This window comes from Wolffia australiana, chromosome 16 (genome assembly GCF_029677425.1).
Source record: "Wolffia australiana isolate 7733 chromosome 16, ASM2967742v1".
In the NCBI taxonomy this organism is placed as follows: Eukaryota; Viridiplantae; Streptophyta; class Magnoliopsida; order Alismatales; family Araceae; genus Wolffia; species Wolffia australiana.
In genome coordinates, this window is record NC_135850.1 from 93,392 (window position 1) to 146,221 (window position 52,830).

At 45.0% G+C, this 52,830-nt stretch overlaps 5 protein-coding genes and 1 pseudogene across 7 annotated transcripts; 3 read left to right on the forward strand and 3 right to left on the reverse strand.

Annotated features, from left to right (window-relative positions):
- Positions 1-2,187: 2,187 nt before the first annotated feature.
- LOC144713576 (uncharacterized) lies at positions 2,188-6,165 on the forward strand. The gene is made up of 11 exons (XM_078588186.1): positions 2,188-3,251; positions 3,468-3,548; positions 3,655-3,768; positions 3,857-4,051; positions 4,136-4,246; positions 4,350-4,777; positions 4,877-4,976; positions 5,067-5,126; positions 5,204-5,296; positions 5,383-5,502; positions 5,603-6,165. Exons 1-11 carry the CDS (start codon positions 3,090-3,092, stop codon positions 5,918-5,920), a joined length of 1,782 nt encoding a protein of 593 aa, XP_078444312.1. The 5' UTR covers positions 2,188-3,089; the 3' UTR covers positions 5,921-6,165.
- A 150-nt stretch (positions 6,166-6,315) lies between these two features.
- Positions 6,316-7,400, forward strand: LOC144713577 (auxin-induced protein 6B-like). Its single transcript, XM_078588187.1, has one exon. The coding sequence runs from the start codon at positions 6,563-6,565 to the stop codon at positions 6,917-6,919; it is 357 nt and encodes a 118-aa protein (XP_078444313.1). The 5' UTR covers positions 6,316-6,562; the 3' UTR covers positions 6,920-7,400.
- A 19,325-nt stretch (positions 7,401-26,725) lies between these two features.
- On the reverse strand, positions 26,726-29,212 carry LOC144714015 (cationic amino acid transporter 5-like). Its single transcript, XM_078588754.1, has one exon. It carries the CDS (start codon positions 28,683-28,685, stop codon positions 26,805-26,807), a length of 1,881 nt encoding a protein of 626 aa, XP_078444880.1. The 5' UTR covers positions 28,686-29,212; the 3' UTR covers positions 26,726-26,804.
- A 968-nt stretch (positions 29,213-30,180) lies between these two features.
- Positions 30,181-41,139, reverse strand: LOC144713412 (26S proteasome non-ATPase regulatory subunit 12 homolog A-like). The gene is made up of 11 exons (XM_078587958.1): positions 40,980-41,139; positions 40,059-40,247; positions 39,056-39,163; positions 38,854-38,958; positions 38,672-38,728; positions 38,388-38,581; positions 31,471-31,570; positions 31,265-31,377; positions 30,981-31,134; positions 30,615-30,692; positions 30,181-30,526 (listed from the first exon to the last, which is right to left on the reverse strand). The coding sequence occupies exons 1-11, from the start codon at positions 40,983-40,985 to the stop codon at positions 30,287-30,289; spliced, it is 1,344 nt and encodes a 447-aa protein (XP_078444084.1). The 5' UTR covers positions 40,986-41,139; the 3' UTR covers positions 30,181-30,286.
- On the reverse strand, positions 30,809-30,937 carry LOC144714068 (5S ribosomal RNA; annotated as a pseudogene).
- Positions 41,140-41,293: 154 nt separating the features above from the next.
- Positions 41,294-43,445, forward strand: LOC144713413 (protein NEOXANTHIN-DEFICIENT 1). Of its 3 annotated transcripts, none has more exons than XM_078587962.1 (11): positions 41,294-41,537; positions 41,682-41,772; positions 41,876-41,959; positions 42,027-42,090; positions 42,257-42,303; positions 42,388-42,442; positions 42,514-42,552; positions 42,645-42,732; positions 42,829-42,895; positions 42,975-43,025; positions 43,110-43,445. In XM_078587962.1, exons 2-11 carry the CDS (start codon positions 41,696-41,698, stop codon positions 43,294-43,296), a joined length of 759 nt encoding a protein of 252 aa, XP_078444088.1. In that variant the 5' UTR covers positions 41,294-41,537; positions 41,682-41,695; the 3' UTR covers positions 43,297-43,445. The 3 variants fall into 3 exon arrangements, with proteins under 3 accessions (XP_078444088.1, XP_078444086.1, XP_078444085.1); XM_078587960.1 differs by having other exon boundaries at positions 41,295-41,591; positions 42,969-43,025; XM_078587959.1 differs by having other exon boundaries at positions 41,296-41,537; positions 42,969-43,025.
- Positions 43,446-52,830: the final 9,385 nt, after the last annotated feature.

Sequence of the window (52,830 nt, forward strand, 5' to 3'; positions counted from 1 at the left end):
GCATGCGTGCTTATTGGGAGGGAGTGTTCGCGTGAAACTCACGATCTGTAACGACTAAGACCACATAGTGTTACGATACACTAAGGGTGATGACGCCCAACCTGATCTCTCTGGACATCGCCCCCGTATGTGGTGATACACTACAGACGTTGCGTGTGCCCGTTCGCGCCTAGGCGGAACGAATCAGGTGACGTTCACGCGTGTTGGGCATGTGGGCTGACAGGCGTGAGCCCTCGCGCGCCAAGCAATGCACGTCAGCACCAAGAGCCATGCTTGACGCTCGCCAGCACTGCGTAGGAGCGCTAACTGCCGCGCCCGGGCATGGGACGCGCAAGCCGGGCGACGTGCCGCGGGTGTAGCGCACGGAGCTGTGGCCGTGCGAGCAACACGTGGATTGCGTGTGCGGGGAACGGGGCCAAGAGACATCCGTCCAGGAGACTAAGGCTAGTAGCACACACAAAGCGTCGAGGCAGCATGGGGACGCGCAGTGTCCATGCATGCACGCTCGGCTTGAGGCGTTGAATGCGGCGGCGTTGTGCACTGCACGCGTTAGGTGTCACCACGGGTGTTGGTGGCGTGTGTGATCGTCAAGGTAGGGGGGCGTGTGTGATCGCCACGCCCGCGGGCGCGAGGCGCCCACCCCGGGGGCACATGTGTAGCGGCAGAGCGGAGCGTGCGTGCAGAGCGGCGGCCTCGAGGCGGAGAGGTGACACTAACCTGGCGCGATGCGCCTTGACTCGTTCGTTTGTATCACCCATCGTCTTCCCCCATGTAATTGTCCCAAGCACTATGTAACCTCTTATGATATTAATGCAATGACCCTATTCCTTGACAGGGCTGCGTCCCCTCCCTTTCCTCTAACCCCTTTTATGTAAACATAAGCTATTGCAAAGACTTACGCTGCAAGAGATTAAGGCTGCTCATTGTTATGCTCTAAGCACTGAGGTCTGGACGTGTCAGATTCAAGTAACTGGCAACTCTAGATTTGACCTTGTGACAATAACCCTTAATGTCAGAACACACATATTTATAAGGTTGGACATATGCTAGGCGTAATAATTTGATAATCGAGTTTTAAATTATGTCCAGACGGAATTGACACCTGTGCGGCTTTATCGCTTGATGATGTTTTCTTTAAAACTAAGGGCTGCACTGTTGTTCTTTAATAACCACTCCCTCGTTCTCGACTGCTCGCTCTCCCTCTCTCTTGCTCTCTGTCGTTCTCTCTCCGGGGTCCAGACGCTCTTCTCGTTCGCTCTCTCTTGTTGTGGCCCTCACTATCTCTCTCTCGCTCTCGCCCTTCTCGCTCTCTTTCTTTCTTCGTCTCTCTCCCCCTCTCTCGCCCTCCCCCATTCTCTCTCAATCTCACGCGCACTCGTCTGCTACTCTCTCTCGCACTCTTTCCCACCGTCTCTCTCGCGCGCCCTTTCTTTATCTTTTTCTCTCTCTCTCTCTCTCTTTCATTCTCTCTGGCTCAAGCACTCTCTTTTTCCATCTCTTTTCTCTCGCTCGCTCTCTCTCTAGCTCACTCGCCCTCTCTCTCTCACTCTTTTTAACTTTGTCTCTCTCTCTCTGTCTCTCTTGCGCTCTCTCTTTCTCTCTGTCACTATTACTCTCTCTTTCACTCTTTTTACTCGCTCGCTCAGTCGCTCTGCCCTCATTTGCATGTGATGCAGTGGACGGATGACTAAATGGAAGTCCGTTCAGTGCCCTTCCATCAGTCCAAAAGCGTCATCGGTCTTTCGTCCAACATGACTACACAGCGATCGAGGAGCATATCCAGCGCCATCTCGTCATGCAACTGCACGTAACGAAGCGCGTTGACTTGACTATTCTGGACGTTTACCACGGACATGGGACGTAGTTTCCAAAAAAGAGGAGGCGCCAGCGGCCGTGAGGTTGAGTCCGTGGGGTGAAATTTTGAAAAAGTGGAGGGTGGCGCCTTCGCGGTTCGCAGAGACGGAGGGAAAGTACCGTCTTCTTCGGCCACCTCGCAGACTACTATTGCACGCAAGGCCACTCCGATGTGTCCTGCACTTCTGTTCCTCGCCACCCGGGGACAACGGGCGGAAGAAGGAAACAAATCCCTCCAGTCTTCTTGTCTGTCCACAGGCGACGAATGACGATGCATACAGACGCCCGGGGGAAGTGGCCGGTTGTATCGGCCAGTGGAAGGCACGCGGGCGGAACAGGAAAGAGAGAGATAGATAGAGATAGATAGATAGATAGTGAATTAGTGAGAGAGAGGAAGAAAGAGAAAGAGACGAACAGAATGAGAGAGAGAGAGAGAGGTTGGCTTAGCGTTGACTCTTAGCGGCATTTGCGGCCGTCGGCTTGTTTTAGCGCGAAGATCCCCCCCGTACGTCGCCGAGAAAGCCGATTCGAGGCAGGCATGCGCACTCTCATGGCAAGCGAGTTGAGGCCCCATTGCATAATGCGCGGTCGCTGCACCTCGTGTTTCTTCATTTACTGCGCCCCCCTTCTCTTCTCTCTCTCCGCCCTGCAGCTCTGATGGCGTTCATAAATCTCCTTGGTCATCATCATCACATGGGCGAGAAATGTTCCCGCAGCTCTCTCTTCATTTAATGGCTCCCCAACAACTCTTCAGTATTCAATCTTGCTCCCCGATGTTTTGTCCTTGTTGCTTCCATCACTCTCTCTCTCTCTCTCTCTCTCTCTCTCTCTCTCTCTCTCTCTTACAGAGTCGCTCGCCGGGATTTGACGGAGAGCAGCCAGAAGCGTTAGCGAACCAGCGAGGTGAGGAGGAGAGGCCAAATTAATCATTTTTGTTGGCTTCGAGATCTGCGTTTGGCGACTGGCGAGGAGGAGATTCTTGTGAATAGCCGGAAGTGACGTTCCTTCCGTCACTGCACGAAGAGTCGTCAGAGCGAGAGAAGTGATTCAAGTTTAACAGTGGCGAGGACTCTTTCTCCAACTCTCCCTCTCTCTAGTCTCTGTATCCCGGGCCGGGAGAGAGAGCCGCAATTATGACAGACGACGCGCCGTCGAGGGCAGTGACGGCCCCTTGAGAAAGAATCCAACAGGACTCTCTCCGCGGATCCAAGAGAACGCGAGAAGGGAAAGCGTCCATGTCGCCGAGCTGTCGTACTGAGGTTAGCGAAGGAAAAGAAGTCGAAGAAGAGGCCCTGGCGGGTGCTCCTGATGGGGACTCTTCCATGCAGCCGCAAGCTTGCGTTTCTCCGAGGCCGTCGGGGGCTCATCTTCACCTTCACCTTCATCTTCATGCTCGGGTAGGTGTTTCCGTGCGTCCAAGAGTTTCTGATCATGTCCAATCGAGTCCCCTCCCGATTGTAATTGCCCTATCCGCCGATCGCCCCCTCCTAATCGTCTCATTTCAGCCGTTGTCGGCCTGCTTTCGACGAACCCACTTTTTTTTTTTGGCTCTGCTCTGGTTCCTTCTTCGCCGCTCCGTAATCGCTCTCTGTGGCTCTTTGCGCTTGTGCTAGGGTTCTGGACGGCATAACAGGGATGCCAAGCGAAGCAAGGACGCGAGGAAACGCCGATACAGGTACCAGCTCGAACAGGAGGTGAGCAAAGGGCTTTACGATGTTTCATATTTGGGCGTGGGGGGTAGTCCCCACCGCTTGTGATGGGATGGTCGGGTCACGCCAGAATCTCTCTCGTCGTCCGCAGGTCCAGAAATTGCAAGGGCAGCTGCAGCAAGAAATCGATTTACATCTCGCGCTGGCAAACGCCGTTCGCCGAAACGCCTCCACATCACATTCCCAGTTGAATCTCCCAAGCAAGGTGTGAAAGATTGCCCACCATGAAACGGCTTTGGTCGCTGCCGGTCGCCGTGGCCTGCGACTGAGGCCCTTCCTGTCGTTTGTTGCAGGCGCAAGAGCTCGTGGAGAACATCAGTAGCCTGGAGGCCGCAGTCTCGAAGCTCGAACAAGAACTGAGTGCGTTACACCTCAGCATCTCGCGGGCGAGGAGCGACCGGGAGCTCTGCATGAGAAATCCCGCCGGGGGAATTTCGTCCTCTCCTTCTCCGAGCAGGGAAAGCGTCTCCGCCTGTTGCTGGGAAGAGGTTAGTCGGTGCGAATTGTTTAATTTTGAGACTTGTCGGTGCGTGGGGTTCTGAATTCTCGTCGTTTTTCACTCTTCGCACCAGCACATATCTTCTCTGAGAGCATCAAAGAAGGCTCAAGAACTTGCCCAGCTCAGACCGATTCGCTTTGCCTCGGACGACCCGCCATCCGGCTCCGGGAGGGAAGAGGACGAGGTAAAGTCGTGCTTTAGAGCGAGCGCCGGAGAGGAGGAAAATCCATGCAAAACGTGTTCACCCCCGGATTGTTTTGTTTTTTTTTTGTTTTTGTATGTGGCAGGGATCGCAGTCGTGCACCACAGAGATTGACGAGCGAGACGGGCATGGGCAATCCGAACAAAGGCGGGGTGCTGCCGAGCCCCTGAGTTGGAAAGGGAATCTCGTCCACGGTAGGATTCTCTGGCGCGATCCCAACCAGCTCTCTGAGGAGATGGTCCGTTGCATGAGAAGCATCTTCCTATCTCTCGCCGAGTCAAGCGCCGGAGCGCCCGCGTTGAAGCCTGCGCCACCGGCGCTCTCTTCGTGCAGCAGCCCCTCGCCGAAGTCTTCTTCAACCTCAGTTTATCCCCTTTTTGATCCTTACGGAGTCCAAGTTAAGGCCGGCTCTGGGAGCGCCGGAGGGGCCTACCGCTCGGCGACCGAGGTCTCGTGGTTGATCGTGGGAAAGAAGCAGCTACAGTACGCGGCCGAGACTCTCCGAGTGTTCAGGTCAGACTCAACCTCGGGATTTCCGACGTTCACCACTAAACCCCACCCGGATGAGGGAGTTTAATTGCGTATCTGTGCTCGTGTTTTTGTCTTGCTCAGGTACCTTGTCGCGCAGTTGGTGAGAGTGAGCCCCGTCAAGCTGAGCGGCGACGGAAGACTTGCTTTCTGGATCAACCTCTACAACGCGCTGGTCATGCACGTGAGCACACCACCGAACACTTTTGCAGAGACCCGCTCTCCCACCTCGCTTCTTCTGTGCTTGATTTTTTATTCGACGCACACTCTGCAGGCCTATCTCGCCTACGGCGTGCCGCGAAACGACGCAAAGCACTCGGCTTTGATGCAAAAGGTTGGTCTTTTTCTTTCAAGTCTGAGTCCGTCGGCGTATAGACGAGTGCGCGATTCACGGGTGGTGGTGCCGCGCAGGTTTCGTACACGATCGGCGGGCAGACGATCAGCGCCGCGGACATGGAGTACGTTATATTGAAGATGAAGCCTCCCGCCCATCGCCCGCACGTCGTACGTTGCATTGGAGTCTTCCCCCGCCGTGTGTTTCTTTCGAGTTTCGATGGTGCTTATGACTGAGCCTTCCGTGACCTCGGCAGGCGTCCGCCTTCTCCCCGCACAAGTTGAAGATATCGGAAGATCTCAGGAAGCTGGGCGTCGACGACCCGGAACCCCTCGTCATGTTCGGTCTGAGCTGCGGCATGTACTCGTCGCCTGCGGTGAGAACAGCGACGCGTCGGGCGGTCGCTTTGTACTGTTTTCTCGAACGCAGTTGGACGTGGGGTTGTTGATTGATTAACTTTGATTGTTTGGCTGTAGGTGAGGGTGTTCACGGCCGGCGGAGTGAGAAAGGAGCTGGAGGCGGGGCTGAGAGACTATGTGCGGGCGTCGGTGGGGATAGGACTCAAGGGCGGGCTGGTGGTGCCCAAACTAGTGCACTGCTTCGCCAAGGCCGTGGGCATCGAAGACTCGTTGCTGGTCGACTGGATCTGCCGCTTCCTTTCGCCCGAGCTGGCGTCCGAGGTCCGCAACTCGGCGTCCCCCAGAAAACAGCGTCTCCTCGGCGCCAGGAGCTTCGTCATCGTCCCCTTCGATTCGCGGTTCCGCTATCTTTTCCTAGCGGAGGACGAGTCTTAGTTGCGTGGAGGAGCGCCACTCGATTTTCAAGTCACGTCTATTCCGATTCGCAAGAAGACACTGAAGAAGAACCACGGGGGCCCCCGGTTTCTGGGGAGCGGAAAGGCCGTCGACTCACCGTCACAATTGTGGATCGATAGTGTATAAATCGTCCCCAGCAGCTGGCTCACTGGAAGAAGGGCGCACTGGTTCTTCTATAAGTACGTATAAATTACAATTTACGACGCCGGCTGGCTCACCATTTTCTCTTTTGCGCAACACTAGATAGATCGGGCATACGGCAGCGGGTGAGGGGAGGAGCAGAGAGACGGCGGCCCATACAGCGAGTACAAGCACCGACGCGCGCTCGGCCCATCGCCACAATTTCGGTGCGTCTCAGATTCTAAGCGTACACGTCAAGCGCGAGCAGGACGGGCCAACCTCGTTAATCATGAACGGCTAGGAACCTTCCCCCCCTTCTTCCTTTCCACCTGCCTCTGGCCGGCGGCCCGTCTTCCCCCCTCCTCCAACTCGCTTTAAAAGCTCTCGACTTCGAGCAGCACTGGCATCGCCATCCCCGGTCCACTCTATCCACGCCTCGCGAGCCGTGCTGACCCCGCCAGCGTCATATTCAGCTCTCGAACCTTATTCCTAGTCACGGACATGGGGAAGGGCAACGGCGAAGGGCTGCACAGGGCGCTGAGGAAGCTGAACCTCAGGGGCCTGCCGACGAAGCTCCGACTCGACTCGTTCCCCGCGAATATCCCCGCCTCGCGAGGCGCTAGGAAGGGCTTCTTCGCTATTTACGTGGGAGAGGAGGCGAAGAGATACGCGATTCCTTTGGGCTATCTGAAGCACCCCATCTTTCTGGAATTGCTGGGCATGGCCGAGGAGGAGTTTGGCTTCGGACACGCTGGCTCGGGGCTCCTGCAAATTCCATGTCACCCCGCTGTCTTTGAACGACTTGTTGCTTTCATCCGGGAAGAGGATGGCGGTCCATCATCGGAACCGCAGCAATGAGTGCAGGGCCCAATGGGACGTCGCATTTAAGCGGTTAATCCCACCCTCCCCCGGCCGACAAGGAGGACCAAGGCTTGCGACTTGCGAGGATTCATTCATCTTGTCCCTTTGTTTTCCTTTGGTGCCAGCCTAGCCTTGAGCGTTTTACCTACCCGCCCGCGTGTGGGCTAGCGCCGCGCGCTGCACGCGAAGGGGGGTTCGGCTGAAGGTGGGCTACCAGTCGGCTTCAACGTCGACTTGCTTGGCTGCACCCCTGATTCACGTTCACTGGCTTATCGAATGAAATAATAACCCGACTGTTGGTAACAGTAGCAACTTTTCTAAAATTTGTATTCCCGTTTGCTCCGTATTTAAGACAGACTTGATAACGAATAGAATCGAGTCCGTGGAATAAATTGGCACTTGGCAACAAACCCTAAGACATGATAATAACTACCCTCAGTGGTAGGCAAACAGGGTTGGGCCTATGTCGTTCGTTTAATTCCCAAATCCCAACCTAACATCTTTCCTTTGATTTTACTTCTATACGTGATTTCTGGCCCCAGACGGTTCCCTCTGGTTATTTATGTCGTTCGCTTTGGTTCTCGCTGTTCTGTCTATGGTGACTGATGACCCAGCCTTCTGTGTCCCTTCTTTAGTACTAGAACGAGTTTGCTGAGACCCGTAGGCGAATAATCATTTGTGGCCTAAGCTCAACGTCATGCCCAGGTCGCCGGCAAGATGGCCTGCACTCGCCACTAGGTTTCACAGAATCACAGCATGCAGGCCACTGCATAAGCACGAGGCACAGTGAAGATCGTGCAGTACAAGGACGCTGCACTGCACATTGGAACGAATACTGTAGGTTCAACGAGTCAGCCCAGTTTTTACTTAAAAAGTGGTAGTTCTTAAAACTTAAAACTAAATACAAATTCTAACATAGGTAATAGAGAAAAGAAAACCAGGGAGAGGATTTTACAGTTAGACTGAAAGTACTAGAGGAAGCCATAATAAAATTCATTCAATCTATTTAATAAAGATTCGATACTATCGTCCTAAATATGGTAAATAAAAAACATTATAAAAATGAAACACAAAAAACCAGTAATTGAGTCCATAACAGTCAATCTTCACCCTATTCCATGGATTGAAAATGAAAGAGTTTTACTCAATCGACTATAGGATGGTGTCACAGAGTCAAATCTTGAGCTAGGTCTCTTGCTCGAAATTGGCGTGTGCCGGCCTCAATGTTCATGGCAAAACACTGAGCAGCCTTGATCTCTTACTGCGGAAGATTTGCAAATGCTTAAGATCGAATAGGAGGGGTTAGAGGAGATGGTGGGGACGCAGCCCCCTCAGGGAATAGGGTCATTGCATTAATATCATAAAATAGTACATCATTGTTGGAACCATTACATGGAGGAAGACGATGGGTGATACAACGAACGAGACAAGGCGCCTTGCACCAATATAGTGTCGCCACACCGCCTCAAGGCCGCCGCTTTGCGCCCGTTCTACCGCTATACAATTGCGCCGGGCGAGGCTTCGCGCGCCTGCGGGCGTGGCGATCACACACGCCACCCTTGCCTTGACGATCATACACGCCACCAGCACCCGTGTCAACACCCTCGCGCGCAGTCTGTGCGACGCCGCAGCATTCAACACCCCCGAACTGGGCGTTGCGCGCCCAGCACTACCCGCGGAAGAACTAGGCGCCCTTTGTGCCGTCTCGGCGCTCTCAGTGTGCCACATGCCTTAGTCTCCTGGCGGGATGTCTCTCGGCCCCGCGCCCCGCACATGCAATGCGCGCACTGCCCGCGCGGCCGCTGCGCGACACCCCGCACAACTCCGCGTGCTGCACCCGTGGCACGTCGCCCAGCTTGCGCGTCCTGCACCCGCGCGCAGCACATCTCGCTCTCGCACAGCGCTTGGCGCGTGCGCGTAGCGTTGGTGCTCGCGTGTGGCACTTGGCCTTGGCGCAAGGCGCTTGGCGCGCGCGCACACACCTATCAGCTCGCGTGCGCAGCACGTGCGGACCGTACCTAATCCGTTCTGCCTTGGGCGTGGACGGGCGCGTGCACCTTAAAGTGTATCACCACGTACAGGGGCAATGGCCTGAAAGATCAGGTATTTGGGCATCGCTACCCATAATGACTCAGTCCTTTAATGTCGTGAGCCGAAAACGCGGACACGCCCTCCCAATAAGCACGTAGGCCTCTGGGCAGGGAATGCCGCCTAGTTAGGGGCCTAACAGATGGGTATAGGGCATGACCTAGGGCATGGGCCCACAACTGTGTCCAGGCTTGATCCGAGCCGTCATTCAGGTCACCTTAACTTTCTAACAATACAAATAAATGAACCCAAGAATCAGAATATTTCAAACTACAAACCAACAATAACTAGACAAGACCCCAAATAAGGATTTTTACTCAATCAACTATAGCAATCGAGGACATGGTTGTAGGGCCATGTCCTGCGCCCGTCAATTGTTGATTATGAAGTAAAACTCCTTAATCTTGAACAGCATATAGTCCATTTAACGTTCCCATCCTATAACTCCTCTCGAATCCATCAATTCATTGTGACCAACATAGCACTTTTATAGCCCTTGAAGGTAGCCTTGTTGAAGAAATAGTCATGAATGATACAATGGATGATGGCGAAGCCCTCAACGTATCCTCATTTTTTTCCCTAGGTAGTTTAAATTTTCATCTTTCATAAGTTAGGGTTTCCCTTATTTTTCTCATGGGTCCTATATAAGGAGCCCCTATGTACTAGAAAGACAGATATTTTTCCCTTTGAGAAAACAAGTTTTTGGAAGAAGAAGAGAGGTCCGAGAGACCTAGAAGAAGGCGGCTCCGCTGTCGCCACCTCCGCCGCCGCCGCCGCCACCACCGCCGCCGCCGCCGCCGCCGTCGCCATCGGAACCTTCCAGCCACTCCGCGCGCCCGAGCCGCAGCCTCGCTGCGCGCTGCCGCGCCACTCGCGCACCGCCGCGCGCCCCGCGCGCCGCTCGAGCCGCTACGCGTCGCCAGCGCCGCGCCGCCGCGCTCAGGCCGCCGCGCCGCGCTGTCGCGGTGCTGCTGCCCGCGCCGCGCCTCGCCGCGCCCAGCCGCGCACGCCTCGCCGCACCCCTCGCGCCGCCGCGCCCAGCCGCGCCGCACCTCAATATGCCCAGCCGCCTGCCTCGCCGCGCCCGCGCCCGAGCCCAGCTGCGCCTCGCCGCACGCGCGCCGAGCCCAGCTCGCTGGCCCCACCGCGCCGCCCCATGCCACGCCCTGCGCGCCGCGCTCAGTCGCTGAGCCAGGCCACGCCACCCAGCCCCGGCTCAGTCGATCGGCCTAATGGGCCATTCGGCCTAATGGGTCGGGTCCAGCCGGCCAGGCACATCAAGCCCAGCCGCCGACACTGCACCCCGAGGCGCCGTAAATCCGCGGCCCGAGGCACCGCAAGCCCGCACCCCGAGGCGCCGGGTACCCTAGCCGCCCATGCACGTAACCCGAGGCGGCCACGTCTGCCCTAAGCCCTTAAGTGGGCTGGGTTAATGGGCCTTATAAAGACCACTAGGCCTCTAGGCCTGCTCCTGAAGGACCGCGGCTCAGACCAGGTCACCCCGTGGCCCAAGCCACGGCCCAGCCTGCGGCCCCGACCGTGGCCCAGCACGCGACCCAGACCGCAGCCCCAGTCACGGCCAGCCGTGGCCCTCTACAGCCGTCGCCGCCGCCGCTGCTACCTCCGGCCGCCGCCGCTACCGTCGGCCGCCGCCACTCCTTCCGGCCGCTGCCGTCGCTGCAGTTGCTGCCATCGCAGGCCGCAAGCTGCACGCCGCACGCCGCACGCCGCCGTTCTCGTCATCTGGCCGGTTGAACCGCCCCGCCCATCGGTAGTCGGGCCCACCAGCACCTCGACGACTATCCGTGGAGCGGTCGATCACGTGGAGATAGAGACATCCTTCGGCCCCTACGAATTGAGGACCCATGCAGGACCATTCTGGGATGCCCCCCCCAGCGAAAGCGGGACGTGCAATCCAAGATGAACATCCTCGAGAAGGACGAACGGACCCACGCTCCCGCCGCAGGACGTCGACAACGTCCGTCATGCATCAATGGACATTCCAATTGAGAAGACCTGCTCTAATGGAGTCCTAGTGGGGCAAATATAGACGCACTATTTTTCTATAACGTCAAGTTAGACATGTCACGTTCTTCTCCAAATGAATATTAATGACCATTTCTTCTCGTACTCTCATCAAGAACCTGTTTCCTCATAATTGGAAATGTATTTCCCTATCTCAAAACATATGAGTTGTTTGGCTTTTGGGGACGCTCCATGGATCAATGATTATAATTTTCGCATAGCATAATTGGCCTTCACAATGTCATTATAATTATTTTATTTTAGATCATCTCTTTTTATCCACACCTCAAGGGTCCACCTGGTTGTGCATAAATGATAGTCTTTGTTCGCTAGAGAACTAATATTCTCTTCCACCATGCAGAAGGGGGAATGCAAGATAGAGGAGAAGGAGAGAGAGAGAGAGACAAGAGAATTTTGGTTAAAATTTCTTGAATCCTTTAATTATAATTTTACGCATTGGTCCATATATATTGTAAGTCCCAGAGGAAAATTGAATGCTATATGGTTCATACTTTCAGGAATATTGTCTATAGGCAGTAGTAGATCTAAGATTGCTGCCATTTTCCTGCCCAGTGAGCATCACTAAATCCACCAACCAAGATGTCCGAGTTTTTGTGAATAAGGAGGCGATGAAGTATTTTTCCCCTTTGATATTGCAAAAGATGCTTTATGGATTTTGAATCATTCGTAGTGGTTTTATGCACTCGCTGGCATGTTTTATTAACCATAAAAGCAATGCCAGGATGGGTTAGTGTGATGCTCTAATGTGCCCAAATAATCCCAGGACAGGTCGTTTGATTGGCGATGAAGTGTGTAGAGGTTTTCTTGCTTCCATATGTGTTTGATGGAGTAGCGTCGATATATACCTATATTGAGAGAGAACAAAACCATTGTACCTGGAACCAGTTCAATACCAAAAAATGATGAGCGGGTCCAAGATCACTTACATAAATAGTGCTTTTTAAACTTTGTAATATTGCTTCAATATAAAAAGAATTCTGACTTCTGATTAAGATGTCATCAATATAAATTAATAAGAACATGGAATTGGCTGGATGCGGTTTAAAGAAAAAATAGATATCCTTTTACAACCAATGAACGCCAGATTTTGAAGATATGTTTTTCAGCTTTCCAACCTTGCTCAAGGAGCTTGTTTCACTCCATCGATGGATTTTGAAGATTTTGAATATAAGTGACAGACATGATCATGATTGTTGAAGTCTATGAAGCTAGGGGGTTGTTCCTTATAGATTTTATGTTTGAGATCATGTAGGAATGCATTGGAGATATCCAATTGATGGATTTTCCAATTATAACCAATATAAATTCAGATAATTAATCAAATAGTGGTCAGCTTGATTACAGGGTGAAATGTCTCTAAATAGTTGAATCCTTCTTTCTGATAAAACCAATTGGAAACCAGTCTAGCTTCATAGCATTCAATTTCCCCATTTTTTCTATACTTATAAACCTATTTCTATCCGACCACTTGAAGATTTTAAGTTCTGGGAACTAGGCACCAAGTTTCATTTTTTATTAAGGCAGCATATTCCCATCTCACAGCCTGCCTCAAGTTTTTGTTTTTAATGTGGTTGTGTATGATGTCCATTAATGGATAGTGGGTAAACTTACAGCAACATACAAAGGGTATTTGACTGATGAAATGAAAAGGTGTTTTGATTTGTGTTGATTCTATGATATTTCTGTGGTACCTGATAAGCCAAAAATAGGGGTAGAAATTATGTAGTTTTTAGCCCTTGTCGTTGTGAATTTTGGAATAAAATTTATAAAAACTCTACTTAAGATGTGTAGTGATAAGTACGAGTGTTGTCCAAGGGAAGCTAGTAAGGAATTCAATTTGATGATCTTCTTGGTAGTTTAACCCTAATTAGAGTGAATTTGATCTTCAATGAGGATCAACTCACCCTAATTTGAAGAGAAATTTAGAAAGGGGGATAGAAGAGATGAGATGAATAGAAGAAATAGGGAGCTCTAAATTGGCTTCTTTGATCCAAATAAAAGGGTTCAAGAGGTCAATTAGAGAGGTTGAGAGGGAAGTTTTGATTTGAGTTGGGTTGGTTTTGTAAGTTTGATAATTCAGAAATAAAATGGGGGTAATTTAATCTCCTAAAATTTTTTTTTATAGTTTTCTAATATGCATTCGGAATAGCTAGGTAAATCTCTCAATCTCTCCTCTCAATCTCAGTATGGGCTTGTGCATTTCGCTCAAGCCTAGCGGTTTAGAAGTTCATACCAAGATCAAGAAGAATGAAGAAGAAATTTCACTAAAACAACATCCAAAATACACTAAAAGTTCAAATACAAACAAGCAAAATGTACTAGATAGGTTGATCCAAGCTGAGATACTCCCTGTCTTGCAGCTGTGATAGAGCACCATCAAGAATGACCCCCCTCCTCTCGAAATTCGACTTTTATACCTAGGTAAAATGGAATAAATTACCATTTTACCCTTAATGAGTAATTAATTTATATCTATTAATACAGGCTTGATCTCAATGATCCAACCATACAGATAGAAAGAGGGGATCAAGACAAGAAAATCCATAAAAAAATCATCTCAATCGAACTTCTGGATTAAAAGTTATGAATAAATGAATTTAAACCAATATTAGCCCTTGGATTAAATTCATTTATTTATTTTTTTTCTCTTTTAACCGCTCGTTGAGGTGTCGTTCTTTTATTGGCAGCGACTTTTCAACTTCTCCAGGCGGGCGTCTTCTTGTTGCGCCACGTACCCCCCTCGCAAAAATAGAAATAAACAAAAGAAAGGTAAGACGTAATACGCGTATACATAGAGCATGTACGTGGCCGTGCGTTTCTACCAGCGCAGACGAATCTTCAGACGCCACGTCACCGCCCGTGCATGCGCGTTGTACGCACCGCGCGGGCGGTGAACTTACCTCCGGTAGCTGACGTATGTGCAAGCACCGTTGGATCTTTATCTGACGGCCATTATTTTGCCACGTCGACACGCGAGAAGGTCTTAGACGTTTTTTTTCGGCGAAACCCTTTATAAAACGCGAAATTGCATGTGGACGCCGCCCTGAAATATTTGTGTATATGTCCTTCCCGCGTTCTCTCTCCTCCGCTTTTTTTCTAAAACATTAAAACAATTAATAAACCAATTGCAATAAAACCCTGAAACTTTTTAAATCACATCTTTACGCCTGCAGTCACGACCAAGAGCTGTTTTGAGGGTCTTTTTGCAACAAAACTTTGCAAAAAGGCCTTCAAAGTTCAAAAATGATATAAATACTTTTTTTTCTTATAAATATACCTTTTTTCCTCAGAATAAATACATTTCCTATTCAAATAAATCTCGGAAAAATCCTAAAAATTTGTAAAAAATTCTAGAAAATTCACTGATTCATCCCCATCCTGATAAATCTAAAAATTAAATATTAAAATTTCCATTTTCATTCAAAAATAGTTATTTCGAGCTCTAATAAATCCTTTAAAATTCATAGAATTAACAGAAAATTAGGGGAAAATCAGAAATCACCAGAAAATAATATGAAATAAAAACCGAATTTTGGGTGTTATCAGTACCCTTGATTTTTCTGAAGACTTATTCCTTCTGAAGATAAACATCAGTCAGTTTTTTGATATTTTACTTGACCCCTGGTTTAGGGTTCGCCCAACTGATATCTGTCCGTCATCTGGTATCGGATAACGATATCTGATATCCGAGAAAAAATGGGACGGTGTCGGATATCGGATATCAGATATCGGACGATATCCGTCTCTGAGGGGTAGACGGATATCGATACCGGATACTGTAGGTAGAGGGACGCGATGGATACCGGATGGCAGATATCGGTTTTCGATATCCGGATATCGGAACCGATATCGACAGTAAAAATGGGATTTTCATATCAATGTATGACTTACGTACGCTAGCATCAAATGATTTTAATCTATCTTAGTTAATATATAGAGTGTAAATTTTTTATTTTCTTCCAAATGGGATAACAGGATTCGACGTGTAATGTAAACTCAGAATCCCGTTATCCCACATGGAAGAAATTAGAAACCTTTCTCTGTATATATTAAATGAGTCCAATTACACATTAAATGGTAAAACAATATTTTAATCTATACTCGCTATATTTAATGGACATCATATTTGTTTATTATTTAATACGTCCTCCCCAATAAATAGAAGTAAAAAGTTATATTTTCTTCCATATGGGATAAATGGATTCAGAATTTAACACCAAACTCGAATCCTGTTATCCCATATGGAAGAAATTAAAAATATTTGGCTGTATATATTAAACGAGATGTGTAAACAATAAAACACCTCACTTATTACTCTCTTGCCCACGTTAATCGCTGAACACACATAAGTTAATAATATTTTAATGTATACTTTCGATGCGGATATCGAAAACTGATATCCACCCTTGATATCCGATGTCGTCATCCTCCCCCCTGAGACGGAGACGGATGTCGACATCGAGACGGATATCGGCATTGTAGCAACCGATATCCGATATCTGGATGTCGAAAAGAACGGATACCAGAAATTGCCTTTCCAGTATCTGAAACAGCATCTGTCCCGATACCGGCATCCGGTACCGGTATCGGGATGGGTGAACGCTACCCTGGTTCATGAATCTTATCTTAGGTTTTAGAAATGATATCTATCGATGATTCATCACCCTGACCTGATTGATGATCACGGTAAACTTGGTTAGTTGCTCAATCCAAAATTATTAAAATCTTGGATTGCTGACATTTTCCAGAAATGGGTGTGATTTTTTTTATAGTTGTATCACTTGTATTATCGATGTTATTTGATATTAGAAATGCACCTCGTATATCCGATGTCCCATTATTATATGTCATCGACGAGAAAGAAAAAACATGCCCATACAAAACATCATGTATAGAGATAAATAACTTACCTTAATGAAGATACCGGAACCTATAACAATGATCTAGAGAACTGTAGCCTAGAAAGGCATATTGTTTGATTGAGCATTTAGCTTATGCTGCACATAGGGTCTAAAATAGGGGTAACATAAAAAATTCAAAGAGTTATAGTCGGGTAATGAGTGAAAAAGAAGTTCATACGTTGATTTGTTCTTAAGTGTCAGAATCGTCAGTCTGTTGATGAGAAAGACTTCAAAAGCCACAGCTTCATCCCAAAATTTCATGGGATATGAGCTTGGTGTATTAGAGTAAGAGCAGCTTCTATCAGATGCCTGCGTTTTCATGGGATATGAGCTTGATTTTTCCTGATTGTCATCACCCTAGGTTGTCTCAGGAGTATATGTTAAATAAATCTCTTTATCAACATCCAAATAGGGAGGAAATCTAACATCTGGGATGTGATATGATGAATCTTCTATTGTGCCTTGCTCGACACGAATAGAAGCCTCCAATAGAATAGATATCACGAAGGGCAGTATGAGTCTTTACTTATAGCCTTTGAACTTGATAAAAACTGTATGTGGGGAGATATAAATGGGAGTTTTGAAACATCAGATAGGCATCATCCACATTTTCGTTGATCACTGTATATTCAAATTTCAGGAGATGGATATTTGAAATTATCTAACAAAGAATTGAGTACATTGTATGCCAAGCCCTCTTGGAAAGGTGGAAATTACTTTTACTTCTCCAATTTGTTGACTGGCCAATTTTTAAGGACTCCACTATGTCACAAAAATGATTGATGTATTTATCGGTTGATAAATTTCCTTTGGTCATATTATGGAACTACTGATAAATTTAATGATTATTAATTAAATTCTGTTGGAAAAGGTATTTTCCAACATTTCACATGACTTTTTATAAGATTTTTTAATCGATGCACGGGACCAGCAAATAGCCCAATGGATCTTTTAGAATATTGAACTTTTGAAAGTCAAGCATAGCTAGCAATCCAAGCTCCTCCTCAGGACACATGAGGATTTCTTGAAGCTTCAAATGGTCCTCACGCACAATCAATAACAATAACGCAAGGTAGTGAGGTGATTTAAGACTTACCAATAGGTAAGGCACATACTGTTATTTAATACCTTTTATTTGTTATTAAGTATTTACATGCCTATGTTAAAGGTTTGACAAGAGTCAGTATAACCCTGAAGCTTCAGCTTCCCTCCACCATAAATTAGAAATAAATCTCTAGTCCTTCTCAAGTACTTAAGGGTGCATATCACCATTACCTAGTGCTTCTCTCATGGATCTGGTTGAAAGTTTGCTTGTAACATACAGAGCTAATGCCACATCAGGTTTATTACATAACTATGGGTAAACAATGGATCTGATAGTCGAAGCATATGTGATTTTTGATATCATCACTCTATGGTCGAGAGTCTTAGGTGAGTGCTCCTTAATTACTTAAACGCCACATCTTATCACTATGAAACTCCTCTAGCAGTTCTCCATATCAGACCTTTTGATAGTGGTGTTTATCTACATTTATTGAGATAATCAGTGCAAGCGCCTTGAACTATTTCAATAAAGACATATTCCCACTAAACAGGTTTCTTCTCCTAAATATTTCATGGAGAACTTCTTGAACAGAAACACTTTTACTAATAAAAATATTCCTACATCATTCCCAACAAGTAGAATATCATCCACATATAAAATAATGAAATTGATTAAACCCATATCCATTCTTTGTGAAGTCATACAATCTTATGGCTTCATCAAATTTAAGATTCCAACTTCTCAAATATTTATTTAATCCATAAATTAATATTTGCAACTTGCACACCTTATTTGGAAAAACCTTTTATGCATAAAACCTCGGGATGTATCATATACCCCTCTTCCTCATGGTTTTTATTATGGGAAAAAGTATTGACATCAATTTTTCAGATCTCGTAGCCATAGTGTGTAACTGTGGTGATAATAATTCATATTGTCTCAATCATGGGAACTAGCGTGAAAGTTTTGTCCACGTCAATTCATCGCCTTTGACAACTAACATTGCCTTGTATGTGACAACTTGTCTATCTGCACTGATATCTTTTAATGACCCACTTACACCCCATAGGTACAAAACTTTTGGGGGCTTAACCAAGTACCATACTTGGTTTTTATCATGTGAACTGAATTTTAGAGTTGCCATCTTTTAGAGTTGGAATCATAACCACCTCATCATAAGTCAGAGAATCCTCATACTTCAGATGTAGTGTCTCGACTTCACATGATGCAATATGCCCAACATAGTGATAAGTGATAACATGATAACTGCATGTATATTTTCATAGATTATAGATGTTTTTGTATTATCAGTTTAGAATTTATCATGTATTGCACTAATTAACTAAATATTCATGCACTAGCTATAAATTCTAATTTTTGCACATTATGGTTATTTTTGACTAAACTCCATGACATATTTGAAGTCAAGAAATTTTAGTACTGATGAGTATTCTATAGTTTCAAATGTGCAGAAATTTACAGGAATAAGAACATGGTAACTCTTAAAGAGTTAGAGAATTTGTGTGAGCTTAGTGATTCTACAAAGAGCCTTGAAAGGATCACATGGATTTGTGGACCTTCAAAATAGATATTTGAGGAAGATGGGCCACTACCTAACTTTTCCATTGGGCTCTCAAAAGACTTATAAAGAAAACAAGCTAAAGATTACAAGGGGAAGCTGCCAACCAATGGAGAAAAAGAGGCAAAATGGCGAGAAAAGATAGCCCAAAAGAGTATTTTAGTAATTCTCCAAATGTATAAATAGACCTTTTCTCCCTCATTTCCCCTCATTCTGGACATGCTCTAGCAAGTGGCTGGCCAGCAGGATAATGCATTTTTCGGAATCCAGGTTGTTCAACTTTCTTAATGTAAGTTTATTGAAGTTTTCTCTTAATCTCATGTCTTGTTTGTACTGAAAAAATGCCTGATCCTGGTGAAATATAAGGATCCAGACTTGAGAGTAAGCATTGAGAGCTCATTGAACTTTCATTAAGGCTATAGGATCTTATATTTCTACTTTCTCCATCATTTCCCATCCATTTACCCTTAAAATCCATCACTTTCCCACTCTAAGTACTCATTTACTCTACTTTCTCTCTCTATAATAGGTTTTTTATCTATCTAGTCCTTGATCTATATCCCTAGTTACTCCCTTAAAATTTTCATAAAAAATCTTTATTTGCACATTCAAATTCTATCTCAAACTCCTTCTACACTCTCTCTTCATTTTTCTCTCTCTATCTCCTCATTTTGGTATTTTCTCTCTCTAGAATTGGTTATTTATCTCTCTAGACCTTCATCCATATTTCTAGTTAATCCCCTCAAAGTTTCATAAAAAAGCTCCTTCATTTATACCTTCCAATTCCCTCTCAAACTCTCTCTAGACCATCTATTCATTTTCTCTCCCTATCCTCTCATTACAACATTTTCTCTCTCTAAATATTTTTATTTATCCCTATAAAATATCTCCCTACGTTTCTCTAGAATCTCAAACATTCCCCACTTCGAATCCCAAAAAAGTTGCATTAAAATATCACTTATATCATTTCAAAATTTTAAATATCCCTTTTCTAGCCGCCACCGTGCGCTGTCGTGCGATGCTTGTGCGGCAGGGACAACCCTCTGCCCGCCGGTCCGCACATGGAAAATGCACATGACCGAAAGGCACAGGGTAGCCCTGTGAAGGACTTAGCCAAATCGGCTAAGTCTTGACGATTAGGTTAAGCCCAATAATGTTTAAGCCCATTTGGCCAAGTCCTGACCATTGGGTTAAGCCCAATAAGGTTTAAGCCCATTTGGCTAAGCCTTCACTTAGCCAAATTGGGCTGACCCACTGAGGCCAGCCCTATACTGGCCACACCAGGCCCGCCAGCTCATGTGGTCTGCCGCTGCCCAACGACGCCTCTACCGTCGGGGATCGCCGGAGTAGGTAATTTGCATATTTTTAGTATTCAAAAAATTATTACAAAATCAGTAAAAAACAAAAAATATAAAAAAAATATTTTCTAGATTTAAAATTTCTGAAAAAATTGGGAAAACCTCAGGAAGTTCATATAATCAATTTACAGTAATTTAAACATCTAAAAATATATCTAACTCTGGTTTTTAATATTTCTAGTGGTTTTTCGTGTAAATTATTTTTGATTCTAAAAATATTTATTTTTGATTTATTTTGTTAATAAAAATTAGGAAAATTAGTGTAAAAATATTTTTGTCTTTTTATTTGTATTTTGGTTTTAACTTAAATCATAGGAAATTATAGAAACTACTTAAAAATATATAAAAATCCCAGACATTATATTTTTCACTTTTAAAATCAGTGTCCTCACCCCAATCTTGAGAAAAAATTCTGAAATTAAATTTCTGCCTCTCTGTGGATCGACCCCTTACTTTCCCTACATTAATTATAGAGTATTTAAGTGGAAAATTTTCAGAAATATTTTTGGTTAAGTCTGAAGCAAAGCAACGACATAAAACCCCTAATTTTAGACTTATCAATAAGGTCATCTCACTATTCTATCTAACTCATCATTCGTTAACTGAGCCCTCATCCGATGAGGTATTATTTGTGTTCTTACTTGGATTTCTTCCAACACTACTTTAATCTTGATAAAATGAAAATAAGCATGATAATTCATGCTTAAATCATGGATGCTAGAGAAAAAATAGGCTACATTTATGTGCGTTATCATGAATTTTCAGGTAATTTCACCAAAAATAGATAGGTTCACTAAAGGATCATTCTTTACATTAAAATGAATACATTTTAAGGCTTCTATGAATTAAGTGAAAATAATCTTTTTAAAAAAATAAATTGGTGAAACTTTCAGCTTAAAAGGAGTTGTAAATTGAAAGGTAGTTAAATTTGAATTCTCATAATTTTAAATTTATTGGATATTTTCCAAGCACGTTCAGGGAAAATGGGGCCCATTTCCACCAGGCTAGCGTGGCTCACCTACTTGGCAGATGCGTCTACATGGCGTAACAACGAAGCACTGACTGGGCACACATGTGGAACATAAATTGACTTTTGTTGTTTTGTGCAGGGCGAAGACACAAAGTGATGTGGCAAAATCTGGTGTGGTGGACCTCGACTTCATTACATCCTACGGTAGAGGATTTTGTTGTTAGGTGTCAGAGTAGGCTCGTTATCGATGACGGTTGTGGACACTTACAGGCAGTGATTGCCTCCCCATTTCTTTGGTCTTTGAGAGGATTTATCGGGTTATTGGGAGCCTGCCCTGCCCCTAGACCCCGCATGTCATCTTTGGGGTCCTACCGTCCTAGTCGACCATGCTTGACATACCTTTCATTGATTCTGGTAACCTGCATCATTCATCTGTTGCATCTCATCTCGTCTACCATCACCTTGTGCTGTAACACGACCTGCCGATCTCGACACATCGTGTTACATCAAGAAGTAACATAAATGAATACAAAAAAAATCATCAGATCAGAAGAAAACTTATACCCTTTTAGAGAATAGTAATAATATGAATTCAATATTTTTTTATTCAAACTTATTTTGCGCTAAAGTAGGCTTAGGAAAATACATACAAATACAAATATCCTTGGTTTGTGAATTTTTCAGATTAACAAGAGGATTAATAAAAATCTTCATTAATATTAATCAAGTCTATTTTTATGAGGTTTACCATACATGATGTTTTGTGTATAGATGCCTGATGTCTCCCATAAATAAACCCTTCTAGTATAATGATTTAATTTAGGTGGGATGTATTTAAGAAGATGAAATTTAAAAATAAGTGGAGAATTTAATTCTAAAGGCATTATAAACTAAAAGATAAAAAATTTCAAAGATACATTATTTTTCTAGATTTTTCATGAATTTAGAGTAGTTAAAAATGCTGCAAAGAAAGAAAAATAATTAGGGCAGGTGCACAACAATATCGGATGTTGATGTGCCCACTAGTAGTGGCGTGCTACCATTCATGCTCTACATCACAGGACCATTCATGAGCCTATGTGATGCAAGGGTGGTCCATAGGGGGGCCCAATTGTGCAAAAGCTATTGATTATTTCAAACTAATATTCAATGGAGCCATTATGTACCCCTCTAAAAACAAAACTTCTCCATATGGGATTAATATTTAAAGTTCTAGAATGTAGACATGGAAAAATGTGAGACATTTGATGAAAATCTCATGCGCAGTGCTTGTTCAAAGAGACAATCACTATGGACCCCACAACGTGCATGACTGATGCCGGACGTCGTCTCAACGGCGTCCGACCGTCACCGAGGGTAGGAACTCGGTGTCGTATCACTAACTAATCGGTTCACGTCCACGACGTCAACCGATGGATATGCGGAGAACAGAAATGTCTGAATGACGATAACGAGGGTGATGGTCCTACTATGGTACGTGCAATGTGCCGACAAGCTATGAGAGCCAACCCGGAGCGGGGACGGGGTCGCCAAGCTGGGTCGAACCAGCCCCCCAAGTCGTCTGAGGTGGGTCGAGGGCGCGCACGCCGTCGAATGGGGTAACTCCCACTAGAATGCTCACACGCGTCGGGGCGTCCCGACTCGTACCGGACAGGTAAGACACTCGTCTTTGTTTCGTCGTTCTCTCAATCTGTCTCACTCACCTATCTAACCCAAGCGCAGTGGAGGCAATACGAAAGAGTACTGTAAGAAATAAGGAACCGTGGATCAAGTGGAGAAGCTACCTTCGTCGCGCTGGCGACGGGGCTTTGGTGCCGTTCGCCCAAGGTGGCCTGACTCGTTGGCTCGAGATGATCCGGCGCGGCAGCGCACCAGTCGTGCAGGATCACGGCGGTCGGTGCAACTTGCTCGGTGCAGGACCACGACCGGATCAGCGGAGTCCGGTGCGGGCTGGCTCGGCGCAGGCGAGGTCAGTGCCGGCTCGCGGCGGCTCGACGGCCGGCTCAACGGCGGGCGGGGCAGGTGAGCTCGGTGCAGCCTAGCTCGGGCAGGTCACGGAAGCAGCGGCAGCACGCGCGGAGCGTCGACGGTGGAGACGGGTTCCTCATATGGGTCCTTCCCCGTTACACGATAAAAGCGAAAAGCTATAGAATAAAGTAACCGAAGGTGTCGGTGTGCTCCGGTGGTCGGCGTCCGCGTCATGCCGTATAACGGAATCCGGGATCCCGTGTTGCTGCGGCGGCTCGTCGTGGTGGCTGGATCCGTCTCGGTGGCAAGCTGGGTAGTGACGGCTCCTCGTGTGCTGAGTCGGTGACGTCCTGCTGCTCCTCTGCTGCTGGCTCGATGACGATCGGTGGCGACGCGCCATCAATGACAGGACCACTCTTGTGGTATCACATGGCATTATCTTTGACCTTCAAATTTCAGTCAAATAAAAAGATGGCTTAAATCTTGCACCTTCATATGAATGTAGTTAAGCTTTATGTCTACTAATCTAATATACCTTAAATATCCCAATTAATGTAATGTATCTGAAGTCTCTCACCTTCATCTCTGTTTCATTTTTTAGATATAAGGTGATTTTCTTTGTCACTTCACTTGAAGCCAAAATCTAATTAATCCCTCAAAAGAGAGGGGAGAACACAGGAAGTTTGAAAAGATAAAGAATGAGGTAATCAACGAGGTTTAAAATTTATTTCTGCCTATGTTGTGGTGATTTATGATTTAAAATATAAAACTTTGTTGCAATATATTTAGAGTAAATGGAGTTCACAACTATAGAGATTTAGGTAAAATAATAACTTTTCCAATTTAATTGTGTTTTTGTGGTAGGTCATTAATAAAATTGGTGTTTTAAGTTTTAATCAATGAAATATAATGGATTAATGATGTAAATAACTCAATCTAGTGATGAGTATGGATCATCTCCATAGGGAACAACAATTACTGATTTAATATTATTTAAATGGTGAATAATGAGATGAGAAGGGATAGATGTCAATTAGGGAAGATAGACGAGGATAATGTGACACATGAAGGTGACAATTAATAAGATTAATGTGCTTATTGTAAATAGGAGATAATGATATCAACAATATTATATGAATGAGCGAGATACACGAGGAACTGAGGATAATAAGATGAGACAGTAAGTGGAAAGTTAGAGATGTGATGAAATAATGATTCATGTAAGTGGGATGCCAGTAAGATGATGAAGAGATGGTGATGTGAAGGGTGCAAGACGTGATCAAAAGGTGTTGAGATGTGATGTTTTCAATATGCGATGATGAGATGGATCTAAGCTAAAAATGATGATGAAAATAACCAATGTAAGGTGAGCATGCTCACTATAGATCTTTTCGTTCTGTGAGGATGAGGGTAATCTGCCAGTGTAGGTTGGCTCCTTGTCTCTTCTAATGACTCTTCGCACACACCAAGGATACCAAGAATGAGCTTGATAAATCTCAAAACCTCAAGTCTCTTTCAATCAGCCAAAACTTTAGGAAGTCAATTTAATATCAATTTAATATCCATATTTCTCAATTCATAGATCCGAGGGTATGGATAAAAAATGGGCTAAATACAAAGCTACCCTCAAAATTTCAGTTCAATCTGTTCAATTTTCAGTTCTAAAATTGGAGAAATCCTAGCTGTCAATTTGATAAGTTTTTCTCACCACCTTAGGGGCAATGCACCATCCTTGTTTTCCATTAGCGATTAAAAATCCATTTTTTTCTCTTTTTAGTTATTTTCATAATTTATTTGTCTTTCGCGATCGCAGCTTCAAGAGCTCCCAAATCTTACACAGAAAAACAAGACATTACGTTTTCTTGTTATTACATGATATGCTAATGCATGTCAATCTCATCAGAAAAGACACATGATGATAATCATGACACGACATGGTGACTGGTAACACACAGTATAGTAGTTTAATATCACCATATTATATGTTTATTTGCACTAACTTGAATAGATATTAGTGCTATTGAGCCAAAAATGGTTTAATTTAATTTTAGAATGATATTTTTAATTTATAATTTTTAAATATTTTTAATAATTTTTGTGACATCAAATTCTCAAAGAACATAATTTTTTTTTGAGTTGGAATTTACTTTTCCTGCAAATTTATGGCATTATATTTAAATATATATCATTTTTAAGTGCAAAATATACATGTGTAACATTATTTTGAGTTAATATCTATTTTTTGGCATTATTTAATGGCTCTTTGACTTTTCTGAAATTGGAGTAGAGAGACAATGGGGCTGAGAATAATCCAAGTTCAAATCCATATACTTCATGATCCAAAAGGAGTATCGAGCTGTTCAGTACCTCTATCGTGAACATTGACCATCCATTCAAAGGGGTTATTTTTCTCCAATCAGTGTGTGGGTTTTGTTTACTTTCATCCCTATACTCTTGGTGGATTTTTTAGCTTAGTCAGACAGATTTCAGGCTCCATTAAGTTAAGATCTACAACAGTCGGCCAAGTAATCCATAGAAAACAAGTGCGAGATCACACTTAAACATTAGAAAGTTAACGCTTCAGGCAAATTATTGGATGAGAGAAAAACCAATTCAACCCGTGGATTTTCCTACTTATCTGGAGTTTGTTTGCTTCCCGCCCTTTGCTGAATCACGGAATAAACAAGGTGAGTATTGCATGATAACCTGTGAGACAGCTTATTACCAAACTACATTGTTACGTTTTTATCATCTCATGCAATTTCTTTTGTCAAAATAAATCAATGAGGCAAGACGGACGGGATTCGCAAAAAAATACTCTGTTCCTGACGATAATTTGGACCTTCGCTGTGAGTGACTACCGCGTACTGACAACACAGAAGACGAAAGAAGTTGGAAGGTAAAGCGTCAGTATCTCCATGCAGTCATGCACGTATATGAGGTCTCTGACATTTTTATTTCTATTAGGGTTAATATCACGATACAGCCCAAACCAGGTCGAAAGTCTGCGATCTAACCTTAGCTTTTTTTTGGTACGGTATATCCCAAACTCTCTAAGTTGTCTGCGATATATCCTGGTGATGACGTGGTGTCCATCGTGGCTGCCAAGTGGATCTCCGGCCAGATTTTAACCTGGCGGAACCCACCTGGCAGCCACGTTGGATTCCACGTCATCGCTAGGATATCGACCTGCCAAGGGTTTTTCGATAAGAGAGAGAGGGGCATTCTAGAGAGAGAGAGAGGCGGGCTAGAGAGGGAGAAGGAGAGAGAGGTTCTAGAGAGAAAGAGAGGTGTTCTAGAGAGAGAGAGGCATTTTGTAGAGAGAGAAAGGGAGAGAGAGGCGCTCTAGAGAGACCCGACCTCTCTCTCTCTCTAGAAAGAGAGGTGTTCTAGAGAGAGGCATTTTTTAGAGAGAGAAAGGGAGAGAGAGAGAGGCGCTCTAGAGAGACCCAACCTCTCTCTCTCTCTAGAAAGAGAGGTGTTCTAGAGAGAGAGGCATTCTACCAGACTTCAGTCGGGTCTCTCTCCCTTTCTCTCTCTACAAAACACCTCTCTCTCTAGAACACCTCTCTTTCTCTATCTAGAACCTCTCTCTCTAGGCCGTCTCTCTCTCTCTCTAGAATGCCCCTCTCTCTCCTTTTCTCTCTCTAGGCCGCCTCTCTCTCTCTCTAGAATGCCCCTCTCTCTGTTATCAAAAAACCCTTGGCAGGTCGACATATTCAGGTGATGACGTGGAATCCAGCGTGGCTGCCAGGTGGGATCCGCCAGGCCAAAATCGGGCCAGAGATCCACCTGGCAGCCACGATGAACCCCAGACTTTGGACCTGGTTTGGGCTGTATCGTGATATTAACCCTTTCTATTATCAAAAAAACTTGAAATCTATTTTTCGCTACAAATTTTAAAGCTTTAAAGTTGCGGCAGTAGTATCATGGGATCTCAGTATCGGCGCTGCCGGGCTTGGCCGGCGGCAGGTCCGGGAGGCCTTGGGCGGCGTCGTGGGTGGCGTGCAGGGCGACGAGAAGGTAGTAGACGAGCATGACGGCGGTGCAGACGCCGAACCTCAGGAAAGCGGCGGCCCCGAGCGAGGCCATCAGGAAGAGGTTGGCGGCGATGGAGAGGGACGGCAGCCACGGCACCAGCGGCACCCCCCAGACCTTGGGTGCCCTCTTCTGCGGCAGCCAGAAGGCCAGCGCCGCCGTCCCCCCCAGCCACGCCGCGCCGCTCACGGCGTACCCGGCCCAGCCCCCCCGGCCCGAGCCCCAGCACGCGGCGACCCCGGCGGCGCCGCCCACGAGAAGCCCCAGCACGGCGGCGAGTTTCAGCCGGCCAGCGGAATGGCCGCTCCCTCGCTCGTGGTAGCGGCGCACGAGCAGGGCCAGGGCCGTGAGCATGAAGACGAAGAGCGTGCTGATCGCGGAGACCGACGCGAGGACGTCGAGGCTGGAGAAGAGCGCGATCACGGCGGCGCCCGAGGTGACGAGGATGGTGGCGTGCACCGGCGTGCCGGTGCGCGGGTGGACGAGCGCCAGGCCGGCGGGGATCATGTGCGCCCGCGAGATCTGCGTGGTGTAGCGGGCCTGGCCCAGCGCCCCCACGAGGAGCCCCGTCGTCATCCCCTTGAGCGCGCCCAGAGCGACGAGCCGGCCCGCCCAGTCCATGCCCGCGGCGGCGAAGGCGGTGGCGAAAGCCGCGTCGGGGTCCAGCCGGTCGTAGCTCTGCATCATGCAGAGCACCAGCGCCATGGCGCAGTAGACGATCGTGATGGCGGACATGGACCCGATCAGGCCCAGCGGTATGTCACGGGCCGGGTTCTCCGTCTCCTCCGCCATGGTCGCCACCATGTCGAAGCCCGTGTAGGACCAGAAGACCACTCCCGCGGCCCGAAGCACGCCCTGCGGCCCGAAGGGCAGGAAGGGCGAGAGATTGGCCGGAGTCGCCTTCAGGGACCCGGCGACGAGGATGAAGACGATAACGGCGCCGCCGGCGAGGGAGGCGATCCAGTTGAGGCGGGAGGCGATTCGCGTGCCGGTGGCGGCGGCGGCGGAGCACAAGACCAGCGCGGCGACGGCGATGGGGTCGAGGAGGTTGTAGCCGTCGGCGAGGACCGGCGCGAGGATGCGGAGAGAGTCGGGGTCTCTGCCGAGGAGGGCGGCCAAGTAGGACGTCCAGGAGCGGGCGACGCCGGCGGCGCCGACGAGGGCCTCGAGGAGGAGGTTGGCGGCCGCGAGGAACGCGGCGAAGTCGCCGAGTTCGACGCGGAGGTAGGAGAAGGAGCCGCCGGCGGAGGGGATCTCGACCGCGAACTCGGCGTAGCAAAAGGCGGAGAGGAGGGCGGCGCCGCCGGCCGCGGCGTAGGAGATGACGACGGCGGGGCCGGCGTCTTGGCGGGCCTCGAGCCCGGTGAGGACGAAGATGCCGGAGCCGACGACGGCGCCGAAGCCGAGCCAGGCGAGGTCCCAGGCCGTGAGGCAGCGCCGCAGCCCGTGCTCGCTGCGCTGCGGCAGCAGGCGGAGTTCCTCCTCGGAAGTGGACCGCCGAAGCAGACGGCAGCGGAGGCGCGAGCCCGTCGCGGCCACGGCGGCGCCGTATGAGCGCCACGACGAGAAAGACGGCCCCGGGAAGAAGTCTTCCTTGTGCCACCGCCAGTACCCCACACGAACACGCTCCTCCGTCTCTTCGCCGGCGCCGCCCCTGCCCATGATCGCACGTTCCATCTCTCCTCCAAATGCGAGTTTCTTCCGCGCTTTCTCTCTCGATGATCGTTGATCACTTGCGGGAGATGATATAGAAGCAGAAGAAACTAACATTCCGAGGTTGGCGGCTCCGTTGCAGAGTAAAATCCCGCATTAGGAGGAGGATACGGAGACGGGGCCAAAATACATTCTATTATAATAATTCCGTATTCCCCGTCCCCTGCTCCCCCGTTTCTGGTGGCCTGAGGTTTGATTGCGTTTTGCTCTCCCGAACTGTCCCGAACTGAGTTTTGATCGCGTCGACGCAGAGAGGTTCTTCACCAGTTTCCCGGAGTCAATCGCGTCCGCGAGAGAAAGCTGTATTCGAATGTTTCTCTTGCGGATAGATGAGTTGACAGGGAGAGGAACGCCTAGAAGCTACCGTTGATAATCAAGTTCGCCGGCCATGAACCCTGGCCGTTGCTTTCTGCTGCGAACCGGCGACAAAGGCCTTCAAATGGGGTACCACAAGGCCGTCTGGGGAATATTTTTTCCCGTCTTATTCCGCCATATTCCTTGATTGGAGTAAATTATCGTCCCCGGCGTTTACTCGTTTGCTTCAAGTTATTATCGTCTTGCTCGACCTTCAGCAATCAGCACTCGACGAGGGCAACGTCGGTTTTCTCCTGGAACTCATACCGTAGCCTTAGATGGGCGTGGATACGTCTGAGGTTGGGAGCATATTTAATTAAAACTCATACTTGCACTAGCGATTTCGACTGTCATCTGGCTGGCTGCGGGAGGTGTGACGGCGGGGATAATCAAGCATCCGCTGATTATCATTCTTAAAACTGCGGCGGCTCCCGTTGAGATGATTAGTAAGACAAAGATGTTTCGTTTTCGATGTTTCGTTTTCGATGATTAGTAAGACAAAGAGCGTCTTCTGACTTGTAATTCAATTGCACGCGACTGATGTAAGAAAAGTTGAAAAACTCCTCGTCAAATAGATATTTATTAATTTTATTACCAGATAACTCAAAAAATAGGTCGATAAAAGATACGGAAAATTTGGATTTGAGAACAAATTCTTGTCAAGATAGGCCGAGCACCTGTGTATCTAGCCAATAAAATTGGCAAGAAGTGGATTTTACTGAAACAATTCTTAGAAATTGCAAGAAATGACATTTTAATATTAAATTAATGTGCGAGTTTATATTAAACCATTCAGTATTTTTATCTTTCTGAAAGTTACTCTGAAGTAACCTTCTCCGGTATTCAGTAAAACTTTTACTGTTTTTTAGAGAAACCTTTCTGGAAAATCAATTCAGTTAGTGACAATAAAGTAGATGACTGACGGTCGTTTAGTCATGTAGGTAACGGTTTAGTGGGAATGATACACATGCAAATTTCAAAAGACTGATCTACTATTATAAGTTATGGACTTGGTTTAATATTCACACAAAGTAAAAGACCAAACTCTTATCTAAAGTTTGGTCCAAGGTATTCCTGAGTGACTTAAAAAGGACGTTGAATTTCCCAGAACCTTGGATACGGTGGGAGTCAGTAACCTATGGCGCCATATATAGTTTACTCTTTTTATTTTTGTTTTTTGTTGGAGGATATCCAATAATGATGAAAACAGAAAAAATGCAAATTTGTGTTCTTGTGTAATGGTCATCGTCATCTATCTGGAGCATGAACTGGGGGAATTCTTGGGGAAAAAGGAAAAAAAAAGGTTAGGCAGAGGAGGAAGAGGCGGCGGTAGCAAGCTTTGCCTTGTGGACCATGGTCTCCTTGTGGATCTGGTGGCAGCTCTTCTCGACGAGGTCGAGTAGCCGCTCCAGGTTGGCCGCCCACGCGTTGAGCACCTCATTGCAGTCCTTGGCCGCCTGGAAGCACACCACCCCCTGCGTCCGGTCCATCTTCGCCACCAGCGCCTTCCCCACCACCATCTCCGCCACGTGCTCCTCCGTCTCCTACATCCCCACTTCCCCAACGTTATACACTATTTAAACATAAGACCCTTCCATTCATATCATTCCTCATAAAGCCAATTCGTCTTACCTGCAGACTCAGGCAGAGGAGATCCGCCAGTCTCTTCAGCGTAATCTTGGAGTAGTACTTGGCCACCACCAAGATATTCTGCGACACCATGTTTGAGTTTTTTACTGAGTAATTAATAATTTTTTAGAAAATATAAAACCACCGAGAGAATGTTTTTTTTTGGAAATTTGGAATTGCGATCACATGCCCATGCTGTGGTCACCAGCGAGGACTTCCCAGGCAGTCACCCATCCTGGTACTGCTCTCGCCCAAGCACCCAAGCACGCTTAACTTCGGAGTTCTAATGGGATCCGGTACACTAGCGTGCTGATAGTAGTGTACCACCGAGAGAATGTTAAAAATAATAAAGACATAAAAACCACTCACATGTTCGATTATCCTCTCCTTGAGATCCGCGGCCGCCTTCTCGCCGAGGGCGCCCCCTAGCAGTCTAGTCTCCTCTTCAAACTCCTCCTTGTACGCCTCCCAAAGCCCCGTCCACTGGATGACCTCCATCGTCACAAGCTGCTTCAACAGCAGCCTGCGAAAATCAATTTGAAGAAAATATTATAGTAAGCATAACGAAAAAACAGATGCGGAGAGGAACATGGTAATTTACTAACTGCATGAAAAGAAAGAAAAATTACAGAGCAGCGAGCCGACGAGTGTACCTGAATTTTGGGATTTCTGAGAGATTTTTATCTTCGAGGGCGGAATTGAGAAGGCTGGTCTGCATTGGACCATTCGGTGACAGAGCCAAATACCAACAAATCTTCCTCAGTACCTGTGATGTTCATATCGAAGAATGCCGTCACTTGCTGATATGCGCGTACACTATTTCAAATAAACGCCCTGAAATAAAGGAAAGCAATGATACCGGAACCCAGAGTTCGGGATTCTCTTTCACGGCAGGAATTTCGTATATGGCCTTATAACATCTGCATATCTCCAAATAATCCTTGTTGTGCAGATGGTACCTACACAACGTAAATTAAATTTGTGACTCACAGTAGCCAACATCGACGATGGTTTAAGGTCGTTGTCACATTTCCAGGCTTGAACACTGAAAATACGGAGCAATGCCCTCCATTTTTAACACATCTTACGTTTGAATGACAATTCGAAACGCTTTTTAAATTATAAGAAAATGTATTTCACAGCACACGATATTAAAGTACAGAGAACAAATAGCAACAGCTCAAAAAGTGAAAAAATAAAAAAAGCAACACTAAAAACTCGACGAGATTCTAGACCAACAGCAAAAGACAATGCTGGACGCAAATGAGTGGGACGGAACCTCACGTTAAGAGGAGGATAACGTTTTAGCAATGGTAACGATTACTTTGGTTGATTTGCAGTCGACTAATTTTAACTTCTAACTCTGAAGATCGATGTAAAAAAAAAATTATCCCGCCTGTATTTGAGCATATAAATGATCATTTAATGTGGACATTATATTCTCCTATGTTACTCTATTTCATTATGTTTATCTTTCCTAACTCAACCCACTAGGGTTTCTACCTATAAACTCTTGTAATCCCGTTCATTGGTATATGAAGTTTTCTTTTCACGTTCTCATGGTATCAGAGCCCTAGTCTCTTCACCTCTCCCAGCGGCATTTTTCCGGCAGACTTCCGTCGTTGTCGTCGTTTCCCAGTTCTACCGGCGTCCTACCGCGACTTCCGGCATCGTCGTCGTGTCTTCCGGCATCCTACCGTGACTTCCGGCAACTTCCCACAACTTCCGGCGAGTTCTAGCATCTTCTGGTGACACCTTCGCGTGCAAACACCTGTTCCGGCGGACTTCGGCGTTTCTTGGTCTGTTCCGGCAGACTTCGGCGTTTCTTGCTTCTTACTCCGTGCTGCTCGACCCTTTCGGCCTCTCTTTTCCGGTCACCTTCTCGGCCTCTTTGCTACTTTGGTCATCGTATACTTTAGTCATCGTATACTATGCCCGTGCTGCACGGTCGTGTAGCTTGCTGACTGGACTCTTGTGCCAACTGGATTCTTGCTGACCGGATTCTTGCTGACTGGATTCTTGTACTAGACGGGAGACGTCCTCACTTGACTGGCTTTCTTCTTGCTGCCATCTACTTAGTTGTGAATTCAACATTTCCGCCATCTATGGAAAATCCTGAGATTGTTGATCATCCCGAAGCACATCCCTCAGAAACCGTGACACCTCCTGCACCGGGGTCGTCTCTTGAGCCGGGAAATTGGTCTACGATGTCTGGACCTTTTTCTCTGCCCAAGATGCCTCCAGATGGGGTATTTACTGGCTTCAATTTGCTTCAATGGCGCCAGTACGTTCAGATTACTCTCAAAGGTCGTCTGATGCGTCATTTGCTCGAAGATGGACCACCCCGGACAGATCCCAAGTACTATGACTGGCTGGATGTTGAAGGGGTTGTTCACCGTTGGCTACTGGACAGTATCTCGCCTACCATTAAAGGTGAATTCTTGTCGCTTGAGTCGGCTCGGGCAGTGTGGGAAGCTGCTCTTGAAAGTCACTACAAGAAGCACAACATCGCCACGTTGTATGAGCTCGTGCATCGGGCTGCCAACCTGCGCCAAGGGGATAGATCTATTATGGAGTATAGCACTGAGCTTATGTCCTTATGGAATGAGATCGATCATTATATGCCACCTGATCCTCATTCCGTGGACCGAAAGTACACTCTTCAGCTTCGGGTCTTCCAGTTCCTTATGGGACTTAACCCTGAGTATGAATCTCTCCGTGCTCAACTTATTCACCGGGAGAAAGAGCTTACTTTCAAAGATGCGCTCCGCAGTGCTCAGGTTGAAGAATCCCGTTTCCGGCAGTCTCAAACCACGGGTTCGGCACTAGCTGTCCAGTCGACCGCCTCTGCTCGACCTCCGACGACACCTACTTCCACCGGCGCTGCACCTCGTGGTATCCCTACTCGGACTGAGGAATCTCCTAAAGGTGACCCTTTGCTCTTCTGCAATTACTGCAAGAAGCGAGGTCATTCGAAGGAGACATGCTTTAAGCTTCAACGAAAGAGACTGCAACAAAGCAATCTTGCTACTGTCGCCTCTTCTGCGAGCCAAGTGCCCCAGCCTGGTCAAGTACCTATGCCGTATGGTCTTCTACCCTCCAACGCCTCGTCTTCGAGCTTCACCCCTGAGGAAATGAAACGTCTCCGGCGATTGCTTGATCCACCCGCCGTGGGCTCGTGTTCCTTAGCCCACGCAGGTACGTCCACCGTTCTTCCTATTCCATTGTCCTCTTCTCGGCATTCTTCTTCATACTCTACTTGGCTTCTTGACTCGGGTGCCAATGCTCACATGACACCCAATCCTCGCCATTTTTTGACCTATGAACCTGTTTCTGGTTTTTCCAAAGTCAAAACTGCATCCGGTGATCTTCTCACTGTCGCCGGAATTGGACGTGTCGCCCTTTCTCCTTCTTTGCATCTTCCTAAAGTCCTTCATGCTCCTCGTCTTGCTCACCATCTTCTCTCTCTATCAAGTCTTGTTCGTGACCTAAACCAGGACATTACCTTCACTCCTAATACATGTTTTTACCGTGATAAGATGTCGGGGAGGACGATTTCCATTGCTGAGGAGCATGAGGGCCTCTACCTTGTTCGACCCCCTTCGTCCTTACGCTCTGTTGCTGTCGCTGCTGTTTCCATTTCGGCGTCCCATGATCGTTTGTGGCTTCTCCATCGACGTCTCGGCCACCCGTCCTTTCACACTCTTTATCATTTATTTCCCAAACTCTTCCACGGTCATTCTATTGATCGCTTTGTTTGTGACGCTTGTCGAATTTCTAAACATCATCGTACGACGTATCCTCTCTCTTCTTCTCATTCTACGTCTCCCTTCTCTCTTATTCATACCGATGTGTGGGGCCTAGCTCCTGTCCACAGCACCTCTGGAGCTCGGTGGTTATGCATTTTTATTGACGATGCTACTCGCTTCATGTGGGCCTATTTATTAAAACAAAAATCTGAAATATCCCTTGTGATCCCTCAATTCTACTCTCTTATCCAAACCCAATTCTCTACCCCCATTCGTCGCTTCCGCTCAGACAATGCCCGAGACTATGTCAATTCTACGTTAACCACGTTCTTTCAACACAAAGGCATTATCCATGAAACCACTTGCCCATACACCCCCCAGAAAAATGGGGTCGCCGAACGCAAATTTCATCACATCTTTGATACCACTCGCAGCCTTCTCTTTCATATGCATGTGCCCAAGTATTTCTGGGGCGAAGCCTGTCTTACCGCAATTCATCTCCTCAATCGTCTCCCGTCCCGGGCGCTAGCTAATTTTACTCCCATTGACCGTCTCCAGCAATCCTTTCCAAATCTTTCCCTTCGCACCAATCTTCTCCCACGTGTTTTTGGGTGTGTTTGCTTTGTCCCTAACCATGCTCTTGGTCGTGAAAAACTCGCCCCTCGTGCTCTCCAATGTGTATTCGTCGGCTATTCTCCCACCCAAAAGGGCTATCGGTGTTACCATCCGCCCTCTCGTCGCTTCATCGTTACCAAAGATGCCACCTTCGACGAATTCACCCCGTATTATTCTTCTTCTTCTCCCGACTCCCCTTCTTCACTTCCACAGTCGGACCCCCTTGACTTTCTTATTTTCCCTCCGCCCCAATCCCCACCTTCCCCGCCCGTTCCGTCTGCAGAGTCCCTACCGCCTCCTCTCGTGGATCCTTCCCCGCTCGTTCCGTCTGACGAGTCCCCACCGGCTCCTCTCGTGGATCCTTCATCCTCTGTTCCTGATCCTTCTTCGGATTCCCCACTTCATCGTTCCGAGCATGTTCCTTCCGCCACATCAACAAATCCAGACGATATCTCCTCCGCCCCATCTCTTCCCTCTACTCGTGCTCCTTTCCCTCTACACCGCTGTCCTCCCGAAAAACGGTATGGTCTGACTCTCGCTCGTCGCAAACCTCGTCATCCTCCCAATCCTACCTTACCCTCCTCCTCCACCTCTCCAGACGATTCCTCCTTAGCCATCGTCTCTCGTCCTCGCCCTTCTCCATTATATCCTTTAACCACTTTCGTCTCATCCCATCACCTATCTCCATCCTTCCATGCTCTTCTCACCTCCCTTGACTCCATCTCCCTTCCGAAGATGGTGGACGCTGCCTTATCGCTTCCTCATTGGCGCCGGGCTATGGAGGAGGAGCTTCACGCACTTGCTCTGAATGATACCTGGGATCTTGTTCCACTCCCACCGGGCAAGCACTTGGTTGGCAGTCGCTGGGTTTATGCTGTGAAACAGCATTCTGATGGCTCTCTTGAACGGCACAAGGCCCGTGTTGTGGCGCAGGGTTTTACTCAGAAATATGGCATCGATTATCAGGACACGTTTGCTCCCGTGGCTAAGATGAATACCGTTCGCATTCTCTTGGCCTTGGCTGCGGATCGTGGTTGGCCCTTGCACCAGTATGATGTCAAGAATGCCTTTCTTCATGGTGCCTTGACTGAGGAAATCTATATGGCTCTACCTCCGGGGTATGCCTCCTTAGTTCCTGCCACCTCGAGCTCGGTTGTCTGCCGATTGAAGAAAGCCTTATATGGCTTGAAGCAATCTCCTCGGGCTTGGTTTGGTCGTTTCACTCTGGCCATGCAGACCCGTGGATATCGTCAGTGTAACGCCGACCACACTCTCTTCTACCGTCATTCCACGTCAGGGGGAGTTGCTATCCTTCTCGTCTACGTGGATGACATTATTATCACGGGTGATGATCAGGACACTATCGCCCAGCTGGCTGCTTATCTCTCCTCCGAGTTTGCTATTCGTCACCTCGGTCCGTTACGGTATTTCCTTGGGATTGAAGTGGCTTACTCGTCCAGTGGGATTTTCATCTGTCAGCGTAAGTATACGATGGATCTTCTTTCTGAACTTGGCAAGGAGGACTCCAAGCCTATCTCGACTCCAATTGATGCAAACCATCGACTTGGTGCTGATGAAAATGAAAATCTTGCTGAGCCTGGACAGTATCGAAGACTAGTGGGAAAATTGCTTTATCTCACTCACACTCGTCCTGATATCGCGTACTCCGTTGGTGTTCTTAGTCAATTTATGCAAAATCCTCGAATGAGCCACCTACATGCTGTCCATCGACTTCTCCGTTATTTGAAGGGGACGATTGGCCGTGGGCTTCTGTTCCGTCGTCACAGTGGTCTTCGACTCGAGGTATATACTGATGCGGATTGTGCAGGTTCAGTGGTTGATCGACGGTCTACCTCTGGGTACTGCACCTTCTTGGGAGGCAACCTTATTACTTGGAGGAGTAAGAAGCAGACGATGGTCTCTCGATCCAGTGCTGAAGCTGAGTTCCATGCATTAGCGCATGGTCTTTGTGAAGCACTTTGGATCGCCCAGCTCCTTAGTGAGCTACGGTGTCCAGTTCCTTCCCCGGTTCAGCTGTTATGTGACAACAAATCAGCTATCAGCATCGCTCATGATCCCGTTCAGCATGATCGTACGAAGCACATCGAGATCGATCGACATTTCATTAAAGAAAAGCTGGAGTCGGGAAAATTCTGCATGCCATATGTACCGTCAGCAGATCAGCTTGCAGACATCTTCACCAAAGGGCTCCATGCTCCTAGGTTTGAAGAAATCTGTGTCAAGCTGGGTGTGGAAAACATCCACGCCCCAGCTTGAGGGGGAGTGTGGACATTATATTCTCCTATGTTACTCTATTTCATTATGTTTATCTTTCCTAACTCAACCCACTAGGGTTTCTACCTATAAACTCTTGTAATCCCGTTCATTGGTATATGAAGTTTTCTTTTCACGTTCTCATTTAATATTCAACTTTTTATAATATTTAACAGTGATAAATGTCATAGAACATCAGAATAGTTTTCACAAATACAGTTCACATGGTGATACGGTATCATTAAGGTCTAATAGGGCTCGACGGTTGACTGAACCAATAGTGGGAAATAACCGTACTGGAATAATACAGGGTCTAAAATAAGCCTAATCTACAGATACGATCCCCTGTAGATCTCACTCTAATCGATAAGTTCTATGGTCAATCTAGCTCACTTCGATTAATCTCAATCACTCCAACCAGGAATTTCCAGAAGGTATAACGGTATCACGAAATGCTAGAAGTAACTTCCAGATGATAGATCGTAGGATAGGTAGATACAAGAGAGGTCGTTGAGAGGGGTGCCGGATCAGCCACACCTTCCTCTAGACAGGAGGATCTCCTGGCCAAGTCGACAGTCGCTTCAGCAACTTTTCAAGAAAATGAATATCCCCCTCTGCTTCTTCACTCTGAAGATGATTATGGGCAAGGATTACGCCGGACCTGGCTCTACAAGAACTGGTTGAAGGAGCATCTGGGACGCAGCATTTCTTCCCATGCCTTTTCAGGTAATTTCGGAGGAGGTTCATAGCTTGTATTCACACAAGGGGGTAGGGAAAATGATCCAGAGAAGTATTTTTTGTAAGAAAGTGATTGAGTGAATTTAAGGCATGTCAGCTAGATTCCAGCATGGTGAAGGCAAAAATTACTGATCCAGTAATTCTTGAGGGTCCGATCGCCTATCTCTCTCTTCTTCTCTCTTCCTTCTCCCATTTATCCCGTTTCTCTCACATCCTATTTCTTGAATTCTGGAGACGATCTCCATGACGATCTAATTACATGGTGCCCCACCAGATGGCAAATATAACTCAGAGAAAAGGATAAAACTATTGAAATGGATATTACAAAGAATGAGAATAAATTAAAATATTAGACAGGAAAATCAAATACAATAAAGTAGTTAAGTGACAAATACGTTACCTAATCATCAGTTCGTAGTAAATGCGTTTCAGTTCTAGGAGAGATGGTACATCAGGTGGGGCCTCCTCCACAATACTCTCCCCTTCCTTTGGCTTTTTTGATTTAGAAACGTCCGCATCAAACACCCTTGTGCTGATTTTCCGTGAAAGAATTTGTGCTCTAACATAGTCCTGACGATCCAAAGATAAACGAACCTGCAAAATTTATTGTTTCTCAGAATACGCACAACCCAATCGTCGGACAGTTGATAAAAGGGAGGTTTCAGAGATTAAATGAACCCTTACTTGCTCAAGGATGAAAGCTATTTTCTCTGTTTTTGCCATGGCTCCAAAAGTTTCTACCTGTGAAGGTCAATGGTCAAAACCAATTCACTACGATCAACAAATCTTGCATTTTAAACGTGACCTATATATTGAAACGGTAGAAATTCGAATGCATGAACAAACCACTGAGAAATATTCCTTACAGCGATTTCCTGCATTAGGTCAGCAGCTTCAGCAATCAGGCCCTGTTCTTCTTTGATTTTAGCGAGTCTCTTAATGAGACGTGCTCTCTCTATCTCGACATAAATCTGCGGGCAATTAAGAATTTTAAAAAAAAATTAGGCATACTCATAGACCAAGATTATGAAAAATAACAGGAGTGAATGTAACGATGCACAATCTGACCTTCCCAGCGGAGACGCTGTTCAGAGTTTTAATCAACTCAATGCGTGTCTCAAGATCCGGTGTCTCATCAATGTACTGCATTGCTTGTTGCACCATCGCTGTAACAGCCTGCATGTAAATAAATATTAAGGGAAAGGTGGGTAGGTTTCTGTAACACCACGATTGTAACAAGAGTCCAATGAATAAACTTCGTCCGGACCACCTTGTAAAGACCCTAAAACCCCCTGAACGCTACCCCATCAAATTACCCAAGTTCATCAAGCTACTTTTTTCAATGTACAATTTGAACCGGTCCTTCGACCTGGCGGCCAAATTGAACACAATTACATAATTCAAATTTCTCTTCAAGCCGCGCCATCAGCTTCTCGTGTAATAGGTAAAGAAAATGTATGTACTCATGTCTGTACTGGAAGTCAAACTGAAGCCCTACAAATGACGATGTCAAGAAAATTATATTTCGCACTCCAAAATACTTTTGTCGCCAAAGTGAAGGTTTGGCAGGTAACCAAGACGACTTTTCTGTAGGAAAAAATTCACAGAAAATAATGAAACCAGGCAAGCAATTTCTGCTGTATGAATTAAAGTATGTTTGTTAGACAGAGACGCCAACATTAGCCCTCTCTGTCTTTATATTTCTCTCTGTAATCTGCTGTTTGGCCATTAATCAACCGGCCCATAGCGGTTTAATATTTTTTTCAAAAAAAATATTGATTTCATTTTATATGAATTTCTCGTTCTCGGCTCCCATATGACTTACTCATAATGGGCCCAACTCTTATTGCCAGTATTTACACCAAACCACATTACGTGATGAGCTGAGGTTTTCCTTTCTAAACACTAGATGGTGTCAAGAGGACTGGAGAGCCACTGCTCATGCAGTGGCTAACAATGTTCAAAGAGGATCTGGTAAAGAGATTCAGCGATGGAGTTGCTTCAGGATCCCGCAATTCAGATTTTCATCGATTCTCTTAAGCAGCGAATTCAAGAAGACCCCAACAAATACCTGTTTAAGTTGCCCTCTTCTCTTAGAGAGCAAAACAATGTGATCATTGAGTGTCTTCCAAGCTCGAGCTTCATAGCATAGCCGAATTATTGAAGTCACCGCATCTCTTGTAGCAACAACGTCCCCAGAAAGCCTGCCTTGCTTCTCCTTGTTCAATAGGGACTCGATAGACGAATCGAGATTTCCTCCCTACACATTAAGAGCCAAATTATCAGATGTATGAGAAGCCATCGTTAAAACTACATCGAATGGAAAAAAGTGAGGCCAATAAGTACACAAGGATGCAGAGTCGGTAAATCTAGACCAGAAAAAAAGACAAAAAGGCTGGATTAAACTGTCATCAGACGATCTCGCGTTTAAACTCCAGTGACAACATTCCCAAGAATCAGTGGCTCACCAGTATTTGATGAAGCCCTAAACCCCGTCATTAAAAATTACGCGTAAATATTCATCAAATGCGAAATAATTCAAATAAAAAAAACACAAATTCTAGCTCATCAATCCATCAGTGACAACAATATCCGGAGATCGATCTTGTCAAGCAAGAGCAAGAACATAACTGCGATTAAAGAGCAAGAACACAAGCTACCGACGTATGGTCCAAGCTACCGACGTATGGTCCACGTACACAAAAAAAATACAGAAGTGGCGCGTTTTCTGGATGCGTAGCGACCAGAATGCGATACGGCGATTAAAGAGCAAATCACGAGGGGGAGCGAGGGGCCGATTGGCTCTGAATCGCAAACAAATTAAGGATAAGGAAGAATAGACGAAGGGAAAGAAAGGATCAGGGAACAGAAAAGGCAGACAACCGGAGCTATTACACATGAACGCGTCCTCGGGAGTTGAAAAACAAAGGCAAAGAAACAAGGAGACGGCGGCAGGATCGAACGCGAAGGATTAAAGGGAAGATAACAGTACCGCCATGTCCGGGAGCGTTGGCAAGGGCTGAGGCAGCAGTAGGGAGGAGGCGGCGGTGAGATGGCGCTTCTCCGCCGGAGAGTCGAGGATCTCCTCTCGCAGAGACTCAGACTGCCTTGGGGAAGAGGGCAAATTCCACAGTCCGAATCAAGTATTGTCCCTTCTTAAATCTTCTCGTCTATTTCTCTTTCATTTGATAAGTAGCATTTACCCCCTGAAAATAAATTATTTGTTAAAATACCCTCGTCGGGAAGAGTATCTGAACAAATTAAAAGGCACTTGGGGGACGGGTTTCGAGACTTGTGCTAGTTGTTAAAACTGGTGTCGGGGTTGGATAGAGATGGCGGATTGTCGCGGGAGGGCTTGCCTGGTTTGCGCGCCGACGACGAGCACAATATGTGTTCCTCCTCCGAGATCGTCGATCTCCGCTCTGCCGCGCGAACTTGATTGTCTTCGGCCGGATTTTCTTTGGCTGGCTCTTCTTTGGCTCGATTTTCAGTCGCCAATCTAGGCGCGATATGTGTTCTTAGACCGACGTCGGCCGCTTGAATCCCTGGGGTGACGCTCGTGGCCTGTGTTTTGATTGCGTTTTGCTCTCCCGAACTGTCGTTGGTTCGAATTTCTCGTTTATCGGGTTTGCCGCTTGTTCTTTGTGAGCTTCATTTTTGTGCTTGATTGACTTGCTTTCGCTCGTATGATCAGTGCGGACAAGAGATATGGATTCCGATGGTACGCCCGAGTCGCAATTCACCTCAGGCTACGCGCATGGGGCCCCATGGCGGTTCAAAGGCAGGTACGAGAGTAGCCGCTTTTCAGAGTAGTTTTTTCTTCGCTCCTTGCAATGCCTTTTGGTTTGCGAATTGATGTCGTTGTTACGGGCTCTTTTCATCTCTTAGGGCTCTGTTCCAGCTTCATCTCGTCAAGGCAGAGACGGCTAGAAAGCTGATTCCGCGAGAATTGAAGTTGGTGGAAGCGTTCGGGTACTGGGTTCTCGATTCAATCGATGCAATCTGAATTTACTCAATGCGTAATAGTTCCCTTCCCCAGGTACACTCTCGGGGGCTTGTTCCTTGCCCGCTACGATGCGAGCCCGGCAGGCGCATTTGACGAGGTTGGACAAGTTAAACCCCCCCCCCGTTTAATCGTTTTTTCCTCTCTTCTTCCCAAAAATCAAATTATCTCTGCCGAATTGGACACGTCCGACGACTTGCTAGCTGATATGTTTGGAAATTCATGGGAGAAGAAAACTTAATGGGTAGTGGTTTATCTATTGCCAGCTAGTGGCCATCTCAGGCATCGTGTGGAATCCGCCAACGTCGTGCGCGTATGTTTCTCTGTCTGGCGCGACTTCTTCCTCTGGAATCGACACCAGTGTCTTCATTTTTCCCTTTTTTGTATTGACGAATAGATGGGCATCCCGGGTCCTGGTCAGCAGCTATGAAGCCCGTGAGCATGGAAGGAAGGTGAGCGCAATAAACAGAGAGTCTGCCATTTTTCGAGTGTGCCCACGTTGGTGTTCTTCTTTTTCTTTCAGGAAGTAGGACTTCCGAGCCACTTGGCCGAATTTCGAAAGGTAAAATCAAAATAAAACCCAGCGTAAGCTTGGAATTATTGGCCGTGGAGATTCCATGGCGCTCCCTCATTTCTTCGGTTACGACAATACAGTCGACCACCGGCGCGGCGACCCTGGTGAACGAGGTCGGCGACGACGGTGCCGCCAATCCTCTCTGTAGCATCAGTTTGCCCGTCGACGGTGCGTCCAAACATCTTCCTCACCTCACAAAAAAAACCGTGATTTGTTGTGCAAGGGGAGTTCCTCAGGCCGGGTAAATGAACATGACTGCGGCAGTGCTCGAGGCAGGAGACGGCAAAGAATGGAGAGGACCCAAGATCAACTTCTCTCTCCCGAGTTACAGGTAAAAAAAAAAGCTTCATATTTCTGTCTATTCAAATCCCGGTCTGAGGCTCTGAGGAAAATGACCATGACAGCGGCAGGACGGCGCATAATCCCCAATTGCTCAAGTACTCGTGCCGTATGAAGTGCAGGTCCTTCATCCTCCTCTTGCTCAGTTGGTTTCTGTCAATTTTTTTGTTGGTTTCTGCCAATTTTTATTTTTTCATTGCGTGCAGAGTGCGGCCAGTGAAGGCCGCTCGAGTGACAGAGGCTCTAGAGGAAAGAGGGGGGGAGAGGAGAGAAGAGTCTGTCGACAGCGTCTCCGAGGTGCTGCAGTCCAAACCTCTGCTTGCCGTCGAGTTCAGCTCGCTGGAGATGGTCGTCGGCGCGCCCTCCGTCGTCCCTCCCCGCCCGCCAGCCTAGTCTCCTCGGAGCTGCCCAGCTGTATGTTCATCTCTTTTTTGGAGAAATTTATTTCCCAGATCCCCACCCATTTTCTTCATGAGATTTTAAGTGTTTATGTTTTTCTCGTTCTCCTTTTAGATTGATAGAAAACCTTTTGGAAGCTTAAACCTCCTCTAAGCATTTTTGAATGATGAGAAAACCTTGAGGATGGGGTTTTCTTTTAAATGTTTAATGAAAATATTATACCTCCTTAAAATAGTGTCAGGCGTGCGAGCAATAAATACCCATATCCAAAATTTGAAGAAAGCCATCGTTGCGGACATTATGTGCATGGCTCCATAGTGCTATAAATGGACTGGAAATGTCACCCTAAAAGGCCTCAAATAGTCGTGGTTTTTACATAATAGATATTTATCCAATGATATTCTACCACCTTGGGAAATGGCTTCATCAGATTGTCTTCACTGAGCTATCTCGTCTTATACTGAAGATGGAGGACCCCACCTTGACCCAAGCTAACACTGTTTGAGGTTCCGTGGTTAAGAAATTATAGGTCGTAACCTAAGTATAAATATTCATCCATAATACATCTTTGGTGTCTCACGCCTAAGAACTTGTTACATAATCTTGACATGAATCCACGTGATTGAAAACTTAGTATCGTACCATCCACAAATTCATACTGATGAATTATTGAACTATTCTTTTATTGCAGAGCACCCATTATTTGCCCTTATTGTATCCATATACATGGTTGTGAGATTGACCATTCTTATCACTTGGGTGGGACTAAATAGTGTCAGCCTTTTAAATATTTTGAACTCTTCTTGGATTCCCCTTGAATAAAATATCCAGAGAACACACTTAAAGGCTAGTGATATATTATTGCATCATAATTCACCAAGTGGGATCATATATATACATGAAATTCATCATAAGCATCGCATATGTATTATAATAATTATACCAGATTAACAAACATTGAACAAGAAATAGAGTGTGTGAATGGCTTGCTATCTATGTACCTTATCGTTATAAGTTAGATTATCTCTGAAAATATATTACTGTTTTACACATTTGATTATTATAAAGTTAGATTATGAGTACATGCAATGAATTAGGGAATTATCAGAATATTCTAATATATTGATCAGCTTTAAAAATGTATCTAAATATTCATATTTGAAGGTTCCTTGAGATTCACATCAAAATAATCACATAGAATGACACTCTATAGTCTCGATCATATGAAAAAATATAGCTTATCCCTTAGCCATTGGTGTGGAGACACCAACTGTTGGGTTCTATAGGCCTTGAGATGGATGAACTGAACAAAAATGATGCGCAGCGGAAATCTTTTGCGAATCGAACGGCATCGACAAAAACCATTAAAACAATGTACCTTTGCACGAATCTCATTCATGATTTCTTCGATCCCGGAGCGAGACGAGTCGAGCTGCTCAAGTGTGCAGCCTCTAGAAGTATCCACGCGGCCCTCGGCACGTCGGATCTCCTCTTTCTCGTAGACGAGCCCCGTTCTTTCTCCGTCGGTGTCGTTACGTCGTCCCGATCACATCAGGGATGGAGAGGGGGTGTGGGGAGAGTGGAGAAGAAGGGGAAAGGCCCCTGAACAATTCTGGCCTAGGTGAATTTCGTTCAAGGCCTTCCCCTATTTATACTAAGTGGGTATTTTTCATAAAAACCCCCAAAACTTAAGAATATCTTCCAACGTCCAAAGACCATTTGCATGTGACCCTCTAGGCCCATGTATCAGTCTAGTTAACGACTCTAGTGGCCCAATAACTTTTATTAGCTTTCCAAATTAATTAACTATATCATCATATAGATTAATTAATGTCGGATCGATTTAACCCAATCGATAGGTCGAGACTTCGACACGTGGGGTGCCAAGCTACACCTTGTGTCCTAGAAGATACAAAGGAGAGTGTATCGACTCACTCATGGAACCTGTTCATCATCGGTTACCGTGTATATATAATCCCTCATCCACTTGACACTCCTTGGACGACTTAGAGTATAGTCAATTGTCAAACCCTAATCGGTCATCCGAGTTAGTACTGATGCATTCGGAAATCATCGGAGAACTGTTCTCCGATATTTTATTGCATTGGCCAAGGACTTCATCGCATCATCTTCCTTGAGCTGTCACCTCTTCTACCAAGGGTGGACAATCCCATTTCGACCACTAAATCATCTTCGTGTACTTCTTGATGCACCCGAACTAAGACCGTTTAGAATCCCATGATTAGAGAGTTGTTGGCCATAGCCAAAGTACAACCGTCCGTCCACAAGACGTCTTTGGTGTCTCAGGTCTAAGGACCACTTACACAACCGTGACGTGAATCAACCTGATTGACAGTTCGGTATAATACCATTCAGGGATTCGTACGGATCAATTCAGTGAACTCTTTCCACTAAAGAGCACCCACTATCTATCCCTAGTGTCGCCACACTAATGGCTACGGGACCGGCCATACTCATCATATGAGTGAGGCTAGATAGTGCTATTCTATCCGGATACTTCGATGTCCTTCTCGCGTATCCTTCAAATAGGAATGTTTAGAACACATGCTTAAAGACTAGTGATCTCCGTATTACGATCTCATCATAATTCACGAAGTCCGATCATGTATTCATGGACTTCATTATACGCATCACACGTGTACTATAATGAATATGTTCTATTAATGAATATGGAACGGGATGTGGAATGTGTGATTGGCTTGCCGATCACATATATTTCCATCACCAACAATATGCTTTGGGTGCTCTATAGGGAAATAATTTACTAAATTTATCTGTATGAAATGTTAGGCCCCTATCTAGGCAGCATTCCTTGCCCAGAGGCCTGCGTGCTTATTGGGAAGGTTTGTCCGCATGTTCGACTCATGAAGTCTTAAGTACTGAGTCAAATGGGTAGCGATGCCCAATACCTGATCTATTAGGCCATTGCCACTGTCGGTGGTGATTCACGGCAGACTGCGCACGTGACCGCCACGCCCAAGGCGGGATGGATCAGGTACAGTCCGCGCGTGTTGGGCGCGCGGGCTGAACGGCGTAGGCGCGCGCGCGTGCAAGCGCAGCACGCCAACGCCAAGCGCCACGCGCGGGCGCCAACACTGCCCGCCAGCGCCGAGTGCTGCGCGTGGGTGCGGGACGCGTAGGCCGGGCGGCATGCCGCGGGCGCAGCGCGCGGAGTTGCGTGGGATACCGCGCAGCGGCCGCGGGGGCGGCGCTCGCATTGCGTGTGCGGGGCGCGCGGTTGGGAGACACCCCACCAGGAGACTAAGGCATGTGGCGTAAAGAGAGCGCCGAGACGGCATAGTGGGCGCGCGGCGCTCTTGCGCGTAATGCTGGGCGCGCGGAGCCCAGCTCGGGGGCGCCGAATGCAGTGGCGTCACGCAGACTGCACGCCAGAGTGTGGACACGGGTGCTAGTGGCGTGTGTGATTGTCAAGGCAGGGGTGGCGTGTGTGATCGCCACACCCGCGGGCGCGCGGCGCCCGGCCCGGCGCACGGATGAGCGGCAGAGCGGGCGCGCACGCGCGGAGCCCCAGCCTTGAGGCGGTGTGGCGACATTACCTCGGCGCAAAGCGCCTCGTCTCGTTCCTTGTAACACCCCTCATCTTCCCCCCATGAAATCTACGATGTATTCTTGATGATGTCAATGCAATGACCCTATTCACTGACGGTGCCTAGCACCACCATCTCCTCTAACCCCTTCTATGCGATCTTAAGCAATTCCAAGAGCTTCTGCTGCAAGAGATCAAGGCTGCTCAGTGTTCTGCCCAAGCACTGAGGCCGGCACACGTCAATCCCGAGTGAAGAGTCCTAGCTCAAGATTTGACCGTGTGACAGTGCTCTAAAGGGAAATAGTTTACTAAATTTATCTGTATGAATATATCAGTGATATCATGCCTCACTATAAATTAAGTTGATTCAAGTCATAGTTTTGAAAAATTGTCTCTAGGCCCACAACACAAAAGTCTTAATGTGGATGGATGTGTTTTGATTATGACCTATGAGTTCCTAGTCATAAGATTTCAAATAGTCATAGCTTGGGTGCAGCAACAAGTCCACCTAGGTGATTTTGAGGTGAACATGGCATTATCTACTATTGGAATATGAAAAGACAGCACAACAAAGACAATGTGATGAAGACTTTGGCCAAGGTAGTTGAATATTAGAGTTGTATTGATAACACACTCATTATTATATTAATAACATTAATTCTAAAATTTTCCAATACAATAACTACATGTAACTTTTATCCAAATTAAATGATTAAATAAAATTTTGAAAGATGTTTTATTTTTATATTTTTGTATTTTATCGAAAAAGTTAACATCATGTTGGTAAGCTTAAAAAATCAGGGTTTTAATTTTTCATTGGTGTTTTTGAGATTATTCAATAAATATACAAACATGTAGTCAATTAGTAGCTTTAGCTGGTAATGAGTACAGATCATCTTAACAGGGAATGGGTATTAAGGATTTAATATCCTTTATGTAGTGATTATTGTGATGAGACGAGATACATACAAAATAAAAAATTGAGTGATAAGAAAATGTGAGGCGAGATAGCGGTATTAAGATGAGGATAGTAGTTAGCAGATAGTGATAATTATGATTTGAGAAGATTGAGTGTGAGAGGATGAAATGACAGTGGCATGAAGAATGATGGGAGTGAGGTAGAGAACAAGTTGTATATGGTAAAGGACGAGTAAGTTAGTGATAAGATGATGATGTGAAGGTGGTAAAACGTGATTTATAGAGTGTACAGAGGTGATATGATGGCGAGACATGGTGGTGAAATTAATCTATGTGACAATGATGATGAAAAAGAATAACGTAAGGCATGGATACTGATCATAGATCCTTACGTTTTGCCAGGATCATGGCAATTTAAGAGTGCAGCTAAGCTCCCCTTCTTCTCTATAGCTTATCTCCACCTAACTAAGACACCAAGAACCTATTTGATGGACCTTAGAAACTCATCATCTTTCAGTCAGCCCACATAAGTAAAAAGTTAGTTCAAATTTAAGGATGATTTTGACAGGGATCAGTACCTCTTTTTATAGATAGGAGGGTATGAATGGAAAGAGGATTAGAATAGAAGCATCCTTGAACATTTCAGCTCAATCTAACTATAGATTGCCAACTATCAAGGTTTCAAGTTGAAACAATCCTAGACGTCCATTTTCTCTCTCTCCACATCCTTGGCTCTGACCTTCCCCATTTTTTTGGTGATCGATACGTCCAATCATAAGCTATTTAATGATTGGCACGATCACCTCATCTTCCATAATCACACAATCTGAGGGCGCCACATATACTTTCGATAAGGAATAAATAAAAATCAATGTCTTTTAATTTTCGTGATGTGGCGGCGCTTCACTGCGCATCACATCATAAGATTCTTTTTTTTATTCTTTTCTAGTGAATGACATGCTGGCGTATGTCATTCTTATTAGAAAATGACCAATTTTCCCCAATTATTGTTTTATGTGCCATGCATTTCCACGTGTCACATATGCCTTTACTTCTCTTTTTAATAAAATGTGGTGGCAAATATGAGGGTGTACTTTTTGCTGGCAGGAATCATTAACATTTAAAAAAAAATTATTGAATTCATAAATGATGAAGAGTTAGGAAGATGCGATAGAGTCACCTTACATCTAATTTTTCATCTCAAAATTATTAATTTGAATGAGAACAAAATATGTCTTTTAATATCATTTTTAAACAAGTTTATTTTAGAAAAAAAATAATGTGTACTCATAAATGAAAATATGAATTACAGCTCAGTTGGGCTAGGAAGATGATAAAACCAATTATTATCTAGTGACATCAACCATATCTCAAATGTGTAGCTAGTACCTTCATTTGTTTTTGTGCTTCCCCTATATTGAGAAGTGAAGCTCCATTTGTGGGCATGTCAATGTTGGTGTTTTTACTTCATTGTGATCATTAAGAAAGGGTTGCATTATATCTAACTGCAATGTCCTTAAAAAACTTAAGTTGGATTATTTAACAAGGATGAGTGAACCTCAATAAAAAAATGGAGGATAAGCAATGTTCTTTATCATTTCAATATGGAACTGAGGAACTCATTGACAGAGAAAGTATGATGCATGCAAACTATTTCACAGGTTCAATAATCCTATATACACCACAGGAAAATGAGCTCAAGGAAGAAAAAAAAAATGTTTCTGTCTTATATTTCATGGTATCATGGAAGACCGCTTAGTTAAATGCTAGAAAATATGGGAAATTATAAATCCACATGAAATATTTTGCAATTCAAAGACTGTTAAGCTTATTGAAGTATCAACTAGATCAAGTCTTATAAATAACCGTGAGATAAGGGAAATCAAAGGGATGACTAATTTAATAATAAAATGAGAAAACCAAGGAGCGTAAGTATGACACCCAAACGGAGAATATCATTGGAGAAGGGACTACTCAGATATAAAAACACATCATTTTCTACTTGATGCATCCATATGTATGAAAACATTTAGAAGAAGAGTCTCAAGTCATAGGAAATGAAATAAGATGGTAAATAATCAGATTAAGAACAGATAACCTCCTAGTGGACACATTTGACAATTCGGTAAACCTTGTTGCAAGGGGTCTGAATCCTAATGACTCACTCCACCAGAAAAGGGTAGGAATCTTAGGATAATAATGAGAGACATAATATACATTTGATTATAGAGTATGGCCCTTGATTTAATCACCAAAATATGTGGTCACAGTTGAGAATACTGGCTTTTTTAAGATGTGGTCTCCAGGAGCATCTTAGTCTTGGGGAAGACATTAGCTTTGAGTTCATCCATTAATCTAAGCTCAAAGGAAATTATCTTCATCGATATAGGTTTTGAAGTTTTATTGTATGGTTGTATAAGGAAATAGAGTACTCCATTAATAAATAAATTAAGGATTTTCTAAAGAAACATGATACTCATTTCGTTTTGTGATGTTTTATTAAAGAAGGGAAATTTTATAAATTTGAAATTATGAATATAAATAAGAAAAAAATCAGGGGTTTGAGAATTATCACTGCCTCCTTTCATACTTTATAATGTAAAATAGAGAAATCTAATTAAAGGTACATTGTGTTTCCTTAATTCATAATTTATTATTTAACATAAAATAAAATTTGGATTTAATATTACAAGATACATTATAAGTTTTTTTCAGAAAAGAGTAATCTTGAGATTATTTAGAGAGGATATTTCATATTGAGACTTAGGAAGTGTAGATATTTACATGACAGGGTAGAATAAATGGGAAAAGAATATAAAATAGGAAATTGTTTGAGTTTTTAAATCATATCTAATGTTGTTTAATTCTTATTGATTAATGGCTTCAAATATTTTATAAATCAGTCTTGATTAAAGTATCAGTATTGAAAGTTACAACAGTCAGGGGAGATTAAACAAGGATCATTTGATGCTAATCAATAAGATGATATAATTGATGGATATTATGACCCCCTCTAGCATATCACACCATCGTGTTTTGTTTGAGTGAATTGAAACACATATTTATTCAAGCGTGATGTTTATAATCAAGTTCGTGAGTGTTTTCAATGACATCGTGAATTATGATGATATCAAGGACATTTATTCATTAGTATGATTGTGTGATGTCTACAATGAATTTCATGTGTATGCCACAGTCATATGAGAGATCCGATGACTGGATACATCACAGACATCAGGTGGATCCATGTTACATTTGCGTACGTGATCCATATGCAAGTTCCGTTCCTTAACACTATAAGTACTCTTCATACCTCATCTTAATGGGCTTTTGTGGGATCCTTTAGCAAGCTGAAGTTGGGCCTACCCTTCTAGCATGTGTGAGACACAGAAATATATTTTCTCATTTCAATTTAAAGTTTACTTTATTTTTTACTTTAACTTTTGAGCATTTAAAGGTGAAATTTACAATAAAAAATTCCCAAAAGAATAAAATTAATACATTAGAACAACATCATAAACATTAATCTTAAAATGAAAATATCATGAACAATTCTCAGTTAAATTGTTAGGTAATTTTTCCTGGTTAACTAAATGACCAAATAAAGCTATTCTAATACATTATAGATACGATTATATTTCTTAGTTTAGCCATAGTTAACTAAAAAGAGTGAATAAATCTATTTTCATACATATAGGGTATAATTTATTGAATAAACAAATAAAAATACTGATTTTATGTGCCTTAGGACAATAACTCTCGTGTAAACACATACAGTTTTGTTAAATTAAGGCACATAACCACATATATTTTATCAAAGTTTAATATAATATAAACTATAAAGACATGATATTGACAAAACAAGGGAAGCTCATAGTGAACAGAGATTTTCTGGAAATTTCAGGAATGTTGTTTTTTATTTAATTTAAAAGTATTTCACCAGAATTATTTATTTAAGTATTAGCATCAGTAACCTGGGAAATAAATGTCAGAGAATGCTGAAAAAAAGAAGTGTACGAGTATTTGCATTAAAGAGAAGGTATATGGTTTAAGCCTTTATTGAAAAAATATTGTCAATATAAAATTATTTTGGGATTTCAGAATGAGATTGTTTGAATTGAGATCCAATTTTTGGATTCAGATGATATATTTTGACATTAATACAAATATGCCTTGATAGTAATTGTGAAAATATAACTGAGTAGTCATTAAGAAAGATAGAGAGTGAAGTTTAGAGTAGGCTGAAATTGAGAAGTGTTTGATTATTGCAGGTTAAAGTGAACTAGTGAGTAGAAGTGTTTGATCATTGGTAATTTTTTGTTTTATTTTGTATCATTTATAAACTTTATAGAGTGGGCTTGTGATTTGGGTCCTAGACATTTGATATGATGATTATAGTGAGTTTGCGGCTATGAGATAGGAGAATTCCCAAATTTGGTTAATAGAATATCTCAGATTTGGGTAAAGATCACACCACTCGCTCTTTCAGATCTCCGTACTTATAGGTTTACACTTACCAAGTATTAATGAAAAATCATTTACCTAGATTTTATAAGTACATTTTCACCTCACTTTTCTATTATTTCCAAAAAATAAGATAAATTTTCATCAATCTGCTGGAAAATATATCAAACCAAGGTGGTAACAATCTGATTACTATTCAACGTTTATTATCCACCTTAATTTCTGGACAATGTATCTTTGATTTACTGAGTTGAGAACTTAATGGGCCTGGATTCTTAGAATGAAATTTAATATTTTAGTCTTTATTAAAAGGCTTCTACCTTTAGTTGAATTTACCGGGAACATCTCAAGTCACATAAAAATCATGTATGTTCATTTTCTATAAACTTCCTTTATGAGCTTAATGATGTACATTTATATGTAATTATTATGATTTTAGATAAATTTATATTGTCAAGGATTTAATGAGAATGTATTTTTCACATGAACTGAAAATATTGATTTATAAATATTCAATGATGTCCAAAATTTGAATTTATTTAACACATCATAGTATTTTCTGCAATTTCATCTAATTT

Excerpts from the sequence above, each read along its gene's own strand:
- LOC144713576 (XM_078588186.1), top strand. The coding sequence starts at position 3,090 with ATGTCGCCGAGCTGTCGTACTGAGGTTAGCGAAGGAAAAGAAGTCGAA. Across the intron at positions 4,247-4,349 it reads CCGGGAGGGAAGAGGACGAG|GGATCGCAGTCGTGCACCAC; the intron begins GTAAAGTCGTGC and ends TGTATGTGGCAG. Across the intron at positions 4,977-5,066 it reads ACAACGCGCTGGTCATGCAC|GCCTATCTCGCCTACGGCGT; the intron begins GTGAGCACACCA and ends CACACTCTGCAG.
- LOC144713577 (XM_078588187.1), top strand. The coding sequence starts at position 6,563 with ATGGGGAAGGGCAACGGCGAAGGGCTGCACAGGGCGCTGAGGAAGCTG.
- LOC144714015 (XM_078588754.1), bottom strand. The coding sequence starts at position 28,685 with ATGTTAGTTTCTTCTGCTTCTATATCATCTCCCGCAAGTGATCAACGA.
- LOC144713412 (XM_078587958.1), bottom strand. Across the intron at positions 38,582-38,671 it reads TAGCTTTCATCCTTGAGCAA|GTTCGTTTATCTTTGGATCG; the intron begins GTAAGGGTTCAT and ends TAAATTTTGCAG. Across the intron at positions 31,378-31,470 it reads ATCCCGAACTCTGGGTTCCG|GTACTGAGGAAGATTTGTTG; the intron begins GTATCATTGCTT and ends TGAACATCACAG.
- LOC144713413 (XM_078587960.1), top strand. The coding sequence starts at position 41,696 with ATGGATTCCGATGGTACGCCCGAGTCGCAATTCACCTCAGGCTACGCG. Across the intron at positions 41,773-41,875 it reads CCATGGCGGTTCAAAGGCAG|GGCTCTGTTCCAGCTTCATC; the intron begins GTACGAGAGTAG and ends TTCATCTCTTAG. Across the intron at positions 42,896-42,968 it reads TTCTCTCTCCCGAGTTACAG|CGGCAGGACGGCGCATAATC; the intron begins GTAAAAAAAAAA and ends TGACCATGACAG.